Source organism: Schistocerca gregaria, unplaced genomic scaffold (genome assembly GCF_023897955.1).
Source record: "Schistocerca gregaria isolate iqSchGreg1 unplaced genomic scaffold, iqSchGreg1.2 ptg000350l, whole genome shotgun sequence".
Lineage (NCBI taxonomy): Eukaryota > Metazoa > Arthropoda > Insecta > Orthoptera > Acrididae > Schistocerca > Schistocerca gregaria.
In genome coordinates this window covers 215,849-287,937 of record NW_026061810.1, presented here as the reverse complement: position 1 = coordinate 287,937, position 72,089 = coordinate 215,849, and the positions used below count along the sequence as shown (strand labels likewise).

At 46.0% G+C, this 72,089-nt stretch overlaps 2 non-coding genes across 2 annotated transcripts; both read left to right on the top strand.

The window, feature by feature from the left end:
• Positions 1-54,118: 54,118 nt before the first annotated feature.
• Positions 54,119-54,190, top strand: Trnai-aau (transfer RNA isoleucine (anticodon AAU)). Its single transcript has one exon. It is a non-coding gene; the product is annotated as a tRNA-Ile (tRNA).
• Positions 54,191-57,998: 3,808 nt separating this feature from the next.
• Positions 57,999-58,070, top strand: Trnai-aau (transfer RNA isoleucine (anticodon AAU)). Its single transcript has one exon. It is a non-coding gene; the product is annotated as a tRNA-Ile (tRNA).
• The last annotated feature ends 14,019 nt before the right edge of the window (positions 58,071-72,089 follow it).

The window sequence follows — 72,089 nt, the reverse complement described above, 5'->3', positions numbered from 1 at the left end:
TATGTGTGTTAATTTTGACGCGACTAGCTCTGCATGTTGTCACGCAATTTCTTTACCTCTCAGAAATGATTATGACATAAAAGTGAAGTACGTGACGAGTGTGACGTTAGGAAAACATTAGGCTGCATGGAGAGAAACTGTATGGGACCACGCCATCGAAACGAGTACTGTGTGACGTGCTACCCGGCAGGTATTCCCTGCGGTAGCCGACTAGCACAGTCGGTAGAGCGTCAGACTCTTAATCCCAGGGTCGTGGGTTCGAGCCAGACGCTGGGTGGAACGGAATTTTGTTCCGCTGCAGGTGTAAATCACCGTTTTTCTGATTAACGAGATTTAATGGAAATAGCAACTTTAAACTTTGCCTACGTCTCTGTCAGTCGCAAGGAAACTGTATTTGAAGGTGAAGGTGATTTTGTAGACATGTGTGAAAGACATGTTCTGAAATGCAAGTGTTGTTGTTTGGAGAGCACATCGGTTACGTGTCAGATGTGTAGCCAAGCAGTAATTTGTCGCCATAGCTGCAAATATTAGCCGGTAATATGAAGTGTTGTCAGCTAAAGTCTGATGATGCAGACGACCGTAAGGACGAAGTACCCAAGAGTACCGCTAGGCCGCGCCTCTTTAGCTCAGTGGTAGAGCACTGGTGTAATAAACCAGGGGTCGTAAGTTCCATCCTCACAGGAGAAAGATGAATTTTGGAAATCAGTTGCGCGTCGTGGCCGTATAGCAAACAGTACCTGTGATGACGAACAATTAGCGACAGGCGTTTTTTTAAGAATTACTCTCAGATGCGATTAAGGCGAATGGCGCAGATAAAGCATTTGCCAAAGCGGTACAGCATAAGGTGGGACGAGGCAGTCTGAATTACATTTCATAGATGTATTTCTCACATATCTCAGAGCCTCTCTCGATATTCGTCGTCGTCGTCGTCGTCGTCGCCGCCTCCGCTTCTGCAGAAGTAGCAAATGGCAATCGTAGCAAATGCGGCGAGGGACGCCCTGCCTTCGATTCCGAATGCACAAAGTGTGTGGTCTTGTTTCTCAGTCTATATTTGGTCGGTCACGTCAGAGGTTGAATGTAACGAATGGGTGGGAAAGAGCAAGGGGCAGCGGCTGTGCAGAACGAAAACACAAATCCTCAGGGGTGTGAGCGTTTCGAGATGAGTCGTATACATGTAAAGGTTGGGCGTCAGTGTCCGTGTGGCCTAATGGATAAGGCGTCGGACTTCGGATCTGAAGATTACAGGTTCGAATGCTGTCACGCTCGTGTTTTTCCAGTTCTGAAAAAGAAACATAACGTTTTAATGTAGCAATTGAGCTGTACGGAACAGTCTGAATGTTGCTGTTGACCATTTTTTGCTTGGAGATGCTCTTGAGCTTGAAACACACACAACAAGACCGGTGTTAACTAGCGAAATGGTCGGCAGAGTGCCGACACAGCGAGTTTTGACTATCACTTGCACATCTAAAACAACGTCGGAAAGTAACTCGTTCGGCTTTTGAGTCACATAAAGTATGTGTGTTTATTTTGACGCCACTAGCTCTGCATGTTGTCATGCAATTTCTTTACCTCTCAGAAATGATTATGACATAAAAGTGAAGTACGTGAGGAGTGTGACGTTAGGAAAACATTAGGCATCATGGAGAGATTCTGTATGGGACCACCCAACCCAAACGAGTACTGTGTGACGTGCTACCCGGCAGGTATTCACCGAGGTAGCCGGCTAGCTCAGTCGGTAGAGCGTCAGACTCTTAATCCCAGGGTCGTGGGTTCGAGCCAGACGCTGGGCAGAACGGAATTTTGTTCCGCTGCAGGTGTAAATCACCGTTTTTCTGATTAACGAGATTTAATGGAAATAGCAACTTTAAACTTTGCCTACGTCTCTGTCAGTCGCAAGGAAACTGTATTTGAAGGTGAAGGTGATTTTGTAGACATGTGTGAAAGACATGTTCTGAAATGCAAGTGTTGTTGTTTGGAGAGCACATCGGTTACTTGTCAGATGTGTAGCCAAGCAGTAATTTGTCGCCATAGCTGCAAATATTAGCCGGTAATATGAAGTGTTGTCAGCTGAAGTCTGATGATGCAGACGACCGTAAGGACGAAGTACCCAAGAGTACCGCTAGGCCGCGCCTATTTAGCTCAGTGGTAGAGCACTGGTGTAATAAACCAGGGGTCGTAAGTTCCATCCTCACAGGAAAAAGATGAATTTTGGAAATCAGTTGCGCGTCGTGGCCGTATAGCAAACAGTACCTGTGATGACGAACAATTAGCGACAGGCGTTTTTTTAAGAATTACTCTCAGATGCGATTAAGGCGAATGGCGCAGATAAAGCATTTGCCAAAGCAGTACAGCATAATGTGGGACGAGGCAGTCTGAATTACATTTTATAGATGTATTTCTCACATATCTCAGAGCCTCTCGCGATATTCGTCGTCGTCGTCGTCGTCGTCGTCGTCGTCGTCGTCGCCGCCGCCGCTTCTGCAGAAGTAGCAAATGGCAATCGTAGCAAATGCGGTGAGGGACGCCCTGCCTTCGATTCCGAATGCACAAAGTGTGTGGTCTTGTTTCTCAGTCTATATTTGGTCGGTCACGTCAGAGGTTGAATGTAACGAATGGGTGGGAAAGAGCAAGGGGCAGCGGCTGTGTAGAACGAAAACACAAATCGTCAGGGGTGTGAGCGTTTCGAGATGAGTCGTATACATGTAAATGTTGGTCGTCAGTGACCGTGTAGCCTAATGGATAAGGCGTCGGACTTCGGATCTGAAGATTACAGGTTCGAATGCTGTCACGCTTGTGTTCTTCCAGTTCTGAAAAAGAAACATAACGTTTTAATGTAGCAATTGAGCAGTACGAAACAGTCTGAATGTTGCTGTTGACCATTTTTTGCTTGGAGATGCTCTTGAGCTTGAAACACACACAACAAGACCGGTGTTAACTAGCGAAATGGTCGGCAGAGTGCCGACACAGCGAGTTTTGACTATCACTTGCACATCTAAAACAACGTCGGAAAGTAACTCGTTCGGCTTTTGAGTCACATAAAGTATGTGTGTTAATTTTGACGCGACTAGCTCTGCATGTTGTCACGCAATTTCTTTACCTCTCAGAAATGATTATGACATAAAAGTGAAGTACGTGACGAGTGTGACGTTAGGAAAACATTAGGCTGCATGGAGAGAAACTGTATGGGACCACGCCACCGAAACGAGTACTGTGTGACGTGCTACCCGGCAGGCACAGTCGGTAGAGCGTCAGACTCTTAATCCCAGGGTCGTGGGTTCGAGCCAGACGCTGGGTGGAACGGAATTTTGTTCCGCTGCAGGTGTAAATCACCGTTTTTCTGATTAACGAGATTTATTGGAAATAGCAACTTTAAACTTTGCCTACGTCTCTGTCAGTCGCAAGGAAACTGTATTTGAAGGTGAAGGTGATTTTGTAGACATGTGTGAAAGACATGTTCTGAAATGCAAGTGTTGTTGTTTGGAGAGCACATCGGTTACGTGTCAGATGTGTAGCCAAGCAGTAATTTGTCGCCATAGCTGCAAATATTAGCCGGTAATATGAAGTGTTGTCAGCTAAAGTCTGATGATGCAGACGACCGTAAGGACGAAGTACCCAAGAGTACCGCTAGGCCGCGCCTCTTTAGCTCAGTGGTAGAGCACTGGTGTAATAAACCAGGGGTCGTAAGTTCCATCCTCACAGGAGAAAGATGAATTTTGGAAATCAGTTGCGCGTCGTGGCCGTATAGCAAACAGTACCTGTGATGACGAACAATTAGCGACAGGCGTTTTTTTAAGAATTACTCTCAGATGCGATTAAGGCGAATGGCGCAGATAAAGCATTTGCCAAAGCGGTACAGCATAAGGTGGGACGAGGCAGTCTGAATTACATTTCATAGATGTATTTCTCACATATCTCAGAGCCTCTCTCGATATTCGTCGTCGTCGTCGTCGTCGTCGCCGCCTCCGCTTCTGCAGAAGTAGCAAATGGCAATCGTAGCAAATGCGGCGAGGGACGCCCTGCCTTCGATTCCGAATGCACAAAGTGTGTGGTCTTGTTTCTCAGTCTATATTTGGTCGGTCACGTCAGAGGTTGAATGTAACGAATGGGTGGGAAAGAGCAAGGGGCAGCGGCTGTGCAGAACGAAAACACAAATCCTCAGGGGTGTGAGCGTTTCGAGATGAGTCGTATACATGTAAATGTTGGTCGTCAGTGTCCGTGTGGCCTAATGGATAAGGCGTCGGACTTCGGATCTGAAGATTACAGGTTCGAATGCTGTCACGCTCGTGTTTTTCCAGTTCTGAAAAAGAAACATAACGTTTTAATGTAGCAATTGAGCTGTACGGAACAGTCTGAATGTTGCTGTTGACCATTTTTTGCTTGGAGATGCTCTTGAGCTTGAAACACACACAACAAGACCGGTGTTAACTAGCGAAATGGTCGGCAGAGTGCCGACACAGCGAGTTTTGACTATCACTTGCACATCTTAAACAACGTCGGAAAGTAACTCGTTCGGCTTTTGAGTCACATAAAGTATGTGTGTTTATTTTGACGCCACTAGCTCTGCATGTTGTCATGCAATTTCTTTACCTCTCAGAAATGATTATGACATAAAAGTGAAGTACGTGACGAGTGTGACGTTAGGAAAACATTAGGCATCATGGAGAGATTCTGTATGGGACCACCCAACCCAAACGAGTACTGTGTGACGTGCTACCCGGCAGGTATTCACCGAGGTAGCCGGCTAGCTCAGTCGGTAGAGCGTCAGACTCTTAATCCCAGGGTCGTGGGTTCGAGCCAGACGCTGGGCAGAACGGAATTTTGTTCCGCTGCAGGTGTAAATCTCCGTTTTTCTGATTAACGAGATTTAATGGAAATAGCAACTTTAAACTTTGCCTACGTCTCTGTCAGTCGCAAGGAAACTGTATTTGAAGGTGAAGGTGATTTTGTAGACATGTGTGAAAGACATGTTCTGAAATGCAAGTGTTGTTGTTTGGAGAGCACATCGGTTACTTGTCAGATGTGTAGCCAAGCAGTAATTTGTCGCCATAGCTGCAAATATTAGCCGGTAATATGAAGTGTTGTCAGCTGAAGTCTGATGATGCAGACGACCGTAAGGACGAAGTACCCAAGAGTACCGCTAGGCCGCGCCTCTTTAGCTCAGTGGTAGAGCACTACTGTAATAAACCACGGGTCGTAAGTTCCATCCTCACAGGAGAAAAATGAATTTTGGAAATCAGTTGCGCGTCGTGGCCGTATAGCAAACAGTACCTGTGATGACGAACAATTAGCGACAGGCGTTTTTTTAAGAATTACTCTCAGATGCGATTAAGGCGAATGGCGCAGATAAAGCATTTGCCAAAGCAGTACAGCATAATGTGGGACGAGGCAGTCTGAATTACATTTTATAGATGTATTTCTCACATATCTCAGAGCCTCTCGCGATAATCGTCGTAGTCGTCGTCGTCGTCGTCGTCGTCGTCGTCGTCGTCGTCGTCGTCGCCGCCGCCGCTTCTGCAGAAGTAGCAAATGGCAATCGTAGCAAATGCGGTGAGGGACGCCCTGCCTTCGATTCCGAATGCACAAAGTGTGTGGTCTTGTTTCTCAGTCTATATTTGGTCGGTCACGTCAGAGGTTGAATGTAACGAATGGGTGGGAAAGAGCAAGGGGCAGCGGCTGTGTAGAACGAAAACACAAATCGTCAGGGGTGTGAGCGTTTCGAGATGAGTCGTATACATGTAAATGTTGGTCGTCAGTGACCGTGTGGCCTAATGGATAAGGCGTCGGACTTCGGATCTGAAGATTACAGGTTCGAATGCTGTCACGCTTGTGTTCTTCCAGTTCTGAAAAAGAAACATAACGTTTTAATGTAGCAATTGAGCAGTACGAAACAGTCTGAATGTTGCTGTTGACCATTTTTTGCTTGGAGATGCTCTTGAGCTTGAAACACACACAACAAGACCGGTGTTAACTAGCGAAATGGTCGGCAGAGTGCCGACACAGCGAGTTTTGACTATCACTTGCACATCTAAAACAACGTCGGAAAGTAACTCGTTCGGCTTTTGAGTCACATAAAGTATGTGTGTTAATTTTGACGCGTCTAGCTCTGCATGTTGTCATGCAATTTCTTTACCTCTCAGAAACGATTATGACATAAAAGTGAAGTACGTGACGAGTGTGACGTTAGGAAAACATTAGGCATCATGGAGAGATTCTGTATGGGACCACCCAACCCAAACGAGTACTGTGTGACATGCTACCCGGCAGGTATTCACCGAGCTAGCTCAGTCGGTAGAGCGTCAGACTCTTAAACCCAGGGTCGTGGGTTCGAGCCAGACGCTGTTCGGAACGGAATTTTGTTCCGCTGCAGGTGTAAATCACCGTTTTTCTGATTAACGAGATTTAATGGAAATAGCAACTTTAAACTTTGCCTACGTCTCTGTCAGTCGCAAGGAAACTGTATTTGAAGGTGAAGGTGATTTTGTAGACATGTGTGAAAGACATGTTCTGAAATGCAAGTGTTGTTGTTTGGAGAGCACATCGGTTACGTGTCAGATGTGTAGCCAAGCAGTAATTTGTCGCCATAGCTGCAAATATTAGCCGGTAATATGAAGTGTTGTCAGCTAAAGTCTGATGATGCAGACGACCGTAAGGACGAAGTACCCTAGAGTACCGCTAGGCCGCGCTTCTTTAGCTCAGTGGTAGAGCACTGGTGTAATAAACCAGGGGTCGTAAGTTCCATCCTCTCAGGAGAAAGATGAATTTTGGAAATCAGTTGCGCGTCGTGGCCGTATTGCTAACAGTACCTGTGATAACGAACAATTAGCGACAGGCGTTTTTTTTAAGAATTACTTTCAGATGCGATTAAGGCGAATGGCGCAGATAAAGCATTTGCCAAAGCGGTACAGCATAAGGTGGGACGAGGCAGTCTGAATTACATTTTATAGATGTATTTCTCACATATCTCAGAGCCTCTCGCGATATTCGTCGTCGTCGTCGTCGTCGTCGCCGCCTCCGCTTCTGCAGAAGTAGCAAATGGCAATCGTAGCAAATGCGGCGAGGGACGCCCTGCCTTCGATTCCGAATGCACAAAGTGTGTGGTCTTGTTTCTCAGTCTATATTTGGTCGGTCACGTCAGAGGTTGAATGTAACGAATGGGTGGGAAAGAGCAAGGGGCAGCGGCTGTGTAGAACGAAAACACAAATCCTCAGGGGTGTGAGCGTTTCGAGATGAGTCGTATACATGTAAATGTTGGTCGTCAGTGACCGTGTGGCCTAATGGATAAGGCGTCGGACTTCGGATCTGAAGATTACAGGTTCGAATGCTGTCACGCTTGTGTTCTTCCAGTTCTGAAAAAGAAACATAACGTTTTAATGTAGCAATTGAGCAGTACGAAACAGTCTGAATGTTGCTGTTGACCATTTTTTGCTTGGAGATGCTCTTGAGCTTGAAACACACACAACAAGACCGGTGTTAACTAGCGAAATGGTCGGCAGAGTGCCGACACAGCGAGCTTTGACTATCACTTGCACATCTAAAACAACGTCGGAAAGTAACTCGTTCGGCTTTTGAGTCACATAAAGTATGTGCGTTAATTTTGACGCCACTAGCTCTGCATGTTGTCATGCAATTTCTTTACCTCTCAGAAATGATTATGACATAAAAGTGAAGTACGTGACGAGTGTGACGTTAGGAAAACATTAGGCATCATGGAGAGATTCTGTATGGGACCACCCAACCCAAACGAGTACTGTGTGACGTGCTACCCGGCAGGTATTCACCGAGGTAGCCGGCTAGCTCAGTCGGTAGAGCGTCAGACTCTTAAACCCAGGGTCGTGGGTTCGAGCCAGACGCTGGGCGGAACGGAATTTTGTTCCGCTGCAGGTGTAAATCATCGTTTTTCTGATTAACGAGATTTAATGGAAATAGCAACTTTAAACTTTGCCTACGTCTCTGTCAGTCGCAAGGAAACTGTATTTGAAGGTGAAGGTGATTTTGTAGACATGTGTGAAAGACATGTTCTGAAATGCAAGTGTTGTTGTTTGGAGAGCACATCGGTTACGTGTCAGATGTGTAGCCAAGCAGTAATTTGTCGCCATAGCTGCAAATATTAGCCGGTAATATGAAGTATTGTCAGCTAAAGTCTGATGATGCAGACGACCGTAAGGACGAAGTACCCAAGAGTACCGCTAGACCGCGCCTCTTTAGCTCAGTGGTAGAGCACTGGTGTAATAAACCAGGGGTCGTAAGTTCCATCCTCACAGGAGAAAGATGAATTTTGGAAATCAGTTGCGCGTCGTGGCCGTATTGCAAACAGTACCTGTGATGACGAACAATTAGCGACAGGCGTTTTTTTAAGAATTACTCTCAGATGCGATTAAGGCGAATGGCGCAGATAAAGCATTTGCCAAAGCGGTACAGCATAAGGTGGGACGAGGCAGTCTGAATTACATTTTATAGATGTATTTCTCACATATCTCAGAGCCTCTCGCGATATTCGTCGTCGTCGTCGTCGTCGTCTTCGTCGTCGTCGTCGCCGCCGCCGCTTCTGCAGAAGTAGCAAATGGTAATCGTAGCAAATGCGGCGAGGGACGCCCTGCCTTCGATTCCGAATGCACAAAGTGTGTGGTCTTGTTTCTCAGTCTATATTTGGTCGGTCACGTCAGAGGTTGAATGTAACGAATGGGTGGGAAAGAGCAAGGGGCAGCGGCTGTGTAGAACGAAAACACAAATCCTCAGGGGTGTGAGCGTTTCGAGATGAGTCGTATACATGTAAATGTTGGTGGTCAGTGACCGTGTGGCCTAATGGATAAGGCGTCGGACTTCGGTTCTGAAGATTACAGGTTCGAATGCTGTCACGCTTGTGTTCTTCCAGTTCTGAAAAAGAAACATAACGTTTTAATGTAGCAATTGAGCAGTACGAAACAGTCTGAATGTTGCTGTTGACCATTTTTTGCTTGGAGATGCTCTTCAGCTTGAAACACACACAGCAAGACCGGTGTTAACTAGCGAAATGGTCGGCAGAGTGCCGACACAGCGAGTTTTGACTATCACTTGCACATTTAAAACAACGTCGGAAAGTAACTCGTTCGGCTTTTGAGTCACATAAAGTATGTGTGTTAATTTTGACGCCACTAGCTCTGCATGTTGTCATGCAATTTCTTTACCTCTCAGAAATGATTATGACATAAAAGTGAAGTACGTGACGAGTGTGACGTTAGGAAAACATTAGGCTGCATGGAGAGAAACGGTATGGGACCACGCCACCGAAACGAGTACTGTGTGACGTGCTACCCGGCAGGTATTCCCTGCGGTAGCCGACTAGCACAGTCGGTAGAGCGTCAGACTCTTAATCGCAGGGTCGTGGGTTCGAGCCAGACGTTGGGTGGAACGGAATTTTGTTCCGCTGCAGGTGTAAATCACCGTTTTTCTGATTAACGAGATTTAATGGAAATAGCAACTTTAAACTTTGCCTACGTCTCTGTCAGTCGCAAGGAAACTGTATTTGAAGGTGAAGGTGATTTTGTAGACATGTGTGAAAGACATGTTCTGAAATGCAAGTGTTGTTGTTTGGAGAGCACATCGGTTACGTGTCAGATGTGTAGCCAAGCAGTAATTTGTCGCCATAGCTGCAAATATTAGCCGGTAATATGAAGTGTTGTCAGCTAAAGTCTGATGATGCAGACGACCGTAAGGACGAAGTACCCTAGAGTACCGCTAGGCCGCGCTTCTTTAGCTCAGTGGTAGAGCACTGGTGTAATAAACCAGGGGTCGTAAGTTCCATCCTCACAGGAGAAAGATGAATTTTGGAAATCAGTTGCGCGTCGTGGCCGTATTGCAAACAGTACCTGTGATGACGAACAATTAGCGACAGGCGTTTTTTTAAGAATTACTCTCAGATGCGATTAAGGCGAATGGCGCAGATAAAGCATTTGCCAAAGCGGTACAGCATAAGGTGGGACGAGGCAGTCTGAATTACATTTTATAGATGTATTTCTCACATATCTCAGAGCCTCTCGCGATATTCGTCGTCGTCGTCGTCGTCTTCGTCGTCGTCGTCGCCGCCGCCGCTTCTGCAGAAGTAGCAAATGGTAATCGTAGCAAATGCGGCGAGGGACGCCCTGCCTTCGATTCCGAATGCACAAAGTGTGTGGTCTTGTTTCTCAGTCTATATTTGGTCGGTCACGTCAGAGGTTGAATGTAACGAATGGGTGGGAAAGAGCAAGGGGCAGCGGCTGTGTAGAACGAAAACACAAATCCTCAGGGGTGTGAGCGTTTCGAGATGAGTCGTATACATGTAAATGTTGGTGGTCAGTGACCGTGTGGCCTAATGGATAAGGCGTCGGACTTCGGTTCTGAAGATTACAGGTTCGAATGCTGTCACTCTTGTGTTCTTCCAGTTCTGAAAAAGAAACATAACGTTTTAATGTAGCAATTGAGCAGTACGAAACAGTCTGAATGTTGCTGTTGACCATTTTTTGCTTGGAGATGCTCTTCAGCTTGAAACACACACAGCAAGACCGGTGTTAACTAGCGAAATGGTCGGCAGAGTGCCGACACAGCGAGTTTTGACTGTCACTTGCACATTTAAAACAACGTCGGAAAGTAACTCGTTCGGCTTTTGAGTCACATAAAGTATGTGTGTTAATTTTGACGCCACTAGCTCTGCATGTTGTCATGCAATTTCTTTACCTCTCAGAAATGATTATGACATAAAAGTGAAGTACGTGACGAGTGTGACGTTAGGAAAACATTAGGCTGCATGGAGAGAAACGGTATGGGACCACGCCACCGAAACGAGTACTGTGTGACGTGCTACCCGGCAGGTATTCCCTGCGGTAGCCGACTAGCACAGTCGGTAGAGCGTCAGACTCTTAATCCCAGGGTCGTGGGTTCGAGCCAGACGTTGGGTGGAACGGAATTTTGTTCCGCTGCAGGTGTAAATCACCGTTTTTCTGATTAACGAGATTTAATGGAAATAGCAACTTTAAACTTTGCCTACGTCTCTGTCAGTCGCAAGGAAACTGTATTTGAAGGTGAAGGTGATTTTGTAGACATGTGTGAAAGACATGTTCTGAAATGCAAGTGTTGTTGTTTGGAGAGCACATGGGTTACGTCTCAGATGTGTAGCCAAGCAGTAATTTGTCGCCATAGCTGCAAATATTAGCCGGTAATATGAAGTGTTGTCAGCTGAAGTCTGATGATGCAGACGACCGTAAGGACGAAGTACCCAAGAGTACCGCTAGGCCGCGCCTCTTTAGCTCAGTGGTAGAGCACTGGTGTAATAAACCAGGGGTCGTAAGTTCCATCCTCACAGGAGAAAGATGAATTTTGGAAATCAGTTGCGCGTCGTGGCCGTATAGCAAACAGTACCTGTGATGACGAACAATTAGCGACAGGCGTTTTTTTAAGAATTACTCTCAGATGCGATTAAGGCGAATGGCGCAGATAAAGCATTTGCCAAAGCGGTACAGCATAAGGTGGGACGAGGCAGTCTGAATTACATTTCATAGATGTATTTCTCACATATCTCAGAGCCTCTCGCGATATTCGTCGTCGTCGTCGTCGTCGTCGTCGCCGCCTCCGCTTCTGCAGAAGTAGCAAATGGCAATCGTAGCAAATGCGGCGAGGGACGCCCTGCCTTCGATTCCGAATGCACAAAGTGTGTGGTCTTGTTTCTCAGTCTATATTTGGTCGGTCACGTCAGAGGTTGAATGTAACGAATGGGTGGGAAAGAGCAAGGGGCAGCGGCTGTGCAGAACGAAAACACAAATCCTCAGGGGTGTGAGCGTTTCGAGATGAGTCGTATACATGTAAATGTTGGTCGTCAGTGTCCGTGTGGCCTAATGGATAAGGCGTCGGACTTCGGATCTGAAGATTACAGGTTCGAATGCTGTCACGCTCGTGTTTTTCCAGTTCTGAAAAAGAAACATAACGTTTTAATGTAGCAATTGAGCTGTACGGAACAGTCTGAATGTTGCTGTTGACCATTTTTTGCTTGGAGATGCTCTTGAGCTTGAAACACACACAACAAGACCGGTGTTAACTAGCGAAATGGTCGGCAGAGTGCCGACACAGCGAGTTTTGACTATCACTTGCACATCTTAAACAACGTCGGAAAGTAACTCGTTCGGCTTTTGAGTCACATAAAGTATGTGTGTTTATTTTGACGCCACTAGCTCTGCATGTTGTCATGCAATTTCTTTACCTCTCAGAAATGATTATGACATAAAAGTGAAGTACGTGACGAGTGTGACGTTAGGAAAACATTAGGCATCATGGAGAGATTCTGTATGGGACCACCCAACCCAAACGAGTACTGTGTGACGTGCTACCCGGCAGGTATTCACCGAGGTAGCCGGCTAGCTCAGTCGGTAGAGCGTCAGACTCTTAATCCCAGGGTCGTGGGTTCGAGCCAGACGCTGGGCAGAACGGAATTTTGTTCCGCTGCAGGTGTAAATCTCCGTTTTTCTGATTAACGAGATTTAATGGAAATAGCAACTTTAAACTTTGCCTACGTCTCTGTCAGTCGCAAGGAAACTGTATTTGAAGGTGAAGGTGATTTTGTAGACATGTGTGAAAGACATGTTCTGAAATGCAAGTGTTGTTGTTTGGAGAGCACATCGGTTACTTGTCAGATGTGTAGCCAAGCAGTAATTTGTCGCCATAGCTGCAAATATTAGCCGGTAATATGAAGTGTTGTCAGCTGAAGTCTGATGATGCAGACGACCGTAAGGACGAAGTACCCAAGAGTACCGCTAGGCCGCGCCTCTTTAGCTCAGTGGTAGAGCACTACTGTAATAAACCACGGGTCGTAAGTTCCATCCTCACAGGAGAAAAATGAATTTTGGAAATCAGTTGCGCGTCGTGGCCGTATAGCAAACAGTACCTGTGATGACGAACAATTAGCGACAGGCGTTTTTTTAAGAATTACTCTCAGATGCGATTAAGGCGAATGGCGCAGATAAAGCATTTGCCAAAGCAGTACAGCATAATGTGGGACGAGGCAGTCTGAATTACATTTTATAGATGTATTTCTCACATATCTCAGAGCCTCTCGCGATAATCGTCGTAGTCGTCGTCGTCGTCGTCGTCGTCGTCGTCGTCGTCGCCGCCGCCGCTTCTGCAGAAGTAGCAAATGGCAATCGTAGCAAATGCGGTGAGGGACGCCCTGCCTTCGATTCCGAATGCACAAAGTGTGTGGTCTTGTTTCTCAGTCTATATTTGGTCGGTCACGTCAGAGGTTGAATGTAACGAATGGGTGGGAAAGAGCAAGGGGCAGCGGCTGTGTAGAACGAAAACACAAATCGTCAGGGGTGTGAGCGTTTCGAGATGAGTCGTATACATGTAAATGTTGGTCGTCAGTGACCGTGTGGCCTAATGGATAAGGCGTCGGACTTCGGATCTGAAGATTACAGGTTCGAATGCTGTCACGCTTGTGTTCTTCCAGTTCTGAAAAAGAAACATAACGTTTTAATGTAGCAATTGAGCAGTACGAAACAGTCTGAATGTTGCTGTTGACCATTTTTTGCTTGGAGATGCTCTTGAGCTTGAAACACACACAACAAGACCGGTGTTAACTAGCGAAATGGTCGGCAGAGTGCCGACACAGCGAGTTTTGACTATCACTTGCACATCTAAAACAACGTCGGAAAGTAACTCGTTCGGCTTTTGAGTCACATAAAGTATGTGTGTTAATTTTGACGCGTCTAGCTCTGCATGTTGTCATGCAATTTCTTTACCTCTCAGAAACGATTATGACATAAAAGTGAAGTACGTGACGAGTGTGACGTTAGGAAAACATTAGGCATCATGGAGAGATTCTGTATGGGACCACCCAACCCAAACGAGTACTGTGTGACATGCTACCCGGCAGGTATTCACCGAGCTAGCTCAGTCGGTAGAGCGTCAGACTCTTAAACCCAGGGTCGTGGGTTCGAGCCAGACGCTGTTCGGAACGGAATTTTGTTCCGCTGCAGGTGTAAATCACCGTTTTTCTGATTAACGAGATTTAATGGAAATAGCAACTTTAAACTTTGCCTACGTCTCTGTCAGTCGCAAGGAAACTGTATTTGAAGGTGAAGGTGATTTTGTAGACATGTGTGAAAGACATGTTCTGAAATGCAAGTGTTGTTGTTTGGAGAGCACATCGGTTACGTGTCAGATGTGTAGCCAAGCAGTAATTTGTCGCCATAGCTGCAAATATTAGCCGGTAATATGAAGTGTTGTCAGCTAAAGTCTGATGATGCAGACGACCGTAAGGACGAAGTACCCTAGAGTACCGCTAGGCCGCGCTTCTTTAGCTCAGTGGTAGAGCACTGGTGTAATAAACCAGGGGTCGTAAGTTCCATCCTCTCAGGAGAAAGATGAATTTTGGAAATCAGTTGCGCGTCGTGGCCGTATTGCTAACAGTACCTGTGATAACGAACAATTAGCGACAGGCGTTTTTTTAAGAATTACTTTCAGATGCGATTAAGGCGAATGGCGCAGATAAAGCATTTGCCAAAGCGGTACAGCATAAGGTGGGACGAGGCAGTCTGAATTACATTTTATAGATGTATTTCTCACATATCTCAGAGCCTCTCGCGATATTCGTCGTCGTCGTCGTCGTCGTCGTCGTCGCCGCCGCCGCTTCTGCAGAAGTAGCAAATGGTAATCGTAGCAAATGCGGCGAGGGACGCCCTGCCTTCGATTCCGAATGCACAAAGTGTGTGGTCTTGTTTCTCAGTCTATATTTGGTCGGTCACGTCAGAGGTTGAATGTAACGAATGGGTGGGAAAGAGCAAGGGGCAGCGGCTGTGTAGAACGAAAACACAAATCCTCAGGGGTGTGAGCGTTTCGAGATGAGTCGTATACATGTAAATGTTGGTCGTCAGTGACCGTGTGGCCTAATGGATAAGGCGTCGGACTTCGGATCTGAAGATTACAGGTTCGAATGCTGTCACGCTTGTGTTCTTCCAGTTCTGAAAAAGAAACATAACGTTTTAATGTAGCAATTGAGCAGTACGAAACAGTCTGAATGTTGCTGTTGACCATTTTTTGCTTGGAGATGCTCTTGAGCTTGAAACACACACAACAAGACCGGTGTTAACTAGCGAAATGGTCGGCAGAGTGCCGACACAGCGAGCTTTGACTATCACTTGCACATCTAAAACAACGTCGGAAAGTAACTCGTTCGGCTTTTGAGTCACATAAAGTATGTGCGTTAATTTTGACGCCACTAGCTCTGCATGTTGTCATGCAATTTCTTTACCTCTCAGAAATGATTATGACATAAAAGTGAAGTACGTGACGAGTGTGACGTTAGGAAAACATTAGGCATCATGGAGAGATTCTGTATGGGACCACCCAACCCAAACGAGTACTGTGTGACGTGCTACCCGGCAGGTATTCACCGAGGTAGCCGGCTAGCTCAGTCGGTAGAGCGTCAGACTCTTAAACCCAGGGTCGTCGGTTCGAGCCAGACGCTGGGCGGAACGGAATTTTGTTCCGCTGCAGGTGTAAATCATCGTTTTTCTGATTAACGAGATTTAATGGAAATAGCAACTTTAAACTTTGCCTACGTCTCTGTCAGTCGCAAGGAAACTGTATTTGAAGGTGAAGGTGATTTTGTAGACATGTGTGAAAGACATGTTCTGAAATGCAAGTGTTGTTGTTTGGAGAGCACATCGGTTACGTGTCAGATGTGTAGCCAAGCAGTAATTTGTCGCCATAGCTGCAAATATTAGCCGGTAATATGAAGTATTGTCAGCTAAAGTCTGATGATGCAGACGACCGTAAGGACGAAGTACCCAAGAGTACCGCTAGACCGCGCCTCTTTAGCTCAGTGGTAGAGCACTGGTGTAATAAACCAGGGGTCGTAAGTTCCATCCTCACAGGAGAAAGATGAATTTTGGAAATCAGTTGCGCGTCGTGGCCGTATTGCAAACAGTACCTGTGATGACGAACAATTAGCGACAGGCGTTTTTTTAAGAATTACTCTCAGATGCGATTAAGGCGAATGGCGCAGATAAAGCATTTGCCAAAGCGGTACAGCATAAGGTGGGACGAGGCAGTCTGAATTACATTTTATAGATGTATTTCTCACATATCTCAGAGCCTCTCGCGATATTCGTCGTCGTCGTCGTCGTCGTCGTCTTCGTCGTCGTCGCAGCCGCCGCTTCTGCAGAAGTAGCAAATGGCAATCGTAGCAAATGCGGCGAGGGACGCCCTGCCTTCGATTCCGAATGCACAAAGTGTGTGGTCTTGTTTCTCAGTCTATATTTGGTCGGTCACGTCTGAGGTTGAATGTAACGAATGGGTGGGAAAGAGCAAGGGGCAGCGGCTGTGTAGAACGAAAACACAAATCCTCAGGGGTGTGAGCGTTTCGAGATGAGTCGTATACAAGTAAATTTTGGTCGTCAGTGACCGTGTGGCCTAATGGATAAGGCGTCGGACTTCGGATCTGAAGATTACAGGTTCGAATGCTGTCACGCTTGTGTTCTTCCAGTTCTGAAAAAGAAACATAATGTTTTAATGTAGCAATTGAGCAGTACGAAACAGTCTGAATATTGCTGTTGACCATTTTTTGCTTGGAGATGCTCTTGAGCTTGAAACACACACAACAAGACCGGTGTTAACTAGCGAAATGGTCGGCAGAGTGCCGACACAGCGAGTTTTGACTATCACTTGCACATCTAAAACAACGTCGGAAAGTAACTCGTTCGGCTTTTGAGTCACATAAAGTATGTGTGTTAATTTTGACGCCACTAGCTCTGCATGTTGTCATGCAATTTCTTTACCTCTCAGAAATGATTATGACATAAAAGTGAAGTACGTGACGAGTGTGACGTTAGGAAAACATTAGGCATCATGGAGAGATTCTGTATGGGACCACCCAACCCAAACGAGTACTGTGTGACGTGCTACCCGGCAGGTATTCACCGAGGTAGCCAGGTAGCTCAGTCGGTAGAGCGTCACACTCTTAAACCCAGGGTCGTGGGTTCGAGCCTGACGCTGGGCGGAACGGAATTTTGTTCCGCTGCAGGTGTAAATCACCGTTTTTCTGATTAACGAGATTTAATGGAAATAGCAACTTTAAACTTTGCCTACGTCTCTGTCAGTCGCAAGGAAACTGTATTTGAAGGTGAAGGTGATTTTGTAGACATGTGTGAAAGACATGTTCTGAAATGCAAGTGTTGTTGTTTGGAGAGCACATCGGTTACGTGTCAGATGTGTAGCCAAGCAGTAATTTGTCGCCATAGCTGCAAATATTAGCCGGTAATATGAAGTGTTGTCAGCTAAAGTCTGATGATGCAGACGACAGTAAGGACGAAGTACCCAAGAGTACCGCTAGGCCGCGCCTCTTTAGCTCAGTGGTAGAGCACTGGTGTAATAAACCAGGGGTCGTAAGTTCCATCCTCTCAGGAGAAAGGTGAATTTTGGAAATCAGTTGCGCGTCGTGGCCGTATTGCTAACAGTACCTGTGATAACGAACAATTAGCGACAGGCGTTTTTTTAAGAATTACTTTCAGATGCGATTAAGGCGAATGGCGCAGATAAAGCATTTGCCAAAGCGGTACAGCATAAGGTGGGACGAGGCAGTCTGAATTACATTTTATAGATGTATTTCTCACATATCTCAGAGCCTCTCGCGATATTCGTCGTCGTCGTCGTCGTCGTCGTCGTCGTCGTCGCCGCCGCCGCTTCTGCAGAAGTAGCAAATGGTAATCGTAGCAAATGCGGCGAGGGACGCCCTGCCTTCGATTCCGAATGCACAAAGTGTGTGGTCTTGTTTCTCAGTCTATATTTGGTCGGTCACGTCAGAGGTTGAATGTAACGAATGGGTGGGAAAGAGCAAGGGGCAGCGGCTGTGTAGAACGAAAACACAAATCCTCAGGGGTGTGAGCGTTTCGAGATGAGTCGTATACATGTAAATGTTGGTGGTCAGTGACCGTGTGGCCTAATGGATAAGGCGTCGGACTTCGGTTCTGAAGATTACAGGTTCGAATGCTGTCACGCTTGTGTTCTTCCAGTTCTGAAAAAGAAACATAACGTTTTAATGTAGCAATTGAGCAGTACGAAACAGTCTGAATGTTGCTGTTGACCATTTTTTGCTTGGAGATGCTCTTGAGCTTGAAACACACACAACAAGACCGGTGTTAACTAGCGAAATGGTCGGCAGAGTGCCGACACAGCGAGTTTTGACTATCACTTGCACATCTAAAACAACGTCGGAAAGTAACTCGTTCGGCTTTTGAGTCACATAAAGTATGTGTGTTAATTTTGACGCCACTAGCTCTGCATGTTGTCATGCAATTTCTTTACCTCTCAGAAATGATTATGACATAAAAGTGAAGTACGTGACGAGTGTGACGTTAGGAAAACATTAGGCATCATGGAGAGATTCTGTATGGGACCACCCAACCCAAACGAGTACTGTGTGACGTGCTACCCGGCAGGTATTCACCGAGGTAGCCAGGTAGCTCAGTCGGTAGAGCGTCACACTCTTAAACCCAGGGTCGTGGGTTCGAGCCTGACGCTGGGCGGAACGGAATTTTGTTCCGCTGCAGGTGTAAATCACCGTTTTTCTGATTAACGAGATTTAATGGAAATAGCAACTTTAAACTTTGCCTACGTCTCTGTCAGTCGCAAGGAAACTGTATTTGAAGGTGAAGGTGATTTTGTAGACATGTGTGAAAGACATGTTCTGAAATGCAAGTGTTGTTGTTTGGAGAGCACATCGGTTACGTGTCAGATGTGTAGCCAAGCAGTAATTTGTCGCCATAGCTGCAAATATTAGCCGGTAATATGAAGTGTTGTCAGCTAAAGTCTGATGATGCAGACGACAGTAAGGACGAAGTACCCAAGAGTACCGCTAGGCCGCGCCTCTTTAGCTCAGTGGTAGAGCACTGGTGTAATAAACCAGGGGTCGTAAGTTCCATCCTCTCAGGAGAAAGGTGAATTTTGGAAATCAGTTGCGCGTCGTGGCCGTATTGCTAACAGTACCTGTGATAACGAACAATTAGCGACAGGCGTTTTTTTAAGAATTACTTTCAGATGCGATTAAGGCGAATGGCGCAGATAAAGCATTTGCCAAAGCGGTACAGCATAAGGTGGGACGAGGCAGTCTGAATTACATTTTATAGATGTATTTCTCACATATCTCAGAGCCTCTCGCGATATTCGTCGTCGTCGTCGTCGTCGTCGTCGCCGCCGCCGCTTCTGCAGAAGTAGCAAATGGTAATCGTAGCAAATGCGGCGAGGGACGCCCTGCCTTCGATTCCGAATGCACAAAGTGTGTGGTCTTGTTTCTCAGTCTATATTTGGTCGGTCACGTCAGAGGTTGAATGTAACGAATGGGTGGGAAAGAGCAAGGGGCAGCGGCTGTGTAGAACGAAAACACAAATCCTCAGGGGTGTGAGCGTTTCGAGATGAGTCGTATACATGTAAATGTTGGTGGTCAGTGACCGTGTGGCCTAATGGATAAGGCGTCGGACTTCGGTTCTGAAGATTACAGGTTCGAATGCTGTCACGCTTGTGTTCTTCCAGTTCTGAAAAAGAAACATAACGTTTTAATGTAGCAATTGAGCAGTACGAAACAGTCTGAATGTTGCTGTTGACCATTTTTTGCTTGGAGATGCTCTTGAGCTTGAAACACACACAACAAGACCGGTGTTAACTAGCGAAATGGTCGGCAGAGTGCCGACACAGCGAGTTTTGACTATCACTTGCACATCTAAAACAACGTCGGAAAGTAACTCGTTCGGCTTTTGAGTCACATAAAGTATGTGTGTTAATTTTGACGCCACTAGCTCTGCATGTTGTCATGCAATTTCTTTACCTCTCAGAAATGATTATGACATAAAAGTGAAGTACGTAACGAGTGTGACGTTAGGAAAACATTAAGCAGCATGGAGAGATACTGTATGGGACCACCCAACCGAAATGAGTACTGTGTGACGTGCTACCCGGAAGGTATTCACCGAGGTAGCCGGCTAGCTCAGTCGGTAGAGCGTCAGACCCTTAAACCCAGGGTCGTGGGTTCGAGCCAGACGCTGGGCGGAACGGAATTTTGTTCCGCTGCAGGTGTAAATCACCGTTTTTCTGATTAACGAGATTTAATGGAAATAGCAACTTTACACTTTGCCTACGTCTCTGTCAGTCGCAAGGAAACTGTATTTGAAGGTGAAGGTGATTTTGTAGACATGTGTGAAAGACATGTTCTGAAATGCAAGTGTTGTTGTTTGGAGAGCACATCGGTTACGTGTCAGATGTGTAGCCAAGCAGTAATTTGTCGCCATAGCTGCAAATATTAGCCGGTAATATGAAGTGTTGTCAGCTAAAGTCTGATGATGCAGACGACCGTAAGGACGAAGTACCCAAGAGTACCGCTAGGCCGCGCCTCTTTAGCTCAGTGGTAGAGCACTGGTGTAATAAACCAGGGGTCGTAAGTTCCATCCTCACAGGAGAAAGATGAATTTTGGAAATCAGTTGCGCGTCGTGGCCGTATTGCAAACAGTACCTGTGATGACGAACAATTAGCGACAGGCGTTTTTTTAAGAATTACTCTCAGATGCGATTAAGGCGAATGGCGCAGATAAAGCATTTGCCAAAGCGGTACAGCATAAGGTGGGACGAGGCAGTCTGAATTACATTTTATAGATGTATTTCTCACATATCTCAGAGCCTCTCGCGATATTCGTCGTCGTCGTCGTCGTCGTCGTCGTCGTCGTCGCCGCCGCCGCTTCTGCAGAAGTAGCAAATGGCAATCGTAGCAAATGCGGCGAGGGACGCCCTGCCTTCGATTCCGAATGCTCAAAGTGTGTGGTCTTGTTTCTCAGTCTATATTTGGTCGGTCACGTCAGAGGTTGAATGTAACGAATGGGTGGGAAAGAGCAAGGGGCAGCGGCTGTGTAGAACGAAAACACAAATCCTCAGGGGTGTGAGCGTTTCGAGATGAGTCGTATACAAGTAAATGTTGGTCGCCAGTGACCGTGTGGCCTAATGGATAAGGCGTCGGACTTCGGATCTGAAGATTACAGGTTCGAATGCTGTCACGCTTGTGTTCTTCCAGTTCTGAAAAAGAAACATAACGTTTTAATGTAGCAATTGAGCAGTACGAAACAGTCTGAATATTGCTGTTGACCATTTTTTGCTTGGAGATGCTCTTGAGCTTGAAACACACACAACAAGACCGGTGTTAACTAGCGAAATGGTCGGCAGAGTGCCGACACAGCGAGTTTTGACTATCACTTGCACATCTAAAACAACGTCGGAAAGTAACTCGTTCGGCTTTTGAGTCACGTAAAGTATGTGTGTTAATTTTGACGCCACTAGCTCTGCATGTTGTCATGCAATTTCTTTACCTCTCAGAAATGATTATGACATAAAAGTGAAGAACGTGACGAGTGTGACGTTAGGAAAACATTAGGCATCATGGAGAGATTCTGTATGGGACCACCCAACCCAAACGAGTACTGTGTGACGTGCTACCCGGCAGGTATTCACCGAGGTAGCCGGCTAGCTCAGTCGGTAGAGCGTCAGACTCTTAAACCCAGGGTCGTGGGTTCGAGCCAGACGCTGGGCGGAACGGAATTTTGTTCCGCTGCAGGTGTAAATCACCGTTTTTCTGATTAACGAGATTTAATGGAAATAGCAACTTTAAACTTTGCCTACGTCTCTGTCAGTCGCAAGGAAACTGTATTTGAAGGTGAAGGTGATTTTGTAGACATGTGTGAAAGACATGTTCTGAAATGCAAGTGTTGTTGTTTGGAGAGCACATCGGTTACGTGTCAGATGTGTAGCCAAGCAGTAATTTGTCGCCATAGCTGCAAATATTAGCCGGTAATATGAAGTGTTGTCAGCTAAAGTCAGATGATGCAGACGACCGTAAGGACGAAGTACCCAAGAGCACCGCTAGGCCGCGCCTCTTTAGCTCAGTGGTAGAGCACTGGTGTAATAAGCCAGGGGTCGTAAGTTCCATCCTCTCAGGAGAAAGATGAATTTTGGAAATCAGTTGCGCGTCGTGGCCGTATTGCAAACAGTACCTGTGATAACGAACAATTAGCGACAGGCGTTTTTTTAAGAATTACTTTCAGATGCGATTAAGGCGAATGGCGCAGATAAAGCATTTGCCAAAGCGGTACAGCATAAGGTGGGACGAGGCAGTCTGAATTACATTTTATAGATGTATTTCTCACATATCTCAGAGCCTCTCGCGATATTCGTCGTCGTCGTCGTCGTCGTCGTCGTCGTCGTCGCCGCCGCCGCTTCTGCAGAAGTAGCAAATGGTAATCGTAGCAAATGCGGCGAGGGACGCCCTGCCTTCGATTCCGAATGCACAAAGTGTGTGGTCTTGTTTCTCAGTCTATATTTGGTCGGTCACGTCAGAGGTTGAATGTAACGAATGGGTGGGAAAGAGCAAGGGGCAGCGGCTGTGTAGAACGAAAACACAAATCCTCAGGGGTGTGAGCGTTTCGAGATGAGTCGTATACATGTAAATGTTGGTCGTCAGTGACCGTGTGGCCTAATGGATAAGGCGTCGGACTTCGGTTCTGAAGATTACAGGTTCGAATGCTGTCACGCTTGTGTTCTTCCAGTTCTGAAAAAGAAACATAACGTTTTAATGTAGCAATTGAGCAGTACGAAACAGTCTGAATGTTGCTGTTGACCATTTTTTGCTTGGTGATGCTCTTGAGCTTGAAACACACACAACAAGACCGGTGTTAACTAGCGAAATGGTCGGCAGAGTGCCGACACAGCGAGTTTTGACTATCACTTGCACATCTAAAACAACGTCGGAAAGTAACTCGTTCGGCTTTTGAGTCACATAAAGTATGTGTGTTAATTTTGACGCCACTAGCTCTGCATGTTGTCATGCAATTTCTTTACCTCTCAGAAATGATTATGACATAAAAGTGAAGTACGTAACGAGTGTGACGTTAGGAAAACATTAAGCAGCATGGAGAGATACTGTATGGGACCACCCAACCGAAACGAGTACTGTGTGACGTGCTACCCGGCAGGTATTCACCGAGGTAGCCGGCTAGCTCAGTCGGTAGAGCGTCAGACCCTTAAACCCAGGGTCGTGGGTTCGAGCCAGACGCTGGGCGGAACGGAATTTTGTTCCGCTGCAGGTGTAAATCACCGTTTTTCTGATTAACGAGATTTAATGGAAATAGCAACTTTACACTTTGCCTACGTCTCTGTCAGTCGCAAGGAAACTGTATTTGAAGGTGAAGGTGATTTTGTAGACATGTGTGAAAGACATGTTCTGAAATGCAAGTGTTGTTGTTTGGAGAGCACATCGGTTACGTGTCAGATGTGTAGCCAAGCAGTAATTTGTCGCCATAGCTGCAAATATTAGCCGGTAATATGAAGTGTTGTCAGCTAAAGTCTGATGATGCAGACGACCGTAAGGACGAAGTACCCAAGAGTACCGCTAGGCCGCGCCTCTTTAGCTCAGTGGTAGAGCACTGGTGTAATAAACCAGGGGTCGTAAGTTCCATCCTCACAGGAGAAAGATGAATTTTGGAAATCAGTTGCGCGTCGTGGCCGTATTGCAAACAGTACCTGTGATGACGAACAATTAGCGACAGGCGTTTTTTTTAAGAATTACTCTCAGATGCGATTTAGGCGAATGGCGCAGATAAAGCATTTGCCAAAGCGGTACAGCATAAGGTGGGACGAGGCAGTCTGAATTACATTTTATAGATGTATTTCTCACATATCTCAGAGCCTCTCGCGATATTCGTCGTCGTCGTCGTCGTCGTCGCCGCCGCCGCTTCTGCAGAAGTAGCAAATGGCAATCGTAGCAAATGCGGCGAGGGACGCCCTGCCTTCGATTCCGAATGCTCAAAGTGTGTGGTCTTGTTTCTCAGTCTATATTTGGTCGGTCACGTCAGAGGTTGAATGTAACGAATGGGTGGGAAAGAGCAAGGGGCAGCGGCTGTGTAGAACGAAAACACAAATCAACAGGGGTGTGAGCGTTTCGAGATGAGTCGTATACAAGTAAATGTTGGTCGCCAGTGACCGTGTGGCCTAATGGATAAGGCGTCGGACTTCGGATCTGAAGATTACAGGTTCGAATGCTGTCACGCTTGTGTTCTTCCAGTTCTGAAAAAGAAACATAACGTTTTAATGTAGCAATTGAGCAGTACGAAACAGTCTGAATATTGCTGTTGACCATTTTTTGCTTGGAGATGCTCTTGAGCTTGAAACACACACAACAAGACCGGTGTTAACTAGCGAAATGGTCGGCAGAGTGCCGACACAGCGAGTTTTGACTATCACTTGCACATCTAAAACAACGTCGGAAAGTAACTCGTTCGGCTTTTGAGTCACGTAAAGTATGTGTGTTAATTTTGACGCCACTAGCTCTGCATGTTGTCATGCAATTTCTTTACCTCTCAGAAATGATTATGACATAAAAGTGAAGAACGTGACGAGTGTGACGTTAGGAAAACATTAGGCATCATGGAGAGATTCTGTATGGGACCACCCAACCCAAACGAGTACTGTGTGACGTGCTACCCGGCAGGTATTCACCGAGGTAGCCGGCTAGCTCAGTCGGTAGAGCGTCAGACTCTTAAACCCAGGGTCGTGGGTTCGAGCCAGACGCTGGGCGGAACGGAATTTTGTTCCGCTGCAGGTGTAAATCACCGTTTTTCTGATTAACGAGATTTAATGGAAATAGCAACTTTAAACTTTGCCTACGTCTCTGTCAGTCGCAAGGAAACTGTATTTGAAGGTGAAGGTGATTTTGTAGACATGTGTGAAAGACATGTTCTGAAATGCAAGTGTTGTTGTTTGGAGAGCACATCGGTTACGTGTCAGATGTGTAGCCAAGCAGTAATTTGTCGCCATAGCTGCAAATGTTAGCCGGTAATATGAAGTGTTATCAGCTAAAGTCTGATGATGCAGACGACCGTAAGGACGAAGTACCCAAGAGTACCGCTAGGCCGCGCCTCTTTAGCTCAGTGGTAGAGCACTGGTGTAATAAACCAGGGGTCGTAAGTTCCATCCTCTCAGGAGAAAGATGAATTTTGGAAATCAGTTGCGCGTCGTGGCCGTATTGCAAACAGTACCTGTGATAACGAACAATTAGCGACAGGCGTTTTTTTAAGAATTACTTTCAGATGCGATTAAGGCGAATGGCGCAGATAAAGCATTTGCCAAAGCGGTACAGCATAAGGTGGGACGAGGCAGTCTGAATTACATTTTATAGATGTATTTCTCACATATCTCAGAGCCTCTCGCGATATTCGTCGTCGTCGTCGTCGTCGTCGTCGTCGCCGCCGCCGCTTCTGCAGAAGTAGCAAATGGTAATCGTAGCAAATGCGGCGAGGGACGCCCTGCCTTCGATTCCGAATGCACAAAGTGTGTGGTCTTGTTTCTCAGTCTATATTTGGTCGGTCACGTCAGAGGTTGAATGTAACGAATGGGTGGGAAAGAGCAAGGGGCAGCGGCTGTGTAGAACGAAAACACAAATCCTCAGGGGTGTGAGCGTTTCGAGATGAGTCGTATACATGTAAATGTTGGTCGTCAGTGACCGTGTGGCCTAATGGATAAGGCGTCGGACTTCGGTTCTGAAGATTACAGGTTCGAATGCTGTCACGCTTGTGTTCTTCCAGTTCTGAAAAAGAAACATAACGTTTTAATGTAGCAATTGAGCAGTACGAAACAGTCTGAATGTTGCTGTTGACCATTTTTTGCTTGGAGATGCTCTTCAGCTTGAAACACACACAACAAGACCGGTGTTAACTAGCGAAATGGTCGGCAGAGTGCCGACACAGCGAGTTTTGACTATCACTTGCACATCTAAAGCAACGTCGGAAAGTAACTCGTTCGGCTTTTGAGTCACATAAAGTATGTGTGTTAATTTTGACGCCACTAGCTCTGCATGTTGTCATGCTATTTCTTTTCCTCTCAGAAATGATTATGACATAAAAGTGAAGTACATGACGAGTGTGACGTTAGGAAAACATTAAGCAGCATGGAGAGATACTGTATGGGACCACCCAACCGAAACGAGTACTGTGTGACGTGCTACCCGGCAGGTATTCACCGAGGTAGCTGGCTAGCTCAGTCGGTAGAGCGTCAGACTCTTAAACCCAGGGTCGTGGTTTCGAGCCAGACGCTGGGCGGAACGGAATTTTGTTCCGCTGCAGGTGTAAATCACCGTTTTTCTGATTAACGAGATTTAATGGAAATAGCAACTTTAAACTTTGCCTACGTCTCTGTCAGTCGCAAGGAAACTGTATTTGAAGGTGAAGGTGATTTTGTAGACATGTGTGAAAGACATGTTCTGAAATGCAAGTGTTGTTGTTTGGAGAGCACATCGGTTACGTGTCAGATGTGTAGCCAAGCAGTAATTTGTCGCCATAGCTGCAAATATTAGCCGGTAATATGAAGTGTTGTCAGCTAAAGTCTGATGATGCAGACGACCGTAAGGACGAAGTACCCAAGAGTACCGTTAGGCCGCGCCTCTTTAGCTCAGTGGTAGAGCACTGGTGTAATAAACCAGGGGTCGTAAGTTCCATCCTCACAGGAGAAAGATGAATTTTGGAAATCAGTTGCGCGTCGTGGCCGTATTGCAAACAGTACCTGTGATGACGAACAATTAGCGACAGGCCTTTTTTTAAGAATTACTCTCAGATGCGATTAAGGCGAATGGCGCAGATAAAGCATTTGTACACCATAAGGTGGGACGAGGCAGTCTGAATTACATTTTATAGATGTATTTCTCACATATCTCAGAGCCTCTCGCGATATTCGTCGTCGTCGTCGTCGCCGCCGCCGCTTCTGCAGAAGTAGGAAATGGCGATCGTAGCAAATGCGGCGAGGGACGCCCGGCCTTCGATTCAGAATGCACAAAGTGTGTGGTCTTGTTTCTCAGTCTATATTTGATCGGTCTCGTAAGAGGTTGAATGTAACGAATGGGTGGGAAAGAGCAAGGGGCAGCGGCTGTGTAGAACGAAACCACAAATCCTCAGGGGTGTGAGCGTTTCGAGATGAGTCGTATACAAGTAAATGTTTGTCGTCAGTGACCGTGTGGCGTAATGGATAAGGCGTCGGACTTCGGATCTGAAGATTACAGGTTCGAATGCTGTCACGCTCGTGTTTTTCCAGTTCTGAAAAAGAAACATACCGTTTTAATGTAGCAATTGAGCAGTACGAAACCGTCTGAAAGTTGCTGTTGACCATTTACGTGTCAGATGTGTAGCAAAGCAGTAATGGGTCGCCATAGCTGCAAATATTAGCCGGTAATATGAAGTGTTGTCAGCTGAAGTCTGATGATGCAGACGACCGTAAGGACGAAGTACCCAAAATTACCGCTAGGCCGCGCCTCTTTACCTCAGTGGTAGAGCACTGGTCTAATAAGACAGGGCTCGTAAGTTCCATCCTTACAGGGGAAAGATGAATTTTGGAAATCAGTTGCGCGTCGTGGCTGTATAGCAAACAGTATCTGTGATAACGAACAATTAGCGACAGGCGTTTTTTTAAGAATTACTTTCAGATGCGATTAAGGCGAATGGCGCAGATAAAGCATTTGCCAAAGCGGTACAGCATAAGGTGGGACGAGGCAGTCTGAATTACATTTTATAGATGTATTTCTCACATATCTCAGAGCCTCTCGCGATATTCGTCGTCGTCGTCGTCGTCGTCGTCGTCGTCGCCGCCGCCGCTTCTGCAGAAGTAGCAAATGGTAATCGTAGCAAATGCGGCGAGGGACGCCCTGCCTTCGATTCCGAATGCACAAAGTGTGTGGTCTTGTTTCTCAGTCTATATTTGGTCGGTCACGTCAGAGGTTGAATGTAACGAATGGGTGGGAAAGAGCAAGGGGCAGCGGCTGTGTAGAACGAAAACACAAATCCTCAGGGGTGTGAGCGTTTCGAGATGAGTCGTATACATGTAAATGTTGGTCGTCAGTGACCGTGTGGCCTAATGGATAAGGCGTCGGACTTCGGTTCTGAAGATTACAGGTTCGAATGCTGTCACGCTTGTGTTCTTCCAGTTCTGAAAAAGAAACATAACGTTTTAATGTAGCAATTGAGCAGTACGAAACAGTCTGAATGTTGCTGTTGACCATTTTTTGCTTGGAGATGCTCTTCAGCTTGAAACACACACAACAAGACCGGTGTTAACTAGCGAAATGGTCGGCAGAGTGCCGACACAGCGAGTTTTGACTATCACTTGCACATCTAAAACAACGTCGGAAAGTAACTCGTTCGGCTTTTGAGTCACATAAAGTATGTGTGTTAATTTTGACACCACTAGCTCTGCATGTTGTCATGCAATTTCTTTTCCTCTCAGAAATGATTATGACATAAAAGTGAAGTACATGACGAGTGTGACGTTAGGAAAACATTAAGCAGCATGGAGAGATACTGTATGGGACCACCCAACCGAAACGAGTACTGTGTGACGTGCTACCCGGCAGGTATTCACCGAGGTAGCTGGCTAGCTCAGTCGGTAGAGCGTCAGACTCTTAAACCCAGGGTCGTGGTTTCGAGCCAGACGCTGGGCGGAACGGAATTTTGTTCCGCTGCAGGTGTAAATCACCGCTTTTCTGATTAACGATATTTAATGGAAATAGCAACTTTAAACTTTGCCTACGTCTCTGTCAGTCGCAAGGAAACTGTATTTGAAGGTGAAGGTGATTTTGTAGACATGTGTGAAAGACATGTTCTGAAATGCAAGTGTTGTTGTTTGGAGAGCACATCGGTTACGTGTCAGATGTGTAGCCAAGCAGTAATTTGTCGCCATAGCTGCAAATATTAGCCGGTAATATGAAGTGTTGTCAGCTAAAGTCTGATGATGCAGACGACCGTAAGGACGAAGTACCCAAGAGTACCGTTAGGCCGCGCCTCTTTAGCTCAGTGGTAGAGCACTGGTGTAATAAACCAGGGGTCGTAAGTTCCATCCTCACAGGAGAAAGATGAATTTTGGAAATCAGTTGCGCGTCGTGGCCGTATTGCAAACAGTACCTGTGATGACGAACAATTAGCGACAGGCCTTTTTTTAAGAATTACTCTCAGATGCGATTAAGGCGAATGGCGCAGATAAAGCATTTGTACAGCATAAGGTGGGACGAGGCAGTCTGAATTACATTTTATAGATGTATTTCTCACATATCTCAGAGCCTCTCGCGATATTCGTCGTCGTCGTCGTCGTCGTCGTCGTCGCCGCCGCCGCTTCTGCAGAAGTAGGAAATGGCGATCGTAGCAAATGCGGCGAGGGACGCCCGGCCTTCGATTCAGAATGCACAAAGTGTGTGGTCTTGTTTCTCAGTCTATATTTGATCGGTCTCGTAAGAGGTTGAATGTAACGAATGGGTGGGAAAGAGCAAGGGGCAGCGGCTGTGTAGAACGAAACCACAAATCCTCAGGGGTGTGAGCGTTTCGAGATGAGTCGTATACATGTAAATGTTTGTCGTCAGTGACCGTGTGGCGTAATGGATAAGGCGTCGGACTTCGGATCTGAAGATTACAGGTTCGAATGCTGTCACGCTCGTGTTTTTCCAGTTCTGAAAAAGAAACATACCGTTTTAATGTAGCAATTGAGCAGTACGAAACCGTCTGAAAGTTGCTGTTGACCATTTACGTGTCAGATGTGTAGCAAAGCAGTAATGGGTCGCCATAGCTGCAAATATTAGCCGGTAATATGAAGTGTTGTCAGCTGAAGTCTGATGATGCAGACGACCGTAAGGACGAAGTACCCAAAATTACCGCTAGGCCGCGCCTCTTTACCTCAGTGGTAGAGCACTGGTCTAATAAGCCAGGGCTCGTAAGTTCCATCCTTACAGGGGAAAGATGAATTTTGGAAATCAGTTGCGCGTCGTGGCTGTATAGCAAACAGTATCTGTGATAACGAACAATTAGCGACAGGCGTTTTTTTAAGAATTACTTTCAGATGCGATTAAGGCGAATGGCGCAGATAAAGCATTTGCCAAAGCGGTACAGCATAAGGTGGGACGAGGCAGTCTGAATTACATTTTATAGATGTATTTCTCACATATCTCAGAGCCTCTCGCGATATTCGTCGTCGTCGTCGTCGTCGCCGCCGCCGCTTCTGCAGAAGTAGCAAATGGTAATCGTAGCAAATGCGGCGAGGGACGCCCTGCCTTCGATTCCGAATGCACAAAGTGTGTGGTCTTGTTTCTCAGTCTATATTTGGTCGGTCACGTCAGAGGTTGAATGTAACGAATGGGTGGGAAAGAGCAAGGGGCAGCGGCTGTGTAGAACGAAAACACAAATCCTCAGGGGTGTGAGCGTTTCGAGATGAGTCGTATACATGTAAATGTTTGTCGTCAGTGACCGTGTGGCCTAATGGATAAGGCGTCGGACTTCGGTTCTGAAGATTACAGGTTCGAATGCTGTCACGCTTGTGTTCTTCCAGTTCTGAAAAAGAAACATAACGTTTTAATGTAGCAATTGAGCAGTACGAAACAGTCTGAATGTTGCTGTTGACCATTTTTTGCTTGGAGATGCTCTTCAGCTTGAAACACACACAACAAGACCGGTGTTAACTAGCGAAATGGTCGGCAGAGTGCCGACACAGCGAGTTTTGACTATCACTTGCACATCTAAAACAACGTCGGAAAGTAACTCGTTCGGCTTTTGAGTCACATAAAGTATGTGTGTTAATTTTGACACCACTAGCTCTGCATGTTGTCATGCAATTTCTTTTCCTCTCAGAAATGATTATGACATAAAAGTGAAGTACATGACGAGTGTGACGTTAGGAAAACATTAAGCAGCATGGAGAGATACTGTATGGGACCACCCAACCGAAACGAGTACTGTGTGACGTGCTACCCGGCAGGTATTCACCGAGGTAGCTGGCTAGCTCAGTCGGTAGAGCGTCAGACTCTTAAACCCAGGGTCGTGGTTTCGAGCCAGACGCTGGGCGGAACGGAATTTTGTTCCGCTGCAGGTGTAAATCACCGCTTTTCTGATTAACGATATTTAATGGAAATAGCAACTTTAAACTTTGCCTACGTCTCTGTCAGTCGCAAGGAAACTGTATTTGAAGGTGAAGGTGATTTTGTAGACATGTGTGAAAGACATGTTCTGAAATGCAAGTGTTGTTGTTTGGAGAGCACATCGGTTACGTGTCAGATGTGTAGCCAAGCAGTAATTTGTCGCCATAGCTGCAAATATTAGCCGGTAATATGAAGTGTTGTCAGCTAAAGTCTGATGATGCAGACGACCGTAAGGACGAAGTACCCAAGAGTACCGTTAGGCCGCGCCTCTTTAGCTCAGTGGTAGAGCACTGGTCTAATAAACCAGGGGTCGTAAGTTCCATCCTCACAGGAGAAAGATGAATTTTGGAAATCAGTTGCGCGTCGTGGCCGTATTGCAAACAGTACCTGTGATGACGAACAATTAGCGACAGGCCTTTTTTTAAGAATTACTCTCAGATGCGATTAAGGCGAATGGCGCAGATAAAGCATTTGTACAGCATAAGGTGGGACGAGGCAGTCTGAATTACATTTTATAGATGTATTTCTCACATATCTCAGAGCCTCTCGCGATATTCGTCGTCGTCGTCGTCGCCGCCGCCGCTTCTGCAGAAGTAGGAAATGGCGATCGTAGCAAATGCGGCGAGGGACGCCCGGCCTTCGATTCAGAATGCACAAAGTGTGTGGTCTTGTTTCTCAGTCTATATTTGATCGGTCTCGTAAGAGGTTGAATGTAACGAATGGGTGGGAAAGAGCAAGGGGCAGCGGCTGTGTAGAACGAAACCACAAATCCTCAGGGGTGTGAGCGTTTCGAGATGAGTCGTATACATGTAAATGTTTGTCGTCAGTGACCGTGTGGCGTAATGGATAAGGCGTCGGACTTCGGATCTGAAGATTACAGGTTCGAATGCTGTCACGCTCGTGTTTTTCCAGTTCTGAAAAAGAAACATACCGTTTTAATGTAGCAATTGAGCAGTACGAAACCGTCTGAAAGTTGCTGTTGACCATTTACGTGTCAGATGTGTAGCAAAGCAGTAATGGGTCGCCATAGCTGCAAATATTAGCCGGTAATATGAAGTGTTGTCAGCTGAAGTCTGATGATGCAGACGACCGTAAGGACGAAGTACCCAAAATTACCGCTAGGCCGCGCCTCTTTACCTCAGTGGTAGAGCACTGGTCTAATAAGCCAGGGGTCGTAAGTTCCATCTTTACAGGGGAAAGATGAATTTTGGAAATCAGTTGCGCGTCGTGGCTGTATAGCAAACAGTATCTGTGATAACGAACAATTAGCGGTAGGCGTTTTTTTAAGAATTACTTTCAGATGCGATTAAGGCGAATGGCGCAGATAAAGCATTTGCCAAAGCGGTACAGCATAAGGTGGGACGAGGCAGTCTGAATTACATTTTATAGATGTATTTCTCACATATCTCAGAGCCTCTCGCGATATTCGTCGTCGTCGTCGTCGTCGTCGTCGTCGCCGCCGCCGCTTCTGCAGAAGTAGCAAATGGTAATCGTAGCAAATGCGGCGAGGGACGCCCTGCCTTCGATTCCGAATGCACAAAGTGTGTGGTCTTGTTTCTCAGTCTATATTTGGTCGGTCACGTCAGAGGTTGAATGTAACGAATGGGTGGGAAAGAGCAAGGGGCAGCGGCTGTGTAGAACGAAAACACAAATCCTCAGGGGTGTGAGCGTTTCGAGATGAGTCGTATACATGTAAATGTTGGTCGTCAGTGACCGTGTGGCCTAATGGATAAGGCGTCGGACTTCGGTTCTGAAGATTACAGGTTCGAATGCTGTCACGCTTGTGTTCTTCCAGTTCTGAAAAAGAAACATAACGTTTTAATGTAGCAATTGAGCAGTACGAAACAGTCTGAATGTTGCTGTTGACCATTTTTTGCTTGGAGATGCTCTTCAGCTTGAAACACACACAACAAGACCGGTGTTAACTAGCGAAATGGTCGGCAGAGTGCCGACACAGCGAGTTTTGACTATCACTTGCACATCTAAAACAACGTCGGAAAGTAACTCGTTCGGCTTTTGAGTCACATAAAGTATGTGTGTTAATTTTGACGCCACTAGCTCTGCATGTTGTCATGCAATTTCTTTTCCTCTCAGAAATGATTATGACATAAAAGTGAAGTACGTGACCAGTGTGACGTTAGGAAAACATTAAGCAGCATGGAGAGATACTGTATGGGACCACCCAACCGAAACGAGTACTGTGTGACGTGCTACCCGGCAGGTATTCACCGAGGTAGCTGGCTAGCTCAGTCGGTAGAGCGTCAGACTCTTAAACCCAGGGTCGTGGTTTCGAGCCAGACGGTGGGCGGAACGGAATTTTGTTCCGCTGCAGGTGTAAATCACCGCTTTTCTGATTAACGATATTTAATGGAAATAGCAACTTTAAACTTTGCCTACGTCTCTGTCAGTCGCAAGGAAACTGTATTTGAAGGTGAAGGTGATTTTGTAGACATGTGTGAAAGACATGTTCTGAAATGCAAGTGTTGTTGTTTGGAGAGCACATCGGTTACGTGTCAGATGTGTAGCCAAGCAGTAATTTGTCGCCATAGCTGCAAATATTAGCCGGTAATATGAAGTGTTGTCAGCTAAAGTCTGATGATGCAGACGACCGTAAGGACGAAGTACCCAAAAGTACCGTTCGGCCGCGCCTCTTTAGCTCAGTGGTAGAGCACTGGTGTAATAAACCAGGGGTCGTAAGTTCCATCCTCACAGGAGAAAGATGAATTTTGGAAATCAGTTGCGCGTCGTGGCCGTATTGCAAACAGTACCTGTGATGACGAACAATTAGCGACAGGCCTTTTTTTAAGAATTACTCTCAGATGCGATTAAGGCGAATGGCGCAGATAAAGCATTTGTACAGCATAAGGTGGGACGAGGCAGTCTGAATTACATTTTATAGATGTATTTCTCACATATCTCAGAGCCTCTCGCGATAGTCGTCGTCGTCGTCGTCGTCGTCGTCGTCGCTGCTTCTGCAGAAGTAGCAAATGGCCATCGTAGCAAATGCGGCGAGGGACGCCCGGCCTTCGATTCAGAATGCACAAAGTGTGTGGTCTTGTTTCTCAGTCTATATTTGATCGGTCTCGTAAGAGGTTGAATGTAACGAATGGGTGAGAAAGAGCAAGGGGCAGCGGCTGTGTAGAACGAAACCACAAATCCTCAGGGGTGTGAGCGTTTCGAGATGAGTCGTATACATGTAAATGTTTGTCGTCAGTGACCGTGTGGCGTAATGGATAAGGCGTCGGACTTCGGGTCTGAAGATTACAGGTTCGAATGCTGTCACGCTCGTGTTTTTCCAGTTCTGAAAAAGAAACATACCGTTTTAATGTAGCAATTGAGCAGTACGAAACCGTCTGAAAGTTGCTGTTGACCATTTACGTGTCAGATGTGTAGCAAAGCAGTAATGGGTCGCCATAGCTGCAAATATTAGCCGGTAATATGAAGTGTTGTCAGCTAAAGTCTGATGATGCAGACGACCGTAAGGACGAAGTACCCAAGAGTACCGTTAGGCCGCGCCTCTTTAGCTCAGTGGTAGAGCACTGGTCTTATAAAACAGTGGTCGTAAGTTCCATCCTCACAGGAGAAAGATGAATTTTGGAAATCAGTTGCGCGTCGTGGCTGTATAGCAAACAGTATCTGTGATGACGAACAATTAGCAACAGGCGTTTTTTAAGAATTACTCTCAGATGTGATTAAGGCGAATGGCGCAGATAAAGCATTTGCCAAAGCGGTACAGCATAAGGTGGGACGAGGCAGTCTGAATTACATTTTATAGATGTATTTCTCACATATCTCAGAGCCTCTCGCGGTCGTCGTCGTCGTCGTCGTCGCCGCCGCCGCTTCTGCATAAGTAGCAAATGGCGATCGTAGCAAATGCGGCGAGGGACGCCCGGCCTTCGATTCAGAATGCACAAAGTGTGTGGTCTTGTTTCTCAGTCTATATTTGATCAGTCTCGTAAGAGGTTGAATGTAACGAATGGGTGGGAAAGAGCAAGGGGTAGCGGCTGTGTAGAACGAAACCACAAATCCTCAGGGGTGTGAGCGTTTCGAGATGAGTAGTATAGTTGTAAATGTTTGTTGTCAGTGACCTATTGCATAAGGCGTAGGACTTCGGATCTGAAGATTACAGTTCGAATGCTCTCATGCTCGAGTTTTTCCAGTTCTGAAAAAGAAACATAACGTTTTAATGTAGCAATTGAGCAGTACGAAACCGTCTGAATGTTGCTGTTGACCATTTTTGCTTGGAGATGCTCTTGAGCTTGAAACACACACAACAAGACCGGTGTTAACTAGCGAAATGGACGGCAGAGTGCCGGCACCGCGAGTTTTGACTGGCACTTGCACATCTAAAACAAGGTCGTAAAGTAACTCGTTCGGCTTTTGAGTCACATAAAGTATGTGTGTTAATTTTGACGCCACTAGCTCTATATGTTGTCATGCAATTTCTTAACTCTCAGAAATGATTATGACATAAAAGTGAAGTACGTGACGAGTGTGACGTTAGGAAAACATTAGGCAGCATGGAGAGAAACTGTATGGGACCACCCAACCGAAAGGAGTACTGTGTGACGTGCTAACCGGAAGCTATTCAACATGGTAGCCGGCTAGCTCAGTCGGTAGAGGGTCAGAATCTTAATCCCAGGGTCGTGGGTTCGAGCCGCACGCTCGGCGGAACGGAATTTTGTTCCGCTGCAGATGTAAATTAAAGTTTTTCTGATTAACGATATTTCATGGAAATAGCAACTTTAAACTTTGCCTACGTCTCTGTCAGTCGCAAGGAAACTGTATTTGAAGGTGAAGGTGATTTTGTAGACATGTGTGAAAGACATGTTCTGAAATGCAAGTGTTGTTGTTTGGAGAGCTCATCGGTTACGTGTCAGATGTGTAGCCAAGCAGTAATGGGTCGCCATAGCTGCAAATATTAGCCGGTAATATGAAGTGTTGTCAGCTGAAGTCTGATGATGCAGACGACCGTAAGGATGAAGTACCCAAGAGTACCATTAGGCCGCGCGTCCTTAGGTCAGTGGTAGAGCACTGGTCTAATAAAACAGTGGTCGTAAGTTCCATCCTCACAGGAGAAAGATGAATTTTGGAAATCAGTTGCGCGTCGTGGCTGTATAGCAAACAGTATCTGTGATGACGAACAATTAGCAACAGGCGTTTTTTAAGAATTACTCTCAGATGTGATTAAGGCGAATGGCGCAGATAAAGCATTTGCCAAAGCGGTACAGCATAAGGTGGGACGAGGCAGTCTGAATTACATTTTATAGATGTATTTCTCACATATCTCAGAGCCTCTCGCGGTCGTCGTCGTCGTCGTCGTCGCCGCCGCCGCTTCTGCATACGTAGCAAATGGCGATCGTAGCAAATGCGGCGAGGGACGCCCGGCCTTCGATTCAGAATGCACAAAGTGTGTGGTCTTGTTTCTCAGTCTATATTTGATCGGTCTCGTAAGAGGTTGAATGTAACGAATGGGGGGGAAAGAGCAAGGGGCAGCGGCTGTGTAGAACGAAACCACAAATCCTCAGGGGTGTGAGCGTTTCGAGATGAGTCGTATACATGTATATGTTTGTCGTCAGTGACCGTGTGGCCTAATGGATAAGGCGTCGGACTTCGGATCTGAAGATTACAGGTTCGAATGCTGTCACGCTCGTGTTTTTCCAGTTCTGAAAAAGAAACATACCGTTTTAATGTAGCAATTGAGCAGTACGAAACCGTCTGAAAGTTACTGTTGACCATTTACGTGTCAGATGTGTAGCAAAGCAGTAATGGGTCGCCATAGCTGCAAATATTAGCCAGTAATATGAAGTGTTGTCAGCTGAAGTCTGATGATGCAGACGACCGTAAGGACGAAGTACCCAAAATTACCGCTATGCCGCGCCTCTTTACCTCAGTGGTAGAGCACTGGTCTAATAAGCCAGGGGTCGTAAGTTCCATCCTTACAGGGGAAAGATGAATTTTGGAAATCAGTTGCGCGTCGTGGCTGTATAGCAAACAGTATCTGTGATGACGAACAATTAGCAACAGGCGTTTTTTTAAGAATTACTCTCAGATGTGATTAAGGCGAATGGCGCAGATAATGCATTTGCCAAAGCGGTACAGCATAAGGGGGGACGAGGCAGTCTGAATTACATTTTATAGATGTATTTCTCACATATCTCAGAGCCTCTCGCGATATTCGTTGTCGTCGTCGTCGTCGTCGTCGTCGTCGTCGCTGCTTCTGCAGAAGTAGCAAATGGCCATCGTAGCAAATGCGGCGAGGGACGCCATGCCTTCGATTCCGAATGCACAAAGTGTGTGGTCTTGTTTCTCAGTCTATATTTGATCGGTCTCGTAAGAGGTTGAATGTAACGAATGGGTGGGAAAGAGCAAGGGGCAGCGGCTGTGTAGAACGAAACCACAAATCCTCAGGGGTGTGAGCGTTTCGAGATGAGTAGTATAGTTGTAAATGTTTGTCGTCAGTGACCTATTGCATAAGGCGTCGGACTTCGGATCTGAAGATTACAGGTTCGAATGCTCTCATGCTCGAGTTTTTCCAGTTCTGAAAAAGAAACATACCGTTTTAATGTAGCAATTGAGCAGTACGAAACCGTCTGAATGTTGCTGTTGACCATTTTTTGCTTGGAGATGCTCTTGAGCTTGAAACACACACAACAAGACCGGTGTTAACTAGCGAAATGGTCGGCAGAGTGCCGGCACCGCGAGTTTTGACTGGCACTTGCACATCTAAAACAAGGTCGTAAAGTAACTCGTTCGGCTTTTGAGTCACATAAAGTATGTGTGTTAATTTTGACGCCACTAGCTCTATATGTTGTCATGCAATTTCTTAACTCTCAGAAATGATTATGACATAAAAGTGAAGTACGTGACGAGTGTGACGTTAGGAAAACATTAGGCAGCATGGAGAGAAACTGTATGGGACCACCCAACCGAAAGGAGTACTGTGTGACGTGCTAACCGGAAGCTATTCAACATGGTAGCCGGCTAGCTCAGTCGGTAGAGGGTCAGAATCTTAATCCCAGGGTCGTGGGTTCGAGCCGCACGCTCGGCGGAACGGAATTTTGTTCCGCTGCAGATGTAAATTAAAGTTTTTCTGATTAACGATATTTCATGGAAATAGCAACTTTAAACTTTGCCTACGTCTCTGTCAGTCGCAAGGAAACTGTATTTGAAGGTGAAGGTGATTTTGTAGACATGTGTGAAAGACATGTTCTGAAATGCAAGTGTTGTTGTTTGGAGAGCTCATCGGTTACGTGTCAGATGTGTAGCCAAGCAGTAATGGGTCGCCATAGCTGCAAATATTAGCCGGTAATATGAAGTGTTGTCAGCTGAAGTCTGATGATGCAGACGACCGTAAGGATGAAGTACCCAAGAGTACCATTAGGCCGCGCGTCCTTAGCTCAGTGGTAAAGCACTGTTCTAATAAAACAGTGGTCGTAAGTTCCATCCTCACAGGAGAAAGATGAATTTTGGAAATCAGTTGCGCGTCGTGGCTGTATAGCAAACAGTATCTGTGATGACGAACAATTAGCAACAGGCGTTTTTTAAGAATTACTCTCAGATGTGATTAAGGCGAATGGCGCAGATAAAGCATTTGCCAAAGCGGTACAGCATAAGGTGGGACGAGGCAGTCTGAATTACATTTTATAGATGTATTTCTCACATATCTCAGAGCCTCTCGCGATATTCGTTGTCGTCGTCGTCGTCGTCGTCGTCGTCGTCGTCGCTGCTTCTGCAGAAGTAGCAAATGGCCATCGTAGCAAATGCGGCGAGGGACGCCCTGCCTTCGATTCCGAATGCACAAAGTGTGTGGTCTTGTTTCTCAGTCTATATTTGATCGGTCTCGTAAGAGGTTGAATGTAACGAATGGGTGGGAAAGAGCAAGGGGCAGCGGCTGTGTAGAACGAAACCACAAATCCTCAGGGGTGTGAGCGTTTCGAGATGAGTCGTATACATGTATATGTTTGTCGTCAGTGACCGTGTGGCCTAATGGATAAGGCGTCGGACTTCGGATCTGAAGATTACAGGTTCGAATGCTGTCACGCTCGTGTTTTTCCAGTTCTGAAAAAGAAACATACCGTTTTAATGTAGCAATTGAGCAGTACGAAACCGTCTGAAAGTTACTGTTGACCATTTACGTGTCAGATGTGTAGCAAAGCAGTAATGGGTCGCCATAGCTGCAAATATTAGCCGGTAATATGAAGTGTTGTCAGCTGAAGTCTGATGATGCAGACGACCGTAAGGACGAAGTACCCAAAATTACCGCTAGGCCGCGCCTCTTTACCTCAGTGGTAGAGCACTGGTCTAATAAGCCAGGGCTCGTAAGTTCCATCCTTACAGGGGAAAGATGAATTTTGGAAATCAGTTGCGCGTCGTGGCTGTATAGCAAACAGTATCTGTGATGACGAACAATTAGCAACAGGCGTTTTTTTAAGAATTACTCTCAGATGTGATTAAGGCGAATGGCGCAGATAATGCATTTGCCAAAGCAGTACAGCATAAGGGGGGACGAGGCAGTCTGAATTACATTTTATAGATGTATTTCTCACATATCTCAGAGCCTCTCGCGATATTCGTTGTCGTCGTCGTCGTCGTCGTCGTCATCGTCGCTGCTTCTGCAGAAGTAGCAAACGGCCATCGTAGCAAATGCGGCGAGGGACGCCCTGCCTTCGATTCCGAATGCACAAAGTGTGTGGTCTTGTTTCTCAGTCTATATTTGATCGGTCTCGTAAGAGGTTGAATGTAACGAATGGGTGGGAAAGAGCAAGGGGCAGCGGCTGTGTCGAACGAAACCACAAATCCTCAGTGGTGTGAGCGTTTCGAGATGAGTAGTATAGTTGTAAATGTTTGTCGTCAGTGACCTATTGCATAAGGCGTCGGACTTCGGATCTGAAGATTACAGGTTCGAATGCTCTCATGCTCGAGTTTTTCCAGTTCTGAAAAAGAAACATACCGTTTTAATGTAGCAATTGAGCAGTACGAAACAGTCTGAATGCTGCTGTTGACCATTTTTTGCTTGGAGATGCTCTTGAGCTTGAAACACACACAACAAGACCGGTGTTAACTAGCGAAATGGTCGGCAGAGTGCCGGCACCGCGAGTTTTGACTGGCACTTGCACATCTAAAACAAGGTCGTAAAGTAACTCGTTCGGCTTTTGAGTCACATAAAGTATGTGTGTTAATTTTGGCGCCACTAGCTCTATATGTTGTCATGCAATTTCTTAACTCTCAGAAATGATTATGACATAAAAGTGAAGTACGTGACGAGTGTGACGTTAGGAAAACATTAGGCAGCATGGAGAGAAACTGTATGGGACCACCCAACCGAAAGGAGTACTGTGTGACGTGCTACCCGGAAGCTATTAAACATGGTAGCCGGCTAGCTCAGTCGGTAGAGGGTCAGAATCTTAATCCAAGGGTCGTGGGTTCGAGCCGCACTCTCGGCGGAACGGAATTTTGTTCCACTGCAGATGTAAATTAAAGTTTTTCTGATTAACGATATTTCATGGAAATAGCAACTTTAAACTTTGCCTACGTCTCTGTCAGTCGCAAGGAAACTGTATTTGAAGGTGAAGGTGATTTTGTAGACATGTGTGAATGACATGTTCTGAAATGCAAGTGTTGTTGTTTGGAGAGCACATCGGCTACGTGTCAGATGTGTAGCCAAGCAGTAATGGGTCGCCATAGCTGCAAATATTAGCCGGTAATATGAAGTGTTGTCAGCTGAAGTCTGATGATGCAGACGACCGTAAGGATGAAGTACCCAAGAGTACCATTAGGCCGCGCCTCCTTAGCTCAGTGGTAGAGCACTGGTCTAATAAAACAGTGGTCGTAAGTTCCATCCTCACAGGAGAAAGATGAATTTTGGAAATCAGTTGCGCGTCGTGGCTGTATAGCAAACAGTATCTGTGATGACGAACAATTAGCAACAGGCGTTTTTTAAGAATTACTCTCAGATGTGATTAAGGCGAATGGCGCAGATAAAGCATTTGCCAAAGCGGTACAGCATAAGGTGGGACGAGGCAGTATGAATTACAATTTATAGATGTATTTCTCACATATCTCAGAGCCTCTCGCGGTCGTCGTCGTCGTCGTCGTCGCCGCCGCCGCTTCTGCATAAGTAGCAAATGGCGATCGTAGCAAATGCGGCGAGGGACGCCCGGCCTTCGATTCAGAATGCACAAAGTGTGTGGTCTTGTTTCTCAGTCTATATTTGATCAGTCTCGTAAGAGGTTGAATGTAACGAATGGGTGGGAAAGAGCAAGGGGTAGCGGCTGTGTAGAACGAAACCACAAATCCTCAGGGGTGTGAGCGTTTCGAGATGAGTAGTATAGTTGTAAATGTTTGTCGTCAGTGACCTATTGCAAAAGGCGTAGGACTTCGGATCTGAAGATTACAGGTTCGAATGCTCTCATGCTCGAGTTTTTCCAGTTCTGAAAAAGAAACATACCGTTTTAATGTAGCAATTGAGCAGTACGAAACCGTCTGAATGTTGCTGTTGACCATTTTTTGCTTGGAGATGCTCTTGAGCTTGAAACACACACAACAAGACCGGTGTTAACTAGCGAAATGGTCGGCAGAGTGCCGGCACCGCGAGTTTTGACTGGCACTTGCACATCTAAAACAAGGTCGTAAAGTAACTCGTTCGGCTTTTGAGTCACATAAAGTATGTGTGTTAATTTTGACGCCACTAGCTCTATATGTTGTCATGCAATTTCTTAACTCTCAGAAATGATTATGACATAAAAGTGAAGTACGTGACGAGTGTGACGTTAGGAAAACATTAGGCAGCATGGAGAGAAACTGTATGGGACCACCCAACCGAAAGGAGTACTGTGTGACGTGCTAACCGGAAGCTATTCAACATGGTAGCCGGCTTGCTCAGTCGGTAGAGTGTCAGAATCTTAATCCCAGGGTCGTGGGTTCGAGCCGCACGCTCGGCGGAACGGAATTTTGTTCCGCTGCAGATGTAAATTAAAGTTTTTCTGATTAACGATATTTCATGGAAATAGCAACTTTAAACTTTGCCTACGTCTCTGTCAGTCGCAAGGAAACTGTATTTGAAGGTGAAGGTGATTTTGTAGACATGTGTGAAAGACATGTTCTGAAATGCAAGTGTTGTTGTTTGGAGAGCTCATCGGTTACGTGTCAGATGTGTAGCCAAGCAGTAATGGGTCGCCATAGCTGCAAATATTAGCCGGTAATATGAAGTGTTGTCAGCTGAAGTCTGATGATGCAGACGACCGTAAGGATGAAGTACCCAAGAGTACCATTAGGCCGCGCGTCCTTAGCTCAGTGGTAGAGCACTGGTCTAATAAAACAGTGGTCGTAAGTTCCATCCTCACAGGAGAAAGATGAATTTTGGAAATCAGTTGCGCGTCGTGGCTGTATAGCAAACAGTATCTGTGATGACGAACAATTAGCAACAGGCGTTTTTTAAGAATTACTCTCAGATGTGATTAAGGCGAATGGCGCAGATAAAGCATTTGCCAAAGCGGTACAGCATAAGGTGGGACGAGGCAGTCTGAATTACATTTTATAGATGTATTTCTCACATATCTCAGAGCCTCTCGCGGTCGTCGTCGTCGTCGTCGTCGCCGCCGCCGCTTCTGCATAAGTAGCAAATGGCGATCGTAGCAAATGCGGCGAGGGACGCCCGGCCTTCGATTCAGAATGCACAAAGTGTGTGGTCTTGTTTCTCAGTCTATATTTGATCGGTCTCGTAAGAGGTTGAATGTAACGAATGGGTGGGAAAGAGCAAGGGGCAGCGGCTGTGTAGAACGAAACCACAAATCCTCAGGGGTGTGAGCGTTTCGAGATGAGTCGTATACATGTATATGTTTGTCGTCAGTGACCGTGTGGCCTAACGGATAAGGCGTCGGACTTCGGATCTGAAGATTACAGGTTCGAATGCTGTCACGCTCGTGTTTTTCCAGTTCTGAAAAAGAAACATACCGTTTTAATGTAGCAATTGAGCAGTACGAAACCGTCTGAAAGTTACTGTTGACCATTTACGTGTCAGATGTGTAGCAAAGCAGTAATGGGTTGCCATAGCTGCAAATATTAGCCGGTAATATGAAGTGTTGTCAGCTGAAGTCTGATGATGCAGACGACCGTAAGGACGAAGTACCCAAAATTACCGCTAGGCCGCGCCTCTTTACCTCAGTGGTAGAGCACTGGTCTAATAAGCCAGGGGTCGTAAGTTCCATCGTTACAGGGGAAAGATGAATTTTGGAAATCAGTTGCGCGTCGTGGCTGTATAGCAAACAGTATCTGTGATGACGAACAATTAGCAACATTCGTTTTTTTAAGAATTACTCTCAGATGTGATTAAGGCTAATGGCGCAGATAATGCATTTGCCAAAGCGGTACAGCATAAGGGGGGACGAGGCAGTCTGAATTACATTTTATAGATGTATTTCTCACATATCTCAGAGCCTCTTGCGATATTCGTTGTCGTCGTCGTCGCTGCTTCTGCAGAAGTAGCAAATGGCCATCGTAGCAAATGCGGCGAGGGACGCCCTGCCTTCGATTCCGAATGCACAAAGTGTGTGGTCTTGTTTCTCAGTCTATATTTGATCGGTCTCGTAAGAGGTTGAATGTAACGAATGGGTGGGAAAGAGCAAGGGGCAGCGGCTGTGTAGAACGAAACCACAAATCCTCAGGGGTGTGAGCGTTTCGAGATGAGTAGTATAGTTGTAAATGTTTGTCGTCAGTGACCTATTGCATAAGGCGTCGGACTTCGGATCTGAAGATTACAGGTTCGAATGCTCTCATGCTCGAGTTTTTCCAGTTCTGAAAAAGAAACATACCGTTTTAATGTAGCAATTGAGCAGTACGAAACCGTCTGAATGTTGCTGTTGACCATTTTTTGCTTGGAGATGCTCTTGAGCTTGAAACACACACAACAAGACCGGTGTTAACTAGCGAAATGGTCGGCAGAGTGCCGGCACCGCGAGTTTTGACTGGCACTTGCACATCTAAAACAAGGTCGTAAAGTAACTCGTTCGGCTTTTGAGTCACATAAAGTATGTGTGTTAACTTTGACGCCACTAGCTCTATATGTTGTCATGCAATTTCTTAACTCTCAGAAATGATTATGACACAAAAGTGAAGCACGTGACGAGTGTGACGTTAGGAAAACATTAGGCAGCATGGAGAGAAACTGTATGGGACCACCCAACCGAAAGGAGTACTGTGTGACGTGCTACCCGGAAGCTATTCAACATGGTAGCCGGCTAGCTCAGTCGGTAGAGGGTCAGAATCTTAATCCCAGGGTCGTGGGTTCGAGCCGCACGCTCGGCGGAACGGAATTTTGTTCCGCTGCAGATGTAAATTAAAGTTTTTCTGATTAACGATATTTCATGGAAATAGCAACTTTAAACTTTGCCTACGTCTCTGTCAGTCGCAAGGAAACTGTATTTGAAGGTGAAGGTGATTTTGTAGACATGTGTGAAAGACATGTTCTGAAATGCAAGTGTTGTTGTTTGGAGAGCACATCGGCTACGTGTCAGATGTGCAGCCAAGCAGTAATGGGTCGCCATAGCTGCAAATATTAGCCGGTAATATGAAGTGTTGTCAGCTGAAGTCTGATGATGCAGACGACCGTAAGGATGAAGTACCCAAGAGTACCATTAGGCCGCGCCTCCTTAGCTCAGTGGTAGAGCACTGGTCTAATAAAACAGGGGTCGTAAGTTCCATCCTCACAGGAGAAAGATGAATTTTGGAAATCAGTTGCGCGTCGTGGCTGTATAGCAAACAGTATCTGTGATGACGAACAATTAGCAACAGGCGTTTTTTAAGAATTACTCTCAGATGTGATTAAGGCGAATGGCGCAGATAAAGCATTTGCCAAAGCGGTACAGCATAAGGTGGGACGAGGCAGTCTGAATTACATTTTATAGATGTATTTCTCACATATCTCAGAGCCTCTCGCGGTCGTCGTCGTCGTCGTCGTCGCCGCCGCCGCTTCTGCAGAAGTAGCAAATGGCGATCGTAGCAAATGCGGCGAAGGACGCCCGGCCTTCGATTCAGAATGCACAAAGTGTGTGGTCTTGTTTCTCAGTCTATATTTGATCGGTCTCGTAAGAGGTTGAATGTAACGAATGGGTGGGAAAGAGCAAGGGGCAGCGGCTGTGTAGAACGAAACCACAAATCCTCAGGGGTGTGAGCGTTTCGAGATGAGTCGTATACATGTAAATGTTTGTCGTCAGTGACCGTGTGGCCTAATGGATAAGGCGTCGGACTTCGGATCTGAAGATTACAGGTTCGAATGCTGTCACGCTCGTGTTTTTCCAGTTCTGAAAAAGAAACATACCGTTTTAATGTAGCAATTGAGCAGTACGAAACCGTCTGAAAGTTGCTGTTGACCATTTACGTGTCAGATGTGTAGCAAAGCAGTAATGGGTCGCCATAGCTGCAAATATTAGCCGGTAATATGAAGTGTTGTCAGCTGAAGTCTGATGATGCAGACGACCGTAAGGACGAAGTACCCAAAATTACCGCTAGGCCGCGCCTCTTTACCTCAGTGGTAGAGCACTGGTCTAATAAGCCAGGGGTCGTAAGTTCCATCCTTACAGGAGAAAGATGAATTTTGGAAATCAGTTGCGCGTCGTGGCTGTATAGCAAACAGTATCTGTGATGACGAACAATTAGCAACAGGCGTTTTTTTTAAGAATTACTCTCAGATGAGATTAAGGCGAATGGCGCAGATAAAGCATTTGCCAAAGCGGTACAGGATAAGGGGGGACGAGGCAGTCTGAATTACATTTTATAGATGTATTTCTCACATATCTCAGAGCCTCTCGCGATATTCGTTGTCGTCGTCGTCGTCGTCGTCGTCGTCGCTGCTTCTGCAGAAGTAGCAAATGGCCATCGTAGCAAATGCGGCGAGGGACGCCCTGCCTTCGATTCCGAATGCACAAAGTGTGTGGTCTTGTTTCTCAGTCTATATTTGATCGGTCTCGTAAGAGGTTGAATGTAACGAATGGGTGGGAAAGAGCAAGGGGCAGCGGCTGTGTAGAACGAAACCCTAAATCCTCAGGGGTGTGAGCGTTTCGAGATGAGTAGTATAGTTGTAAATGTTTGTCGTCAGTGACCTATTGCATAAGGCGTCGGACTTCGGATCTGAAGATTACAGGTTCGAATGCTCTCATGCTCGAGTTTTTCCAGTTCTGAAAAAGAAACATACCGTTTTAATGTAGCAATTGAGCAGTACGAAACCGTCTGAATGTTGCTGTTGACCATTTTTTGCTTGGAGATGCTCTTGAGCTTGAAACACACACAACAAGACCGGTGTTAACTAGCGAAATGGTCGGCAGAGTGCCGGCACCGCGAGTTTTGACTGGCACTTGCACATCTAAAACAAGGTCGTAAAGTAACTCGTTCGGCTTTTGAGTCACATAAAGTATGTGTGTTAATTTTGACGCCACTAGCTCTATATGTTGTCATGCAATTTCTTAACTCTCAGAAATGATTATGACATCAAAGTGAAGTACGTGACGAGTGTGACGTTAGGAAAACATTAGGCAGCATGGAGAGAAACTGTATGGGACCACACAACCGAAAGGAGTACTGTGTGACGTGCTACCCGGAAGCTATTCAACATGGTAGCCGGCTAGCTCAGTCGGTAGAGGGTCAGAATCTTAATCCAAGGGTCGTCGATTCGAGCCGCACGCTCGGCGGAACGGAATTTTGTTCCGCTGCAGATGTAAATTAAAGTTTTTCTGATTAACGATATTTCATGGAAATAGCAACTTTAAACTTTGCCTACGTCTCTGTCAGTCGCAAGGAAACTGTATTTGAAGGTGAAGGTGATTTTGTAGACATGTGTGAAAGACATGTTCTGAAATGCAAGTGTTGTTGTTTGGAGAGCACATCGGCTACGTGTCAGATGTGTAGCCAAGCAGTAATGGGTCGCCATAGCTGCAAATATTAGCCGGTAATATGAAGTGTTGTCAGCTGAAGTCTGATGATGCAGACGACCGTAAGGATGAAGTACCCAAGAGTACCATTAGGCCGCGCCTCCTTAGCTCAGTGGTAGAGCACTGGTCTAATAAAACAGGGGTCGTAAGTTCCATCCTCACAGGAGAAAGATGAATTTTGGAAATCAGTTGCGCGTCGTGGCTGTATAGCAAACAGTATCTGTGATGACAAACAATTAGCAACAGGCGTTTTTTAAGAATTACTCTCAGATGTGATTAAGGCGAATGGCGCAGATAAAGCATTTGCCAAAGCGGTACAGCATAAGGTGGGACGAGGCAGTCTGAATTACATTTTATAGATGTATTTCTCACATATCTCAGAGCCTCTCGCGGTCGTCGTCGTCGTCGTCGTCGCCGCCGCCGCTTCTGCAGAAGTAGCAAATGGCCATCGTAGCAAATGCGGCGAGGGACGCCCGGCCTTCGATTCAGAATGCACAAAGTGTGTGGTCTTGTTTCTCAGTCTATATTTGATCGGTCTCGTAAGAGGTTGAATGTAACGAATGGGTGGGAAAGAGCAAGGGGCAGCGGCTGTGTAGAACGAAACCACAAATCCTCAGGGGTGTGAGCGTTTCGAGATGAGTCGTATACATGTAAATGTTTGTCGTCAGTGACCGTGTGGCCTAATGGATAAGGCGTCGGACTTCGGATCTGAAGATTACAGGTTCGAATGCTGTCACGCTCGTGTTTTTCCAGTTCTGAAAAAGAAACATACCGTTTTAATGTAGCAATTGAGCAGTACGAAACCGTCTGAAAGTTGCTGTTGACCATTTACGTGTCAGATGTGTAGCAAAGCAGTAATGGGTCGCCATAGCTGCAAATATTAGCCGGTAATATGAAGTGTTGTCAGCTGAAGTCTGATGATGCAGACGACCGTAAGGACGAAGTACCCAAAATTACCGCTAGGCCGCGCCTCTTTACCTCAGTGGTAGAGCACTGGTCTAATAAGCCAGGGGTCGTAAGTTCCATCCTTACAGGAGAAAGATGAATTTTGGAAATCAGTTGCGCGTCGTGGCTGTATAGCAAACAGTATCTGCGATGACGAACAATTAGCAACAGGCGTTTTTTTTAAGAATTACTCTCAGATGAGATTAAGGCGAATGGCGCAGATAAAGCATTTGCCAAAGCGGTACAGCATAAGGGGGGACGAGGCAGTCTGAATTACATTTTATAGATGTATTTCTCACATATCTCAGAGCCTCTTGCGATATTCGTTGTCGTCGTCGTCGTCGTCGTCGTCGTCGCTGCTTCTGCAGAAGTAGCAAATGGCCATCGTAGCAAATGCGGCGAGGGACGCCCTGCCTTCGATTCCGAATGCACAAAGTGTGTGGTCTTGTTTCTCAGTCTATATTTGATCGGTCTCGTAAGAGGTTGAATGTAACGAATGGGTGGGAAAGAGCAAGGGGCAGCGGCTGTGTAGAACGAAACCCTAAATCCTCAGGGGTGTGAGCGTTTCGAGATGAGTAGTATAGTTGTAAATGTTTGTCGTCAGTGACCTATTGCATAAGGCGTCGGACTTCGGATCTGAAGATTACAGGTTCGAATGCTCTCATGCTCGAGTTTTTCCAGTTCTGAAAAAGAAACATACCGTTTTAATGTAGCAATTGAGCAGTACGAAACCGTCTGAATGTTGCTGTTGACCATTTTTTGCTTGGAGATGCTCTTGAGCTTGAAACACACACAACAAGACCGGTGTTAACTAGCGAAATGGTCGGCAGAGTGCCGGCACCGCGAGTTTTGACTGGCACTTGCACATCTAAAACAAGGTCGTAAAGTAACTCGTTCGGCTTTTGAGTCACATAAAGTATGTGTGTTAACTTTGACGCCACTAGCTCTATATGTTGTCATGCAATTTCTTAACTCTCAGAAATGATTATGACACAAAAGTGAAGCACGTGACGAGTGTGACGTTAGGAAAACATTAGGCAGCATGGAGAGAAACTGTATGGGACCACCCAACCGAAAGGAGTACTGTGTGACGTGCTACCCGGAAGCTATTCAACATGGTAGCCGGCTAGCTCAGTCGGTAGAGGGTCAGAATCTTAATCCCAGGGTCGTGGGTTCGAGCCGCACGCTCGGCGGAACGGAATTTTGTTCCGCTGCAGATGTAAATTAAAGTTTTTCTGATTAACGATATTTCATGGAAATAGCAACTTTAAACTTTGCCTACGTCTCTGTCAGTCGCAAGGAAACTGTATTTGAAGGTGAAGGTGATTTTGTAGACATGTGTGAAAGACATGTTCTGAAATGCAAGTGTTGTTGTTTGGAGAGCACATCGGCTACGTGTCAGATGTGTAGCCAAGCAGTAATGGGTCGCCATAGCTGCAAATATTAGCCGGTAATATGAAGTGTTGTCAGCTGAAGTCTGATGATGCAGACGACCGTAAGAATGAAGTACCCAAGAGTACCATTAGGCCGCGCCTCCTTAGCTCAGTGGTAGAGCACTGGTCTAATAAAACAGGGGTCGTAAGTTCCATCCTCACAGGAGAAAGATGAATTTTGGAAATCAGTTGCGCGTCGTGGCTGTATAGCAAACAGTATCTGTGATGACGAACAATTAGCAACAGGCGTTTTTTAAGAATTACTCTCAGATGTGATTAAGGCGAATGGCGCAGATAAAGCATTTGCCAAAGCGGTACAGCATAAGGTGGGACGAGGCAGTCTGAATTACATTTTATAGATGTATTTCTCACATATCTCAGAGCCTCTCGCGGTCGTCGTCGTCGTCGTCGTCGCCGCCGCCGCTTCTGCAGAAGTAGCAAATGGCGATCGTAGCAAATGCGGCGAAGGACGCCCGGCCTTCGATTCAGAATGCACAAAGTGTGTGGTCTTGTTTCTCAGTCTATATTTGATCGGTCTCGTAAGAGGTTGAATGTAACGAATGGGTGGGAAAGAGCAAGGGGCAGCGGCTGTGTAGAACGAAACCACAAATCCTCAGGGGTGTGAGCGTTTCGAGATGAGTCGTATACATGTAAATGTTTGTCGTCAGTGACCGTGTGGCCTAATGGATAAGGCGTCGGACTTCGGATCTGAAGATTACAGGTTCGAATGCTGTCACGCTCGTGTTTTTCCAGTTCTGAAAAAGAAACATACCGTTTTAATGTAGCAATTGAGCAGTACGAAACCGTCTGAAAGTTGCTGTTGACCATTTACGTGTCAGATGTGTAGCAAAGCAGTAATGGGTCGCCATAGCTGCAAATATTAGCCGGTAATATGAAGTGTTGTCAGCTGAAGTCTGATGATGCAGACGACCGTAAGGACGAAGTACCCAAAATTACCGCTAGGCCGCGCCTCTTTACCTCAGTGGTAGAGCACTGGTCTAATAAGCCAGGGGTCGTAAGTTCCATCCTTACAGGAGAAAGATGAATTTTGGAAATCAGTTGCTCGTCGTGGCTGTATAGCAAACAGTATCTGTGATGACGAACAATTAGCAACAGGCGTTTTTTTTAAGAATTACTCTCAGATGAGATTAAGGCGAATGGCGCAGATAAAGCATTTGCCAAAGCGGTACAGCATAAGGGGGGACGAGGCAGTCTGAATTACATTTTATAGATGTATTTCTCACATATCTCAGAGCCTCTCGCGATATTCGTTGTCGTCGTCGTCGTCGTCGTCGTCGTCGCTGCTTCTGCAGAAGTAGCAAATGGCCATCGTAGCAAATGCGGCGAGGGACGCCCTGCCTTCGATTCCGAATGCACAAAGTGTGTGGTCTTGTTTCTCAGTCTATATTTGATCGGTCTCGTAAGAGGTTGAATGTAACGAATGGGTGGGAAAGAGCAAGGGGCAGCGGCTGTGTAGAACGAAACCCTAAATCCTCAGGGGTGTGAGCGTTTCGAGATGAGTAGTATAGTTGTAAATGTTTGTCGTCAGTGACCTATTGCATAAGGCGTCGGACTTCGGATCTGAAGATTACAGGTTCGAATGCTCTCATGCTCGAGTTTTTCCAGTTCTGAAAAAGAAACATACCGTTTTAATGTAGCAATTGAGCAGTACGAAACCGTCTGAATGTTGCTGTTGACCATTTTTTGCTTGGAGATGCTCTTGAGCTTGAAACACACACAACAAGACCGGTGTTAACTAGCGAAATGGTCGGCAGAGTGCCGGCACCGCGAGTTTTGACTGGCACTTGCACATCTAAAACAAGGTCGTAAAGTAACTCGTTCGGCTTTTGAGTCACATAAAGTATGTGTGTTAATTTTGACGCCACTAGCTCTATATGTTGTCATGCAATTTCTTAACTCTCAGAAATGATTATGACATAAAAGTGAAGTACGTGACGAGTGTGACGTTAGGAAAACATTAGGCAGCATGGAGAGAAACTGTATGGGACCACACAACCGAAAGGAGTACTGTGTGACGTGCTACCCGGAAGCTATTCAACATGGTAGCCGGCTAGCTCAGTCGGTAGAGGGTCAGAATCTTAATCCAAGGGTCGTCGATTCGAGCCGCACGCTCGGCGGAACGGAATTTTGTTCCGCTGCAGATGTAAATTAAAGTTTTTCTGATTAACGATATTTCATGGAAATAGCAACTTTAAACTTTGCCTACGTCTCTGTCAGTCGCAAGGAAACTGTATTTGAAGGTGAAGGTGATTTTGTAGACATGTGTGAAAGACATGTTCTGAAATGCAAGTGTTGTTGTTTGGAGAGCACATCGGCTACGTGTCAGATGTGTAGCCAAGCAGTAATGGGTCGCCATAGCTGCAAATATTAGCCGGTAATATGAAGTGTTGTCAGCTGAAGTCTGATGATGCAGACGACCGTAAGGATGAAGTACCCAAGAGTACCATTAGGCCGCGCCTCCTTAGCTCAGTGGTAGAGCACTGGTCTAATAAAACAGGGGTCGTAAGTTCCATCCTCACAGGAGAAAGATGAATTTTGGAAATCAGTTGCGCGTCGTGGCTGTATAGCAAACAGTATCTGTGATGACGAACAATTAGCAACAGGCGTTTTTTAAGAATTACTCTCAGATGTGATTAAGGCGAATGGCGCAGATAAAGCATTTGCCAAAGCGGTACAGCATAAGGTGGGACGAGGCAGTCTGAATTACATTTTATAGATGTATTTCTCACATATCTCAGAGCCTCTCGCGGTCGTCGTCGTCGTCGTCGTCGCCGCCGCCGCTTCTGCAGAAGTAGCAAATGGCCATCGTAGCAAATGCGGCGAGGGACGCCCGGCCTTCGATTCAGAATGCACAAAGTGTGTGGTCTTGTTTCTCAGTCTATATTTGATCGGTCTTGTAAGAGGTTGAATGTAACGAATGGGTGGGAAAGAGCAAGGGGCAGCGGCTGTGTAGAACGAAACCACAAATCCTCAGGGGTGTGAGCGTTTCGAGATGAGTCGTATACATGTAAATGTTTGTCGTCAGTGACCGTGTGGCCTAATGGATAAGGCGTCGGACTTCGGATCTGAAGATTACAGGTTCGAATGCTGTCACGCTCGTGTTTTTCCAGTTCTGAAAAAGAAACATACCGTTTTAATGTAGCAATTGAGCAGTACGAAACCGTCTGAAAGTTGCTGTTGACCATTTACGTGTCAGATGTGTAGCAAAGCAGTAATGGGTTGCCATAGCTGCAAATATTAGCCGGTAATATGAAGTGTTGTCAGCTGAAGTCTGATGATGCAGACGACCGTAAGGACGAAGTACCCAAAATTACCGCTAGGCCGCGCCTCTTTACCTCAGTGGTAGAGCACTGGTCTAATAAGCCAGGGGTCGTAAGTTCCATCCTTACAGGAGAAAGATGAATTTTGGAAATCAGTTGCGCGTCGTGGCTGTATAGCAAACAGTATCTGTGATGACGAACAATTAGCAACAGGCGTTTTTTTAAGAATTACTCTCAGATGTGATTAAGGCGAATGGCGCAGATAAAGCATTTGCCAAAGCGGTACAGCATAAGGGGGGACGAGGCAGTCTGAATTACATTTTATAGATGTATTTCTCACATATCTCAGAGCCTCTCGCGATATTCGTTGTCGTCGTCGTCGTCGTCGTCGTCGTCGCCGCTTCTGCAGAAGTAGCAAATGGCCATCGTAGCAAATGCGGCGAGGGACGCCCTGCCTTCGATTCCGAATGCACAAAGTGTGTGGTCTTGTTTCTCAGTCTATATTTGATCGGTCTCGTAAGAGGTTGAATGTAACGAATGGGTGGGAAAGAGCAAGGGGCAGCGGCTGTGTAGAACGAAAACACAAATCCTTAGGGGTGTGAGCGTTTCGAGATGAGTAGTATAGTTGTAAATGTTTGCCGTCAGTGACCTATTGCATAAGGCGTCGGACTTCGGATCTGAAGATTACAGGTTCGAATGCTCTCATGCTCGAGTTTTTCCAGTTCTGAAAAAGAAACATACCGTTTTAATGTAGCAATTGAGCAGTACGAAACCGTCTGAATGTTGCTGTTGACCATTTTTTGCTTGGAGATGCTCTTGAGCTTGAAACACACACAACAAGACCGGTGTTAACTAGCGAAATGGTCGGCAGAGTGCCGGCACCGCGAGTTTTGACTGGCACTTGCACATCTAAAACAAGGTCGTAAAGTAACTCGTTCGGCTTTTGAGTCACATAAAGTATGTGTGTTAATTTTGACGCCACTAGCTCTATATGTTGTCATGCAATTTCTTAACTCTCAGAAATGATTATGACATAAAAGTGAAGTACGTGACGAGTGTGACGTTAGGAAAACATTAGGCAGCATGGAGAGAAACTGTATGGGACCACCCAACCGAAACGAGTACTGTGTGACGTGCTACCCGGAAGCTATTCAACACGGTAGCCGGCTAGCTCAGTCGGTAGAGGGTCAGAATTTTAATGCCAGGGTCGTGGGTTCGAGCCGCACGCTCGGCGGAACGGAATTTTTTTCCGCTGCAGATGTAAATTACCGTTTTTCTGATTAACGATATTTAATGGAAATAGCAACTTTAAACTTTGCCTACGTCTCTGTCAGTCGCAAGGAAACTGTATTTGAAGGTGAAGGTGATTTTGTAGACATGTGTGAAAGACATGTTCTGAAATGGAAGTGTTGTTGTTTGGAGAGCACATCGGCTACGTGCCAGATGTGTAGCAAAGCAGTAATGGGTCGCCATAGCTGCAAATATTAGCCGGTAATATGAAGTGTTGTCAGCTGAAGTCTGATGATGCAGACGACCGTAAGGACGAAGTACCCAAAATTACCGCTAGGCCGCGCCTCTTTAGCTCAGTGGTAGAGCACTGGTCTAATAAGCCAGGGGTCGTAAGTTCCATCCTTACAGGAGAAAGATAAATTTTGGAAATCAGTTGCGCGTCGTGGCTGTATAGCAAACAGTATCTGTGATGACGAACAATTAGCAACAGGCGTTTTTTTTAAGAATTACTCTCAGATGTGATTAAGGCGAATGGCGCAGATAAAGCATTTGCCAAAGCGGTACAGCATAAGGGGGGGACGAGGCAGTCTGAATTACATTTTATAGATGTATTTCTCACATATCTCAGAGCCTCTCGCGATATTCGTTGTCGTCGTCGTCGTCGTCGTCGCTGCTTCTGCAGAAGTAGCAAATGGCCATCGTAGCAAATGCGGCGAGGGACGCCCTGCCTTCGATTCCGAATGCAAAAAGTGTGTGGTCTTGTTTCTCAGTCTATATTTGATCGGTCTCGTAAGAGGTTGAATGTAACGAATGGGTGGGAAAGAGCAAGGGGCAGCGGCTGTGTAGAACGAAACCACAAATCCTCAGGGGTGTGAGCGTTTCGAGATGAGTAGTATAGTTGTAAATGTTTGTCGTCAGTGACCTATTGCATAAGGCGTCGGACTTCGGATCTGAAGATTACAGGTTCGAATGCTCTCATGCTCGAGTTTTTCCAGTTCTGAAAAAGAAACATACCGTTTTAATGTAGCAATTGAGCAGTACGAAACCGTCTGAATGTTGCTGTTGACCATTTTTTGCTTGGAGATGCTCTTGAGCTTGAAACACACACAACAAGACCGGTGTTAACTAGCGAAATGGTCGGCAGAGTGCCGGCACCGCGAGTTTTGACTGGCACTTGCACATCTAAAACAAGGTCGTAAAGTAACTCGTTCGGCTTTTGAGTCACATAAAGTATGTGTGTTAATTTTGACGCCACTAGCTCTATATGTTGTCATGCAATTTCTTAACTCTCAGAAATGATTATGACATAAAAGTGAAGTACGTGACGAGTGTGACGTTAGGAAAACATTAGGCAGCATGGAGAGAAACTGTATGGGACCACACAACCGAAAGGAGTACTGTGTGACGTGCTACCCGGAAGCTATTCAACATGGTAGCCGGCTAGCTCAGTCGGTAGAGGGTCAGAATCTTAATCCAAGGGTCGTCGATTCGAGCCGCACGCTCGGCGGAACGGAATTTTGTTCCGCTGCAGATGTAAATTAAAGTTTTTCTGATTAACGATATTTCATGGAAATAGCAACTTTAAACTTTGCCTACGTCTCTGTCAGTCGCAAGGAAACTGTATTTGAAGGTGAAGGTGATTTTGTAGACATGTGTGAAAGACATGTTCTGAAATGCAAGTGTTGTTGTTTGGAGAGCACATCGGCTACGTGTCAGATGTGTAGCCAAGCAGTAATGGGTCGCCATAGCTGCAAATATTAGCCGGTAATATGAAGTGTTGTCAGCTGAAGTCTGATGATGCAGACGACCGTAAGGATGAAGTACCCAAGAGTACCATTAGGCCGCGCCTCCTTAGCTCAGTGGTAGAGCACTGGTCTAATAAAACAGGGGTCGTAAGTTCCATCCTCACAGGAGAAAGATGAATTTTGGAAATCAGTTGCGCGTCGTGGCTGTATAGCAAACAGTATCTGTGATGACGAACAATTAGCAACAGGCGTTTTTTAAGAATTACTCTCAGATGTGATTAAGGCGAATGGCGCAGATAAAGCATTTGCCAAAGCGGTACAGCATAAGGTGGGACGAGGCAGTCTGAATTACATTTTATAGATGTATTTCTCACATATCTCAGAGCCTCTCGCGGTCGTCGTCGTCGTCGTCGTCGCCGCCGCCGCTTCTGCAGAAGTAGCAAATGGCCATCGTAGCAAATGCGGCGAGGGACGCCCGGCCTTCGATTCAGAATGCACAAAGTGTGTGGTCTTGTTTCTCAGTCTATATTTGATCGGTCTCGTAAGAGGTTGAATGTAACGAATGGGTGGGAAAGAGCAAGGGGCAGCGGCTGTGTAGAACGAAACCACAAATCCTCAGGGGTGTGAGCGTTTCGAGATGAGTCGTATACATGTAAATGTTTGTCGTCAGTGACCGTGTGGCCTAATGGATAAGGCGTCGGACTTCGGATCTGAAGATTACAGGTTCGAATGCTGTCACGCTCGTGTTTTTCCAGTTCTGAAAAAGAAACATACCGTTTTAATGTAGCAATTGAGCAGTACGAAACCGTCTGAAAGTTGCTGTTGACCATTTACGTGTCAGATGTGTAGCAAAGCAGTAATGGGTCGCCATAGCTGCAAATATTAGCCGGTAATATGAAGTGTTGTCAGCTGAAGTCTGATGATGCAGACGACCGTAAGGACGAAGTACCCAAAATTACCGCTAGGCCGCGCCTCTTTACCTCAGTGGTAGAGCACTGGTCTAATAAGCCAGGGGTCGTAAGTTCCATCCTTACAGGAGAAAGATGAATTTTGGAAATCAGTTGCGCGTCGTGGCTGTATAGCAAACAGTATCTGTGATGACGAACAATTAGCAACAGGCGTTTTTTTAAGAATTACTCTCAGATGTGATTAAGGCGAATGGCGCAGATAAAGCATTTGCCAAAGCGGTACAGCATAAGGGGGGACGAGGCAGTCTGAATTACATTTTATAGATGTATTTCTCACATATCTCAGAGCCTCTCGCGATATTCGTTGTCGTCGTCGTCGTCGTCGTCGTCGTCGCCGCTTCTGCAGAAGTAGCAAATGGCCATCGTAGCAAATGCGGCGAGGGACGCCCTGCCTTCGATTCCGAATGCACAAAGTGTGTGGTCTTGTTTCTCAGTCTATATTTGATCGGTCTCGTAAGAGGTTGAATGTAACGAATGGGTGGGAAAGAGCAAGGGGCAGCGGCTGTGTAGAACGAAAACACAAATCCTTAGGGGTGTGAGCGTTTCGAGATGAGTAGTATAGTTGTAAATGTTTGCCGTCAGTGACCTATTGCATAAGGCGTCGGACTTCGGATCTGAAGATTACAGGTTCGAATGCTCTCATGCTCGAGTTTTTCCAGTTCTGAAAAAGAAACATACCGTTTTAATGTAGCAATTGAGCAGTACGAAACCGTCTGAATGTTGCTGTTGACCATTTTTTGCTTGGAGATGCTCTTGAGCTTGAAACACACACAACAAGACCGGTGTTAACTAGCGAAATGGTCGGCAGAGTGCCGGCACCGCGAGTTTTGACTGGCACTTGCACATCTAAAACAAGGTCGTAAAGTAACTCGTTCGGCTTTTGAGTCACATAAAGTATGTGTGTTAATTTTGACGCCACTAGCTCTATATGTTGTCATGCAATTTCTTAACTCTCAGAAATGATTATGACATAAAAGTGAAGTACGTGACGAGTGTGACGTTAGGAAAACATTAGGCAGCATGGAGAGAAACTGTATGGGACCACCCAACCGAAACGAGTACTGTGTGACGTGCTACCCGGAAGCTATTCAACACGGTAGCCGGCTAGCTCAGTCGGTAGAGGGTCAGAATTTTAATGCCAGGGTCGTGGGTTCGAGCCGCACGCTCGGCGGAACGGAATTTTTTTCCGCTGCAGATGTAAATTACCGTTTTTCTGATTAACGATATTTAATGGAAATAACAACTTTAAACTTTGCCTACGTCTCTGTCAGTCGCAAGGAAACTGTATTTGAAGGTGAAGGTGATTTTGTAGACATGTGTGAAAGACATGTTCTGAAATGGAAGTGTTGTTGTTTGGAGAGCACATCGGCTACGTGCCAGATGTGTAGCAAAGCAGTAATGGGTCGCCATAGCTGCAAATATTAGCCGGTAATATGAAGTGTTGTCAGCTGAAGTCTGATGATGCAGACGACCGTAAGGACGAAGTACCCAAAATTACCGCTAGGCCGCGCCTCTTTAGCTCAGTGGTAGAGCACTGGTCTAATAAGCCAGGGGTCGTAAGTTCCATCCTTACAGGAGAAAGATAAATTTTGGAAATCAGTTGCGCGTCGTGGCTGTATAGCAAACAGTATCTGTGATGACGAACAATTAGCAACAGGCGTTTTTTTTAAGAATTACTCTCAGATGTGATTAAGGCGAATGGCGCAGATAAAGCATTTGCCAAAGCGGTACAGCATAAGGGGGGGACGAGGCAGTCTGAATTACATTTTATAGATGTATTTCTCACATATCTCAGAGCCTCTCGCGATATTCGTTGTCGTCGTCGTCGTCGTCGTCGCTGCTTCTGCAGAAGTAGCAAATGGCCATCGTAGCAAATGCGGCGAGGGACGCCCTGCCTTCGATTCCGAATGCAAAAAGTGTGTGGTCTTGTTTCTCAGTCTATATTTGATCGGTCTCGTAAGAGGTTGAATGTAACGAATGGGTGGGAAAGAGCAAGGGGCAGCGGCTGTGTAGAACGAAACCACAAATCCTCAGGGGTGTGAGCGTTTCGAGATGAGTAGTATAGTTGTAAATGTTTGTCGTCAGTGACCTATTGCATAAGGCGTCGGACTTCGGATCTGAAGATTACAGGTTCGAATGCTCTCATGCTCGAGTTTTTCCAGTTCTGAAAAAGAAACATACCGTTTTAATGTAGCAATTGAGCAGTACGAAACCGTCTGAATGTTGCTGTTGACCATTTTTTGCTTGGAGATGCTCTTGAGCTTGAAACACACACAACAAGACCGGTGTTAACTAGCGAAATGGTCGGCAGAGTGCCGGCACCGCGAGTTTTGACTGGCACTTGCACATCTAAAACAAGGTCGTAAAGTAACTCGTTCGGCTTTTGAGTCACATAAAGTATGTGTGTTAATTTTGACGCCACTAGCTCTATATGTTGTCATGCAATTTCTTAACTCTCAGAAATGATTATGACGTAATAGTGAAGTACGTGACGAGTGTGACGTTAGGAAAACATTAGGCAGCATGGAGAGAAACTGTATGGGACCACCCAACCGAAAGGAGTACTGTGTGACGTGCTACCCGGAAGCTATTCAACATGGTAGCCGGCTAGCTCAGTCGGTAGAGGGTCAGAATCTTAATCCCAGGGTCGTGGGTTCGAGCCGCACGCTCGGCGGAACGGAATTTTGTTCCGCTGCAGATGTAAATTAAAGTTTTTCTGATTAACGATATTTCATGGAAATAGCAACTTTAAACTTTGCCTACGTCTCTGTCAGTCGCAAGGAAACTGTATTTGAAGGTGAAGGTGATTTTGTAGACATGTGTGAAAGACATGTTCTGAAATGCAAGTGTTGTTGTTTGGAGAGCACATCGGCTACGTGTCAGATGTGTAGCCAAGCAGTAATGGGTCGCCATAGCTGCAAATATTAGCCGGTAATATGAAGTGTTGTCAGCTGAAGTCTGATGATGCAGACGACCGTAAGGACGAAGTACCCAAGAGTACCATTAGGCCGCGCCTCCTTAGCTCAGTGGTAGAGCACTGGTCTAATAAAACAGGGGTCGTAAGTTCTATCCTCACAGGAGAAAGATGAATTTTGGAAATCAGTTGCGCGTCGTGGCTGTATAGCAAACAGTATCTGTGATGACGAACAATTAGCAACAGGCGGTTTTTTAAGAATTACTCTCAGATGTGATTAAGGCGAATGGCGCAGATAAAGCATTTGCCAAAGCGGTACAGCATAAGGGGGGACGAGGCAGTCTGAATTACATTTTATAGATGTATTTCTCACATATCTCAGAGCCTCTCGCGATAGTCGTCGTCGTCGTCGTCGTCGTCGTCGTCGTCGTCGCTGCTTCTGCAGAAGTAGCAAATGGCCATCGTAGCAAATGCGGCGAGGGACGCCCGGCCTTCGATTCAGAATGCACAAAGTGTGTGGTCTTGTTTCTCAGTCTATATTTGATCGGTCTCGTAAGAGGTTGAATGTAACGAATGGGTGGGAAAGAGCAAGGGGCAGCGGCTGTGTAGAACGAAAACACAAATCCTTAGGGGTGTGAGCGTTTCGAGATGAGTATTATACTTGTAAATGTTGGTCGTCAGTGACCTATTGCATAAGGCGTCGGACTTCGGATCTGAAGATTACAGGTTCGAATGCTCTCATGCTCGAGTTTTTCCAGTTCTGAAAAAGAAACATACCGTTTTAGTGTAGCAATTGAGCAGTACGAAACCGTCTGAATGTTGCTGTTGACCATTTTTTGCTTGGAGATGCTCTTGAGCTTGAAACACACACAACAAGACCGGTGTTAACTAGTGAAATTGTCGGCAGAGTGCCGGCACCGCGAGTTTTGACAGGCACTTGCACATCTAAAACAAGGTCGTAAAGTAACTCGTTCGGCTTTTGAGTCACATAAAGTATGTGTGTTAATTTTGACGCCACTAGCTCTATATGTTGTCATGCAATTTCTTAACTCTCAGAAATGATTATGACATAAAAGTGAAGTACGTGACGAGTGTGACGTTAGGAAAACATTAGGCTGCATGGAGAGAAACTGTATGGGACCACCCAACCGAAACGAGTACTGTGTGACGTGCTACCCGGAAGCTATTCAACACGGTAGCCGGCTAGCTCAGTCGGTAGAGGGTCAGACTCTTAATCCCAGGGTCGTGGGTTCGAGTCGCACGCTCGGCGGAACGGAATTTTTTTCCGCTGCAGATGTAAATTACCGTTTTTCTGATTAACGATATTTAATGGAAATAGCAACTTTAAACTTTGCCTACGTCTCTGTCAGTCGCGAGGAAACTGTATTTGAAGGTGAAGGTGATTTTGTAGACATGTGTGAAAGACATGTTCTGAAATTTAAGTGTTGTTGTTTGGAGAGCACATCGGTTACGTGTCAGATGTGTAGCCAAGCAGTAATTTGTCACCATAGCTGCAAATATTAGCCGGTAATATGAAGTGTTGTCAGCTAAAGTCTGATGATGCAGACGACCGTAAGGACGAAGTACCCAAGAGTACCGCTAGGCCGCGCCTCTTTAGCTCAGTGGTAGAGCACTGGTGTAATAAACCAGGGGTCGTAAGTTCCATCCTCACAGGAGAAAGATGAATTTTGGAAATCAGTTGCGCGTCGTGGCCGTATTGCAAACAGTATCTGTGATGACGAACAATTAGCGACAGGCGTTTTTTTAAGAATTACTCTCAGATGCGATTAAGGCGAATGGCGCAGATAAAGCATTTGCCAAAGCGGTACAGCATAAGGTGGGACGAGGCAGTCTGAATTACATTTTATAGATGTATTTCTCACATGTCTCAGAGCGTCTCGCGATATTCGTTGTCGTCGTCGTCGTCGTCGTCGTCGCCGCCGCCGCTTCTGCAGAAGTAGCAAATGGCAATCGTAGCACATGCGGCGAGGGACGTCCTGCCTTCCATTCCGAATGCACAAAGTGTGTGGTCTTGTTTCTCAGTCTATATTTGGTCGGTCACGTCAGAGGTTGAATGTAACGAATGGGTGGGAAAGAGCAAGGGGCAGCGGCTGTGTAGAACGAAAACACAAATCCTCAGGGGTGTGAGCGTTTCGAGATGAGTCGTATACATGTAAATGTTGGTCGTCAGTGACCGTGTGGCCTAATGGATAAGGCGTCGGACTTCGGATCTGAAGATTACAGGTTCGAATGCTGTCACGCTTGTGTTCTTCCAGTTCTGAAAAAGAAACATAACGTTTTAATGTAGCAATTGAGCAGTACGAAACAGTCTGAAAGTTGCTGTTGCCCATTTACGTGTCAGATGTGTAGCAAAGCAGTAATGGGGCGCCATAGCTGCAAATATTAGCCGGTAATATGAAGTGTTGTCAGCTGAAGTCTGATGATGCAGACGACCGTAATGACGAAGTACCCAAAATTACCGCTAGGCCGCGCCTCTTTACCTCAGTGGTAGAGCACTGGTCTAATAAGCCAGGGGTCGTAAGTTCCATCCTTACAGGAGAAAGATGAATTTTGGAAATCAGTTGCGCGTCGTGGCTGTATAGCAAACAGTATCTGTGATGACGAACAATTAGCAACAGGCGTTTTTTTAAGAATTACTGTCAGATGTGATTAAGGCGAATGGCGCAGATAAAGCATTTGCCAAAGCGGTACAGCATAAGGGGGTACGAGGCAGTCTGAATTACATTTTATAGATGTATTTCTCACATATCTCAGAGCCTCTCGCGATATTCGTTGTCGTCGTCGTCGCTGCTTCTGCAGAAGTAGCAAATGGCCATCGTAGCAAATGCGGCGAGGGACGCCCGGCCTTCGATTCAGAATGCACAAAGTGTCGTAGCAAATGCGGCGAGGGACGCCCGGCCTTCGATTCAGAATGCACAAAGTGTGTGGTCTTGTTTCTCAGTCTATATTTGATCGGTCTCGTAAGAGGTTGAATGTAACGAATGGGTGGGAAAGAGCAAGGGGCAGCGGCTGTGTAGAACGAAAACACAAATCCTTAGGGGTGTGAGCGTTTCCAGATGAGTAGTATACTTGTAAATGTTTGTCGTCAGTGACCTATTGCATAAGGCGTCGGACTTCGGATCTGAAGATTACAGGTTCGAATGCTCTCATGCTCGAGTTTTTCCAGTTCTGAAAAAGAAACATACCGTTTTAATGTAGCAATTGAGCAGTACGAAACCGTCTGAATGTTGCTGTTGACCATTTTTTGCTTGGAGATGCTCTTTAGCTTGAAACACACACAACAAGACCGGTGTTAACTAGCGAAATGGTCGGCAGAGTGCCGGCACCGCGAGTTTTGACTGGCACTTGCACATCTAAAACAAGGTCGTAAAGTAACTCGTTCGGCTTTTGAGTCACATAAAGTATGTGTGTTAATTTTGACGCCACTAGCTCTATATGTTGTCATGCAATTTCTTAACTCTCAGAAATGATTATGACATAAAAGTGAAGTACGTGACGAGTGTGACGTTACGAAAACATTAGGCAGCATGGAGAGAAACTGTATGGGACCACCCAACCGAAACGAGTACTGTGTGACGTGCTACCCGGAAGCTATTCATTACGGTAGCCGGCCAGCTCAGTCGGTAGAGGGTCAGAATCTTAATCCCAGGGTCGTGGGTTCGAGCCGCGCGCTCGGCGGAACGGAATTTTTTTCCGCTGCAGATGTAAATTACCGTTTTTCTGATTAACGATATTTAATGGAAATAGCAACTTTAAACTTTGCCTACGTCTCAGTCAGTCGCAAGGAAACTGTATTTGAAGGTGAAGGTGATTTTGTAGACATGTGTGAAAGACATGTTCTGAAATGCAAGTGTTGTTGTTTGGAGAGCACATCGGTTACGTGTCAGATGTGTAGCCAAGCAGTAATTTGTCGCCATAGCTGCAAATATTAGCCGGTAATATAAAGTGTTGTCAGCTAAAGTCAGATGATGCAGACGACCGTAAGGACGAAGTACCCAAGAGTACCGCTAGGCCGCGCCTCTTTAGCTCAGTGGTAGAGCACTGGTGTAATAAACCAGGGGTCGTAAGTTCCATCCTCACAGGAGAAAGATGAATTTTGGAAATCAGTTGCGCGTCGTGGCCGTATTGCAAACAGTACCTGTGATGACGAACAATTAGCGACAGGCGTTTTTTTAAGAATATACTCTCAGATGCGATTAAGGCGAATGGCGCAGATAAAGCATTTGCCAAAGCGGTACAGCATAAGGTGGGACGAGGCAGTCTGAATTACATTTTATAGATGTATTTCTCACATATCTCAGAGCCTCTCGCGATATTCGTCGTCGTCGTCGTCGTCGTCGTCGTCGTCGTCGTCGTCGCCGCTTCTGCAGAAGTAGCAAATGGCAATCGTAGCAAATGCGGCGAGGGACGCCCTGCCTTCGATTCAGAATGCACAAAGTGTGTGGTCTTGTTTCTCAGTCTATATTTGATCGGTCTCGTAAGAGGTTGAATGTAACGAATGGGTGGGAAAGAGCAAGGGGCAGCGGCTGTGTAGAACGAAACCACAAATCCTCAGGGGTGTGAGCGTTTCGAGATGAGTCGTATACATGTATATGTTTGTCGTCAGTGACCGTGTGGCCTAACGGATAAGGCGTCGGACTTCGGATCTGAAGATTACAGGTTCGAATGCTGTCACGCTCGTGTTTTTCCAGTTCTGAAAAAGAAACATACCGTTTTAATGTAGCAATTGAGCAGTACGAAACCGTCTGAAAGTTACTGTTGACCATTTACGTGTCAGATGTGTAGCAAAGCAGTAATGGGTTGCCATAGCTGCAAATATTAGCCGGTAATATGAAGTGTTGTCAGCTGAAGTCTGATGATGCAGACGACCGTAATGACGAAGTACCCAAAATTACCGCTAGGCCGCGCCTCTTTACCTCAGTGGTAGAGCACTGGTCTAATAAGCCAGGGGTCGTAAGTTCCATCCTTACAGGGGAAAGATGAATTTTGGAAATCAGTTGCGCGTCGTGGCTGTATAGCAAACAGTATCTGTGATGACGAACAATTAGCAACAGGCGTTTTTTTAAGAATTACTCTCAGATGTGATTAAGGCGAATGGCGCAGATAAAGCATTTGCCAAAGCGGTACAGCATAAGGGGGGACGAGGCAGTCTGAATTACATTTTATAGATGTATTTCTCACATATCTCAGAGCCTCTCGCGATAGTCGTCGTCGTCGTCGTCGTCGTCGCTGCTTCTGCAGAAGTAGCAAATGGCCATCGTAGCAAATGCGGCGAGGGACGCCCGGCCTTCGATTCAGAATGCACAAAGTGTGTGGTCTTGTTTCTCAGTCTATATTTGATCGGTCTCGTAAGAGGTTGAATGTAACGAATGGGTGGGAAAGAGCAAGGGGCAGCGGCTGTGTAGAACGAAAACACAAATCCTTAGGGGTGTGAGCGTTTCGAGATGAGTAGTATACTTGTAAATGTTTGTCGTCAGTGACCTATTGCATAAGGCGTCGGACTTCGGATCTGAAGATTACAGGTTCGAATGCTCTCATGCTCGAGTTTTTCCAGTTCTGAAAAAGAAACATGCCGTTTTAATGTAGCAATTGAGCAGTACGAAACCGTCTGAATGTTGCTGTTGACCATTTTTTGCTTGGAGATGCTCTTGAGCTTGAAACACACACAACAAGACCGGTGTTAACTAGCGAAATGGTCGGCAGAGTGCCGGCACCGCGAGTTTTGACTGGCACTTGCACATCTAAAACAAAGTCGTAAAGTAACTCGTTCGGCTTTTGAGTCACATAAAGTATGTGTGTTAATTTTGACGCCACTAGCTCTATATGTTGTCATGCAATTTCTTAACTCTCAGAAATGATTATGACATAAAAGTGAAGTACGTGACGAGTGTGACGTTAGGAAAACATTAGGCAGCATGGAGAGAAACTGTATGGGACCACCCAACCGAAACGAGTACTGTGTGACGTGCTACCCGGAAGCTATTCAACACGGTAGCCGGCTAGCTCAGTCGGTAGAGGGTCAGAATCTTAATCCCAGGGTCGTGGGTTCGAGCCGCACGCTCGGCGGAACGGAATTTTTTTCCGCTGCAGGTGTAAATTACCGTTTTTCTGATTAACGATATTTAATGGAAATAGCAACTTTAAACTTTGCCTACGTCTCTGTCAGTCGCAAGGAAGCTGTATTTGAAGGTGAAGGTGATTTTGTAGACATGTGTGAAAGACATGTTCTGAAATGCAAGTGTTGTTGTTTGGAGAGCACATCGGTTACGTGTCAGATGTGTAGCCAAGCAGTAATTTGTCGCCATAGCTGCAAATATTAGCCGGTAATATGAAGTGTTGTCAGCTAAAGTCTGATGATGCAGACGACCGTAAGGACGAAGTACCCAAGAGTACCGCTAGGCCGCGCCTCTTTAGCTCAGTGGTAGAGCACTGGTGTAATAAACCAGGGGTCGTAAGTTCCATCCTCACAGGAGAAAGATGAATTTTGGAAATCAGTTGCGCGTCGTGGCCGTATTGCAAACAGTACCTGTGATGACGAACAATTAGCGACAGGCGTTTTTTTAAGAATTACTCTCAGATGCGATTAAGGCGAATGGCGCAGATAAAGCATTTGCCAAAGCGGTACAGCATAAGGTGGGACGAGGCAGTCTGAATTACATTTTATAGATGTATTTCTCACATATCTCAGAGCCTCTCGCGATATTCGTTGTCGTCGTCGTCAACGTCGTCGTCGCCGCTTCTGCAGAAGTAGCAAATGGCCATCGTAGCAAATGCGGCGAGGGACGCCCTGCCTTCGATTCCGAATGCACAAAGTGTGTGGTCTTGTTTCTCAGTCTATATTTGATCGGTCTCGTAAGAGGTTGAATGTAACGAATGGGTGGGAAAGAGCAAGGGGCAGCGGCTGTGTAGAACGAAAACACAAATCCTTAGGGGTGTGAGCGTTTCGAGATGAGTAGTATACTTGTAAAGGTTTGTCGTCAGTGACCTATTGCATAAGGCGTCGGACTTCGGATCTGAAGATTACGGGTTCGAATGCTCTCATGCTCGAGTTTTTCCAGTTCTGAAAAAGAAACATACCGTTTTAATGTAGCAATTGAGCAGTACGAAACCGTCTGAATGTTGCTGTTGACCATTTTTTGCTTGGAGATGCTCTTGAGCTTGAAACACACACAACAAGACCGGTGTTAACTAGCGAAATGGTCGGCAGAGTGCCGGCACCGCGAGTTTTGACTGGCACTTGCACATCTAAAACAAGGTCGTAAAGTAACTCGTTCGGCTTTTGAGTCACATAAAGTATGTGTGTTAATTTTGACGCCACTAGCTCTATATGTTGTCATGCAATTTCTTATCTCTCAGAAATGATTATGACATAAAAGTGAAGTACGTGACGAGTGTGACGTTAGGAAAACATTAGGCAGCATGGAGAGAAACTGTATGGGACCACCCAACCGAAACGAGTACTGTGTGACGTGCTACCCGGAAGCTATTCAACACGGTAGCCAGCTAGCTCAGTCGGTAGAGGGTCAGAATCTTAATCCCAGGGTCGTGGGTTCGAAACGCACGCTCGGCGGAACGGAATTTTTTTCCGCTGCAGATGTAAATTACCGTCTTTCTGATTAACGATATTTAATGGAAATAGCAACTTTAAACTTTGCCTACGTCTCTGTCAGTCGCAAGGAAACTGTATTAGAAGGTGAAGGTGATTTTGTAGACATGTGTGAAAGACATGTTCTGAAATGCAAGTGTTGTTGTTTGGAGAGCACATCGGCTACGTGTCAGATGTGTAGCCAAGCAGTAATGGGTCGCCATAGCTGCAAATATTAGCCGGTAATATGAAGTGTTGTCAGCTGAAGTCTGATGATGCAGACGACCGTAAGGACGAAGTACTCAAGAGTACCACTAGGTGCGCCTCCTTAGCGTAGTGGTAGAGCACTGGTCTAATAAACCAGTGGTCGTAAGATCCATCCTCACAGGAGAAAGATGAATTTTGGAAATCAGTTGCGCGTCGTGGCTGTATAGCAAACAGTATCTGTGATGACGAACAATTAGCAACAGGCGTTTTTTTAAGAATTACTCTCAGATGTGATTAAGGCGAATGGCGCAGATAAAGCATTTGCCAAAGCGGTACAGCATAAGGTGGGACGAGGCAGTCTGAATTACATTTTATAGATGTATTTCTCACATATCTCAGAGCCTCTCGCGGTCGTCGTCGTCGTCGTCGTCGCCGCCGCTTCTGGAGAAGTAGCAAATGGCAATCGTAGCAAATGCGGCGAGGGACGCCCTGCCTTCGATTTCGAATGCACAAAGTGTGTGGTCTTGTTTCTCAGTCTATATTTGGTCGGTCACGTCAGAGGTTGAATGTAACGAATGGGTGGGAAAGAGCAAGGGGCAGCGGCTGTGTAGAACGAAAACACAAATCCTCAGGGGTGTGAGCGTTTCGAGATGAGTAGTATACTTGTAAATGTTTGTCGTCAGTGACCTATTGCATAAGGCGTCGGACTTCGGATCTGAAGATTACAGGTTCGAATGCTCTCATGCTCGAGTTTTTCCAGTTCTGAAAAAGAAACATACCGTTTGAATGTAGCAATTGAGCAGTACGAAACCGTCTGAATGTTGCTGTTGACCATTTACGTGTCAGATGTGTAGCAAAGCAGTAATGGGGCGCCATAGCTGCAAATATTAGCCGGTAATATGAAGTGTTGTCAGCTGAAGTCTGATGATGCAGACGACCGTAATGACGAAGTACCCAAAATTACCGCTAGGCCGCGCCTCTTTACCTCAGTGGTAGAGCACTGGTCTAATAAGCCAGGGGTCGTAAGTTCCATCCTTACAGGGGAAAGATGAATTTTGGAAATCAGTTGCGCGTCGTGGCTGTATAGCAAACAGTATCTGTGATGACGAACAATTAGCAACAGGCGTTTTTTTAAGAATTACTCTCAGATGTGATTAAGGCGAATGGCGCAGATAAAGCATTTGCCAAAGCGGTACAGCATAAGGGGGGACGAGTCAGTCTGAATTACATTTTATAGATGTATTTCTCACATATCTCAGAGCCTCTCGCGATAGTCGTCGTCGTCGTCGTCGTCGTCGTCGTCGTCGCTGCTTCTGCAGAAGTAGCAAATGGCCATCGTAGCAAATGCGGCGAGGGACGCCCGGCCTTCGATTCAGAATGCACAAAGTGTGTGGTCTTGTTTCTCAGTCTATATTTGATCGGTCTCGTAAGAGGTTGAATGTAACGAATGGGTGGGAAAGAGCAAGGGGCAGCGGCTGTGTAGAACGAAAACACAAATCCTTAGGGGTGTGAGCGTTTCGAGATGAGTAGTATACTTGTAAATGTTTGTCGTCAGTGACCTATTGCATAAGGCGTCGGACTTCGGATCTGAAGATTACAGGTTCGAATGCTCTCATGCTCGAGTTTTTCCAGTTCTGAAAAAGAAACATACCGTTTGAATGTAGCAATTGAGCAGTACGAAACCGTCTGAATGTTGCTGTTGACCATTTTTTGCTTGGAGATGCTCTTGAGCTTGAAACACACACAACAAGACCGGTGTTAACTAGCGAAATGGTCGGCAGAGTGCCGGCACCGCGAGTTTTGACTGGCACTTGCACATCTAAAACAAGGTCGTAAAGTAACTCGTTCGGCTTTTGAGTCACATAAAGTATGTGTGTTAATTTTGACGCCACTAGCTCTATATGTTGTCATGCAATTTCTTAACTCTCAGAAATGATTATGACATAAAAGTGAAGTACGTGACGAGTGTGACGTTAGGAAAACATTAGGCAGCATGGAGAGAAACTGTATGGGACCACCCAACCGAAACGAGTACTGTGTGACGTGCTACCCGGAAGCTATTCAACACGGTAGCCGGCTAGCTCAGTCGGTAGAGGGTCAGAATCTTAATCCCAGGGTCGTGGGTTCGAGCCGCACGCTCGGCGGAACGGAATTTTTTTCCGCTGCAGGTGTAAATTACCGTTTTTCTGATTAACGATATTTAATGGAAATAGCAACTTTAAACTTTGCCTACGTCTCTGTCAGTCGCAAGGAAGCTGTATTTGAAGGTGAAGGTGATTTTGTAGACATGTGTGAAAGACATGTTCTGAAATGCAAGTGTTGTTGTTTGGAGAGCACATCGGCTACGTGTCAGATGTGTAGCCAAGCAGTAATGGGTCGCCATAGCTGCAAATATTAGCCGGTAATATGAAGTGTTGTCAGCTGAAGTCTGATGATGCAGACGACCGTAAGGACGAAGTACTCAAGAGTACCACTAGGTGCGCCTCCTTAGCGTAGTGGTAGAGCACTGGTCTAATAAACCAGTGGTCGTAAGATCCATCCTCACAGGAGAAAGATGAATTTTGGAAATCAGTTGCGCGTCGTGGCTGTATAGCAAACAGTATCTGTGATGACGAACAATTAGCAACAGGCGTTTTTTTAAGAATTACTCTCAGATGTGATTAAGGCGAATGGCGCAGATAAAGCATTTGCCAAAGCGGTACAGCATAAGGTGGGACGAGGCAGTCTGAATTACATTTTATAGATGTATTTCTCACATATCTCAGAGCCTCTCGCGGTCGTCGTCGTCGTCGTCGTCGTCGTCGTCGTCGTCGCCGCCGCTTCTGGAGAAGTAGCAAATGGCAATCGTAGCAAATGCGGCGAGGGACGCCCTGCCTTCGATTTCGAATGCACAAAGTGTGTGGTCTTGTTTCTCAGTCTATATTTGGTCGGTCACGTCAGAGGTTGAATGTAACGAATGGGTGGGAAAGAGCAAGGGGCAGCGGCTGTGTAGAACGAAAACACAAATCCTCAGGGGTGTGAGCGTTTCGAGATGAGTCGTATACATGTAAATGTAGGTCGTCAGTGACCGTGTGGCCTAATGGATAAGGCGTCGGACTTCGGATCTGAAGATTACAGGTTCGAATGCTGTCACGCTCGTGTTTTTCCAGTTCTGAAAAAGAAACATACCGTTTTAATGTAGCAATTGAGCAGTACGAAACCGTCTGAAAGTTGCTGTTGACCATTTACGTGTCAGATGTGTAGCAAAGCAGTAATGGGTCGCCATAGCTGCAAATATTAGCCGGTAATATGAAGTGTTGTCAGCTGAAGTCTGATGATGCAGACGACCGTAAGGACGAAGTACCCAAAATTACCGCTAGGCCGCGCCTCTTTACCTCAGTGGTAGAGCACTGGTCTAATAAGCCAGGGGTCGTAAGTCCCATCCTTACAGGAGAAAGATGAATTTTGGAAATCAGTTGCGCGTCGTGGCTGTATAGCAAACAGTATCTGTGATGACGAACAATTAGCAACAGGCGTTTTTTTAAGAATTACTCTCAGATGTGATTAAGGCGAATGGCGCAGATAAAGCATTTGCCAAAGCGGTGCAGCATAAGGGGGGACCAGGCAGTCTGAATTACATTTTATAGATGTATTTCTCACATATCTCAGAGCCTCTCGCGATATTCGTCGTCGTCGTCGTCGTCGTCGTCGTCGTCGCCGCTTCTGCAGAAGTAGCAAATGGCCATCGTAGCAAATGCGGCGAGGGACGCCCTGCCTTCGATTCCGAATGCACAAAGTGTGTGGTCTTGTTTCTCAGTCTATATTTGATCGGTCTCGTAAGAGGTTGAATGTAACGAATGGGTGGGAAAGAGCAAGGGCCAGCGGCTGTGTAGAACGAAAACACAAATCCTCAGGGGTGTGAGCGTTTCGAGATGAGTAGTATACTTGTAAATGTTTGTCGTCAGTGACCTATTGCATAAGGCGTCGGACTTCGGATCTGAAGAGAACAGGTTCGAATGCTCTCATGCTCGAGTTTTTCCAGTTCTGAAAAAGAAACATACCGTTTTAATGTAGCAATTGAGCAGTACGAAACAGTCTGAATGTTGCTGTTGACCATTTTTTGCTTGGAGATGCTCTTGAGCTTGAAACACACACAACAAGACCGGTGTTAACTAGCGAAATGGTCGGCAGAGTGCCGGCACCGCGAGTTTTGACTGGCACTTGCACATCTAAAACAAGGTCGTAAAGTAACTCGTTCGGCTTTTGAGTCACATAAAGTATGTGTGTTAATTTTGACGCCACTAGCTCTATATGTTGTCATGCAATTTCTTAACTCTCAGAAATGTTTATGACATAAAAGTGAAGTACGTGACGAGTGTGACGTTAGGAAAACATTAGGCAGCATGGAGAGAAACTGTATGGGACCACCCAACCGAAACGAGTACTGTGTGACGTGCTACCCGGAAGCTATTCAACACCGTAGCCGGCTAGCTCAGTCGGTAGAGGGTCAGAATCTTAATCCCAGTGTCGTGGGTTCGAGCCGCACGCTCGGCGGAACGGAATTTTTTTCCGCTGCAGATGTAAATTACCGTCTTTCTGATTAACGATATTTAATGGAAATAGCAACTTTAAACTTTGCCTACGTCTCTGTCAGTCGCAAGGAAACTGTATTTGAAGGTGAAGGTGATTTTGTAGACATGTGTGAAAGACATGTTCTGAAATGCAAGTGTTGTTGTTTGGAGAGCACATCGGCTACGTGTCAGATGTGTAGCCAAGCAGTAATGGGTCGCCATAGCTGCAAATATTAGCCGGTAATATGAAGTGTTGTCAGCTGAAGTCTGATGATGCAGACGACCGTAAGGACGAAGTACCCAAGAGTACCACTAGGCGCGCC